This window comes from Plasmodium brasilianum, chromosome 7 (genome assembly GCF_023973825.1).
Source record: "Plasmodium brasilianum strain Bolivian I chromosome 7, whole genome shotgun sequence".
NCBI lineage: Eukaryota > Apicomplexa > Aconoidasida > Haemosporida > Plasmodiidae > Plasmodium > Plasmodium brasilianum.
In genome coordinates, this window is record NC_090120.1 from 139141 (window position 1) to 200088 (window position 60948).

At 19.0% G+C, this 60948-nt stretch overlaps 9 protein-coding genes across 9 annotated transcripts; 3 read left to right on the forward strand and 6 right to left on the reverse strand.

The window, feature by feature from the left end:
- Positions 1 to 3204: 3204 nt before the first annotated feature.
- MKS88_001776 (uncharacterized protein) lies at positions 3205 to 4170 on the reverse strand (the record flags this gene model as incomplete). Its single annotated transcript, XM_067214734.1, has 2 exons — positions 3205 to 3957; positions 4084 to 4170. 2 exons carry the CDS (start codon positions 4168 to 4170, stop codon positions 3205 to 3207), a joined length of 840 nt encoding a protein of 279 aa, XP_067074083.1.
- A 6068-nt stretch (positions 4171 to 10238) lies between these two features.
- MKS88_001777 (uncharacterized protein) lies at positions 10239 to 11044 on the reverse strand (the record flags this gene model as incomplete). Its single annotated transcript, XM_067214736.1, has 2 exons — positions 10239 to 10829; positions 10958 to 11044. The coding sequence occupies 2 exons, from the start codon at positions 11042 to 11044 to the stop codon at positions 10239 to 10241; spliced, it is 678 nt and encodes a 225-aa protein (XP_067074084.1).
- Positions 11045 to 22166: 11122 nt separating this feature from the next.
- Positions 22167 to 22989, forward strand: MKS88_001778 (uncharacterized protein; the record flags this gene model as incomplete). The annotated part of the gene is made up of 2 exons (XM_067214737.1): positions 22167 to 22235; positions 22369 to 22989. The coding sequence occupies 2 exons, from the start codon at positions 22167 to 22169 to the stop codon at positions 22987 to 22989; spliced, it is 690 nt and encodes a 229-aa protein (XP_067074085.1).
- Positions 22990 to 31331: 8342 nt separating this feature from the next.
- On the forward strand, positions 31332 to 33202 carry MKS88_001779 (uncharacterized protein; the record flags this gene model as incomplete). Its single annotated transcript, XM_067214738.1, has 3 exons — positions 31332 to 31355; positions 31499 to 32833; positions 33002 to 33202. 3 exons carry the CDS (start codon positions 31332 to 31334, stop codon positions 33200 to 33202), a joined length of 1560 nt encoding a protein of 519 aa, XP_067074086.1.
- Positions 33203 to 35541: 2339 nt separating this feature from the next.
- Positions 35542 to 36636, reverse strand: MKS88_001780 (uncharacterized protein; the record flags this gene model as incomplete). Its single annotated transcript, XM_067214739.1, has 1 exon — positions 35542 to 36636. One exon carries the CDS (start codon positions 36634 to 36636, stop codon positions 35542 to 35544), a length of 1095 nt encoding a protein of 364 aa, XP_067074087.1.
- Positions 36637 to 36831: 195 nt separating this feature from the next.
- On the reverse strand, positions 36832 to 38098 carry MKS88_001781 (uncharacterized protein; the record flags this gene model as incomplete). Its single annotated transcript, XM_067214740.1, has 2 exons — positions 36832 to 37947; positions 38078 to 38098. The coding sequence occupies 2 exons, from the start codon at positions 38096 to 38098 to the stop codon at positions 36832 to 36834; spliced, it is 1137 nt and encodes a 378-aa protein (XP_067074088.1).
- Positions 38099 to 44134: 6036 nt separating this feature from the next.
- On the reverse strand, positions 44135 to 44963 carry MKS88_001782 (uncharacterized protein; the record flags this gene model as incomplete). The annotated part of the gene is made up of 2 exons (XM_067214741.1): positions 44135 to 44749; positions 44877 to 44963. 2 exons carry the CDS (start codon positions 44961 to 44963, stop codon positions 44135 to 44137), a joined length of 702 nt encoding a protein of 233 aa, XP_067074089.1.
- Positions 44964 to 51234: 6271 nt separating this feature from the next.
- Positions 51235 to 53688, forward strand: MKS88_001783 (uncharacterized protein; the record flags this gene model as incomplete). Its single annotated transcript, XM_067214742.1, has 3 exons — positions 51235 to 52291; positions 52369 to 52385; positions 52543 to 53688. 3 exons carry the CDS (start codon positions 51235 to 51237, stop codon positions 53686 to 53688), a joined length of 2220 nt encoding a protein of 739 aa, XP_067074090.1.
- Positions 53689 to 57572: 3884 nt separating this feature from the next.
- On the reverse strand, positions 57573 to 58543 carry MKS88_001784 (uncharacterized protein; the record flags this gene model as incomplete). The annotated part of the gene is made up of 2 exons (XM_067214743.1): positions 57573 to 58328; positions 58457 to 58543. 2 exons carry the CDS (start codon positions 58541 to 58543, stop codon positions 57573 to 57575), a joined length of 843 nt encoding a protein of 280 aa, XP_067074091.1.
- Between the last annotated feature and the right edge of the window lie 2405 nt (positions 58544 to 60948).

The window sequence follows — 60948 nt, forward strand, 5'->3', positions numbered from 1 at the left end:
TATGACTAAAATATTTAAAAAAAAATAAATTCAAAATCAAGTTAATATTGTTTATGGAAATTCATTTAGTAAATATAATAATGTAAATCCTAATATTATTGTTCATTATTATAAACAATACGAGTAAAATGTTTAATATATAATAAGAACAAAATATTTTTTCAATAATACATGAAAAACTTCGTAGTTTCTTAAAAAAAATTAATAAACAAAAAAATAAAAAGAATACGATTACATTTAAGCTACAATATATGAATTACAAAAATAATAACACGGTAATTAACACAATAAAATTATTATTCCATAACATTAGATATATATAGTTATTTTATGAGTTAGAAAGGTATATATTTTATTTACTTTCTATAGTTCATTATATGGTCGCCATATATTTGGATTCATTCAAAACATACATTTTTATAAGGATAGTCCTCAAACGATTTTAATAATTAGTAAAAATTTGCATATTGTATTACATTATGAGATACTTTTTAAATGTATATATATCTTATACTATAAAATGATTCTGAATACTTATGTTATACGTATATTAAACTTAGAATTATTTAAAATATATAAGCTATTTTCTTTCTTTTATATATATATATACCTAATTTATTATGTAATTAAATTTCAAGAAATTTTACTTAGATATTATATTTAAACATGAATATACATTACCATGATTAAGTAATGTTTATGTAATAAATATATAACATTACATATAATTGAATAAATTTTTCTCGCGTGCATTAACGTATGCATATGAACTGAACTTTCTATTTTTCATTCTTTTTATATATATTTTTTTTTTTTATTTCTTATAGAAGTGCTTATAAGACAGTGCAATATAGTTTTTTCATACACATATGTTAAAATTATGTTTCGTACTTAGCAACTTTATTTTATAATTACCTTATATTATTCAGATGTATATGAGAACTAATTATTTTTATTTACTGAATTACATTAAATATACAGAGTAGCGATTATGTTATTTTTTATAAATTCACACTGAATCATATATAACAAAATAAATTATTTAATCATATAGAACAAAATTTACAATATACTTAAATTACTATGATCATAAAATTTTAATGTTTTAACTTCATTTCTCATTCCCCAACTAAAATATAACTTGCTTATTTCATATTAAATTATTATAATATCACACTTTATTTTATTTTTTTAAAATAGATTACTTATAATTTAATATTAAAATTTATATTACTTTATATCATATAAAATTTCAAAATCAAATAAAATTAGATGCTCTATTTTTTATCCTGAACAATAATAATAAAATTCATTTAAATATTATTAAAATAATAATGTTATAAAATATTTTTGTTTTCAGTGATGCAGTACATTTATTAAATTCAATTAAGCTTATTTATAGATTATAATGCATATTTAATAAATATATTTTATTTTATAATTTAATTATAATATGTGTAACTGCAATTCTAATTTTTTTTCAATGGTAACTTAAATATTAATACAAATTAAAAATTCTTGCCATGTGAAATTAAAAATTATTTCTTTATTAAAGTTCCTACTAGCAATATTTTCATTCAACACATGTTGGTTATGCGTATACACTAGTCGTATATTCTCTACGTTCTTAAAGTACATTTAAAATAAAAAAAATATATGCATGCATAATTTTATTGACTAAAAATACTATTTAAATGTAAGAAAGTGTAATAACTAAAATGTATATTAATGTTATATAATAATTATCATTTAAATCTTTAAAAAAGCTTATTTAATAAATGAAACTTTTTCATTAATATAACGAGCAAAAATTTTCATGAGAAGCATTATGTCATTCACATATTTAATCATGCCTCATAAAAAAATTAGAATAATTATCTAAAGATATCTTCATAAAACTTATCTAACAACAAATAATATTATTAGTTACTTATTACTTACAATAAAAAAAAAAAAAATTTAATTTTTTAACTTTTATTTTACTTAATGAGTGTTATAAACATAAAAGAAATAGACATTTCCTTTATAAAATATTGTAATTCTATACAATTTTAGTACAGTAACATAGAAATTAATATATTTATGTATAATAATAATAATAAATTGAATAAATATATAAAGAAATACTAACACTCTATTATATTAATGGAAAAAATATATTTATTTTCGTAATCATTAAACATAATATAATTACTATAGATATAAGTAAATATTTTTAAATTATTATATATTATAAAAAAAAAATAAAGTTTATACATAAAATATATTAATATATAATTATATTTAATCCATTAATTTTATATTTTAATAATATAATAATATGCATATTTAAATTATTTTCTTATAAAATATCAATATAGCAAACATTTAATACATTTCTTCGAAAATGAATTAATACAACAATTAAATGTTATTTTAACCATTCATTAAATTGAAAGGATATATAATTTGAGAATTATTAAATAATTATAAATGATTCATTCCTAATTATGATATATTTTTATTATATTTTTATAACTTTATATTTATATCATGCAAAAAAAACTAATAGTACATTAAAAAAATTTTGAAAAATATATCTAATAACATATTTCGTATAAAAAATATGTTTTATAATAAATATTTAGTTTATTATTTAATATATATATATATATATACATACATATCGGTACAACAAATATATTATATTCCTTACATTATATATGGAAAAAGACACATTTGTTATTAATTTTAAACTAATAACACATTTTCTTTATAACATAAAAAAAAACACAATTATTTTAGACTAGAACAACATACATGTAATAAAAGTTACCATTTTTCATTTCAAATATAAATTATAACACTTTAGTAAAATTATATATGTAGCATTGTTGTATATTTACTTAACGCTCAAACATATATTTTTCATATAGTTCTACTTAAATACAAAAATGCATTTATGAAACCATAATATATACTTGATCCAAAATCATTCATCATAATACAATTTAAAAAATATTAAAACAATTACAATGTTAAAAACTAAAAATTTAATTTTTTTTTACTGTAATGTATCAGAAAAATCATGTGTATATAGGTAAATTTACAAAAAAACTTCAAATTATATATATGTTTGATAAGTGTAAAAATTCAAGATATTACATTTTTTTCTTCATATTAATGACTTCTTCGTAAGTCGAAAGATATCTGTTATAACAAATTTTACCTTTTCTTAAATTTAATTTTTTCAAATTTTTTAACTTTTTTATGGTAATAAATAATTCCTGATATAAGAGTTATACCAAATATAAAGAAGAGTACGCAATATATTAGAAAATCAAAAAACGGTGTTATATAAAAATCAGTAGTACCATTTCCACTACTTTTTGGTACTGAATACTTGAAAAACGAGCCTACAGCGGTTTTCAAGTAATCGTGAAACTTCATCATTATTGACAGACCTAATGAAAATCTCAATAACTTATATAACCCCCTCCTAAGGCCACAATTACAAGTAAAATCTAATATTAGTCCTAATGAGAACAATAAAAACAATACTAAAGGCAAAGCAAACCGTAATCTGTATTTTTTAATTATTACTTTTTTGTACAACTTATCACTAATTGTTCTGTTGTTTTTAAGAAAATCCTGATAATCAAGTTCCTTGAATATCTTTTTCTCCATATGAGAATATTTTTTTGTTTCAAACGTACAAGTTTTATTTTTCATATGTTTTTTATGACCTCTTGTATTTCCTGGTGAACTTCCATTTGACTGCTTCATTTGTGTTTTCACACTTTCTTCATTATTACATATATCGTTTCTAATATTTAATCCAATATTTGGTATTTCTTCTTTTGTACATATAAAATTTAAATCCATATTATGTGTATACTTTCCTAGTAATCTATAATTCCTTATTTTTAGTATTTTCTTAATCTCGCAGTACTTATCCAATGATATATTGAACATTTTCTAAAATAATAATATGTAAATATTTGTTATATAATAGTATAAATAAGCGAGAAGTAAAAAAAAGTATTAACAAAAAAAACAGAAAAATATTAGTATTTTGAATATCCTTAAATAATATTATCATACAACATCAATGTAAAAATGACATATCCAAGATAAAAGGATGAACCCAAAAAAATTAATAAATATGATTGTCTTCTGTTTTTTTCCCATTATATAGATACTTAGTATTACAATTTAATCAATATAAAGAAGTTAATAATATTATAATATACATCTAATAATAAAAAGCAAAATTCTTTTTAAAATTTTTTTTTTATCATTGCTCCTTAAGTACGTAAAAAATATACATAGCTATAATATACTTCAAAACATCTATGATACAAAAATAAATTTAAAATGTATTGTATAATATTTATCATAGTCATAATTAAGAAAAACTAACTTTTTTTAAAAAGAAATAATTTGAATTAACTAATAAATATTTATAATATCTAATCTAATTATTAATATAGGAAACTAATTATATAATAATTTATTTGTTGTTTTCTTAATAAATTCTGAAATAAATACTTAAATACTTTTTATATTTGAATATTTATTTTATATAGTATATAGAATGTAGAGAATACATATATTATATATTCCTGTATATATTAAAATAATTACTTATGTTAAGAAAGCTATACCATATTAAATTTAAATTTTATAATATTTATTTTATAAAAAGTTCTAATTTTGAATGAAATATTGATTATTATAATAATACAATAATAGAAATAATGAAGAAAATAAATATTTTTTTTAATTTAATTATAAAAAATGCATTAATTCATCCCTAAGTAGACACAATTTTTTTTTAGTGTATAATATTTTTTTAAAGGAAATATCTAGCGATCTACCTAATATATGAAGAAATATATATTCTAAAAACAAATAAGGAGTAATTTTTTATTGTTTTACTATAATTCCTTAATATTGCTCCTTTAATTAAGTTTAATTTATATCACTGTTTCTGAATTAGAAATCCCTACATTAATTTACATAATTTTATATATTCTCTATTAATTAATTATATATATTTAGAAAAAATATTAAATAAGAAAAAAAAAAAAAAGAAACTAGAATCAAAAATGGTATAGAAATATTACAAATAATTTTATTAATTTAAAAATATATAAAATGAAGTAAATTTACAAATAATTATAGTATATGCATGATGTAATATATACATAAGAAATGAAAATGAATAACAATATATTTTACTAATATATATGGTTTTGTAATTTTTCTGCTTATAATTTTAGAAGGAATATATATTTTTTTTATTTATTCTTTTAAAGATACATAATATAAGGAACATATTTTTTTGGCGATGCATAATCGATCGACGCCAATATATAAGTGAATAATATTTTATGAAAAATACTATTAAAATCATAAATATATTATTCCTACAATATGTTGTTCGTTCTATGATTTTTCGAAGAGAATGATAATTTTAAAATTATTGTATATATACCAAAAATTATATTAATCCTGTAAAATATAACATTATAATATTCTCCTTAACAAGTATTTTTTTCGAATTATAATTAAAAATTTAAAAAAGAAAACAAATAGCTAAATTTATAACATTATTTTTAAATTATATAAATTTGCATAATTATATTTGTATTATTTTAATGTATATCTAATCTACTTCTTACAAGAATGATAAAGAATCTTATTTAGCTTCATTTAGTTTTTCGCACAATTTTTTTGTCTTAGTTTTTTACAAGTAATATTACTACATAAAGAATATGATAACCTATTTTTAATATAACCTATTTTTTATATTTACAAAAATATAAATATAAATAAACTATGTAATTTATTTTCTCTAAAAATTAATCTATAAATACGCTTTCTCAGTTTTAGAAGAACTGCTTATTTCTAAATATTCAAAATATATAATTCAATATAGTACAGAAATTAAATATTCTTATATAATTCTTTTAAAAAAAAAAAAAAAAGAAAAAACATATATATATTATTTAATATTTCATTATATTATATATATTTTAAATGTAAAATGTATACATCATAGATTACGTATTATATTATATATTAAGAAACTCATTTCAAATTTTAATAAGTTTTTCTTATTAATAATACTAATTTTGTAAATACTATATTTTAGAACAAATGTTTATTATTATTAAAAAATATTCATTATCATAACAGCAAGATAGTAATAATAGTGATTTAAAAAGTAGAATTTTACAAAAATTATGTATTATATTAATTATAAAAATAGAATTCCTTATGTTATATTATGTGTTTAAAAAATCATATTAATAAGATACCTAACAATATATATAAAAATAAATATTTCTACAGTAATTAAAAAAAAAGAAAAAAATAATTATTCATTTTTGTAGCATAATTTTGAAAATAAGAAAATTTAAATAATTTTAATATATATCATTATTTGTCAATGAAATTCTTTTAAATTCATGTAATTAATTTCTCTTTGCTGTTTTTTTATTAAAAATAAATATTAAGTAGAAATATATATAGTAAATAATAATGAGTAAAAAATGGATAAAAATTATAATTTCCTTAAAAATATTTAATATGATTTCTTCAGTTCTAATGCATATCAAATGAAATAAATTTAAAAATAAGAATAATTTACACGATATAATATATACATAATAAATAAAGTATATTTTAATATAATATGTTTTCTAGTAATATTATTCTCATTATATTAGATAGAATATATTATCTTTTTATTTATTTTTTTGAAAATTAATAATATCAGGAACAAACGATAAGGTTATAAATTAAACAATGATCATAAATAATTAATATATTATTAAATATAACTTTAAAAAAATATACTATTTCTTAATAATTTTCTATTTTATGTATAGTAATCTTTGGTAAGACAATTACTAATATATCATATACAAAGAAACATATTGTAATCATCCAATAATAAAAATTTATATTACTGTTTACTTTAATAAATATTATTCTTCAAATTAACCAATTAAAAGAATTAAAAAACTATATAAAAATATAGCTAAATTTAAAAAACTATAATTAAATTACAAAAAAAAACATTTTAAATTAACACTAACATGCTTTTTTCTTTTAATATATATATATATATATTATTTCCGTGACATAATATACTCAGACATTTAGTTTCTTTTATATTTGTTCCTGAATATTGCTATGTCACATTTTTAAGTACAGTTAGTGTTTTTATATGAACTGTTCGCTAAAGCATTTTATATATTCATAAGAATATTCATATAACTTATAAATATATTTAAAAATTGAACCTTTTCTATAGTAAAATACTCCAATCCTTTTACCTATAAAGCAGATTTTCATATTTTAACAATATTCATTATTTTTTAATACTATTTTAAGTTTTTTTTTAAAAAGTAAATATATATTTGTATAAATTATTTAAATTTTCCAAAATTGTTAAGTCATATACCAATAAATTAACGTTTTAGGAAAATACTTTATAGTTTCATTATTAGATATATATAACATAACTGTATTTTTTTTTTTTTCTTTTTTTGTATGTATCTCAGTAGCCTTTTTCTACTTCTGCATCGTATATATTTTATATTTAATAAATTATATTATTATTAATACAAAATAACAAAGTTAATAAAGGATGTATATTAATTTTCTATTTCTACAGTATAATTTTTATATTTATACTAGTTATATAATACCATAGGTACAAAAATTAAAATATACATATTCATATTTTATTGAAAATAATATATACTTTATTTAGATTCATATATAATTTATGGCGAAAACTTACATTTTGCTTTTCTACAAAGAAAAAATATTTGAATTTTTATCCTTTACTATATTTTGAAATATAAATTATCTGTTTTATTGTGTCTAAAAAGTGTACATAATTCAATTAACACGTAATGCCTTCTCATCTATGTTAACAAATGTTAATAATTATATAACACTAACATAAATATATATGTTATACAAAATGAAATAATTTATGTATACAATTTGATAATATTTATTATATATGTGCTTCTCGTAAATATCATATTATTAATCGAAAATTTGTACACTCCTTTAAATATGTTAATGAATTACATGAATCTAGAGAATCCGAACAATATGCCATTCTACAAATATCCTTGTTCGTTTGTTTAATTCAACAAAATGAAGCAACTTCTGATACTTTTGTGTAAGAATTTATCTTTTTATTTTCAATAATTACATTAACATTTATTGCAGTATTTTTCATATTTTTCCTTTTTTCTAGCACTATAAATTATTTTACTCAAAAGAAGAATATTCTACGCATTACTTTTAAAATGTTCCTACAAGAAGTTCCTGTTTTAATAATGTTGTATATACTAATATAAAAATTATTTAATACTAGTTTATATCACTTGTACTTATCTTCGACATTCAATAAAAACAAATATAAATATATAATGAAAAAAATTCTCCTATACGGATAAACGATTCTGCAAGTTATAAGCCAGTATTATGCTAACCACACTTATTATAGAACATATACTTTACAGAATTACTATTTATAAATGCTCAATAATATATGTCTTTGTACATATAAAATAGAATCCTGTATATTGTAAATGGTATTTATATTAAAAACAATAAAAAAAAAAAAAAAATTAGAATAATTTTTTTAATAACACTACAAATGTAATAGTATATGAATATGATTCTAATAGGATTATAAAAAATTCATAGATAAGGATTAATGTATAAAGTCTTACTAGATACAAAAAAAATATGTTAAATTGAAAGACAAATATTTATAGTTTCATTGCCAACAAATGCAAATATTAACGTATATAACCCAGACAAATAAAACAAACGCTAAACATAATTTTCATATATATTACAATTCATAAGGAAGAGAACTGGATTTACTAAATCTAAATATATAAAGATTTCATGCGTATACTGAGCACATAATGCTACATTTATTCCTTTTTTAAAAGTATATTTTATAGATGTATTATTATACGTCTCTTCAATCGTATTATAACGTTTAAAATTAATAAAATTAAAAGGACATAATTGTAAATAAAGCACAAATGAAATCAGCTTATATTCATTTTTATTATTTTAAAAAAAAAAAGCATTATTAGTATCAAAATATTGGTAATAATAAACATATTTTTGCACATTTAAAAATATATGTAATCATTAATAACACTACTTTTTTCACACTTGTATACAAAACTACATAGTAGCATAAACAGAAAAATGATGTTTATTACGAAACAAAATAAGGTACATTTCTAAAGGAAGAGTTAATAAACGTTTAATCCTTTTTCACTGGTATGCTCATATGTGGCAGTTAAGAAAAAATAAAATGGAAGTGGAATATATATTTATAATTCTTCTTTATAATATATATTCAAGTAATTTTTATACATTGAATTAAAATAACATTTTATGGAATCAAATTATTTAGAATATTAATTTTTTATTTAGTTACGTTTATTAATGATCCCGCAAATTATTTGCCAAAAACAACTAACATATTTTTTGAAAAAATATGATACTGTTACACATTTATAACTAATAATTTAAAACCTTAAAAAATTTAAACAATATTTAAAAATCATTTTGTTCCAAATACATATATTAATATATTTAACATAATAAACTTTATATTATATATAAATTACAATTTTATTACAAAATTAAATAAATACTATTTATTTATTATATATTATTAAGAAAAGACATCTACATTTAATTTATAAAAATATCATACGTTCTTTTTTTAATTGAATGACGAAATAATCCTATTTTACTAAAAAGAATAAAGGAAATGGAAACAAAATAAGTGCACATTCTAATGTAATAACATGAATTTCCTACCAATTTAACACAATTATAATAAAAGCAGTTTTTTTATGAATTTTATGAAACATACATATATTTTACAAACAAAAATATAATTAAAATAATATATATTGTATGGCCGATGTATTAAATTAAACACAAGAAAAATATTAAAATACAAATTTATAAAATAAATCAATCACATTCAATAAAGGTTATGAATATATATTATTATATTTTATATATAAACAAATATGCATGTTCAGGTGGTATTATAAAAATAATGTAACTCCATGTACTCTTCTTGTGAGCATAATATTCTTAAGAATGCTACATAACTATTTTTTAGAATTTAAAGTTTTTTTTTATAAATAAACCCTACCATTATTACAAATTTGTTACTTTTATTTATTTAGAGTTCTATATTTTTTAATTTTTCTACAGGTATAAATAAAGCCTAATACAATAGATAAGTATATCGCGAATAAAAAACCTAAAAAAATTATAGTCACAGGATAATAATATATAGTTTCTACTTCAATTATACCCTTTAACTTAAGCCCTAATTTATAATATACTAATAATACCAATAATAATAAAATGGAAGGAATTAATAATGCTTTTATCTTCTTTCTATTTATGGCTGTACACTTTTCCCAAGCGTTCATTTCTTCGTTATTCTTTATTTTGTCAATGGAATGTAATACGCTGAATATTTTTTTTTCACAGAATACATCCGCTCTACTAGATAACGAAGAATTACTACTTTTATGCACTTTATGCCTTTTTTCTCTTTTTAATTCACTTTCTTTTAATTCTTTGTTTTGTAATAATATGTCTTTTTTATTTTTAGATATATGTTCTTCATCTAGCACTTTATTAAATCGTCCATTAAAATTTCTATTCACTGAATGATGTGCTAACTGTCGATTAGTTGTTAAGTATAAATCTCTATCTAACTTATACTTCTCATCCAATAACCCATTATAGCTCTTCTAAAGAAAAAAAAAGTAAACATATTATTTATAAGAACATATATTTCCATGCTAAGAAAATGTTATTTTTAAAGATAAAATATTCAGTAACAAAAAATAAAGTATTATACGAAATATTATTATAATACCAAATCATTGTTATAATGAATTATCCAAATTAAAAGAGTAAAGATAAAGATTTTAATAAAAATGATGGAATTGAAATTTTTTTTCATTGTATGCATCATTAATTTTATTATATATTAACTAATACGAAAAATAACTATAGTTTTATATATTGAAAATGATAAAAGAAGCCATTCATATTTTATTTTTTTTTCATTTATTTAATTTATTTTAAATTTTATAAAATGAATAATTATATATATATTTCATTTATAATTCACAAACAAAAAAGAATTTTAAAATTTAGAACAATTTCAATATAGATTATTATAGAAATAAAACTGAATAAAAATAAATGATAATTGTATATAATATTTAAATTAATTATTTAATAGCAAAGAGATTAAATTTTTTTTTATAAATTAGTTTAAAAAAAAAATATATAATACGAAGGAAATTATTAAGATGATATGAAAACAAATATTATTTATTCAGTGATAACATTTTTTCATTCATACAAAAGAAAGAACTGTACGTAGAAAATCTATACTAATATATATTCACACAATAATTATGAATTTTTGTGTTCCTTCTAAGAAATAATTCTTATTTTATACATGTTTTTTTGTATTACTTCACCTTCTACAGTTAAATAAATTGATTATTGTTACCGTAAAAATAATAGAAATAAAATATGAAGATAGGAAAAAATATTTTTATTTTATCATATATTCGTTATTATTTAACTACAATTTTTTCTTATATAAATTTTTATATATTAAGAAAATAAAATTTTTAGTTATTAAAAAGTCTATGAAATTATGTATATATTTTTAAAAGTACCATAATAATTATTCTATTTTTGTATAATAATTTTTACAATTGTAAAATTTGTATCTAATTCCAAATGAAATTTATTTTTATCTAGTGTAAATTTTAAAAATGTACAAATTAGCTTTTTTTTTTTTTTTTTTTTTTTTTAAAAATGTAAAGAAATATATATTTTGAAAAATATTAATATATCAGAAAAAAAACAAAACGAAGATAAAAATAAAATTAGCATATAAAACAATTTTGTGCAATCCAATAATTTCAGAAATATTTGTAGCATTTTAATATTACAAATAAAAGTAACATTAACAATATAATTTTGTGATATACAAAAGAATAAATAAAAAAAAATTGAAAATTGGTATATGAAAGATTTAGTAATTTCTTTGATGAAAAAATATAGAAATAACTTATATTGTATTGTTTTTTTATAAATAAATAAATTACAAATATGTTTTTAAACCACATGAATGTTTAAAATTTTTATATAATAAAAATTTATCTTAATATAAGAAAGGTATTTTATATTTTATTTTTTTTATTCTTTTTAGATTACAATACAGCTACTAATAAATAAAGAATTATTATAAACAAAATAATATAAAAACACATCATAAAAGAAAAAAAAAAATATAAAGTAGAATTATAAAATATATATATAATTTTTATGGAAGAAATATTTCATTAAAATATAATAATAATGAATAGTAACAAAAAAAAAAAAATATATACGTTCAATTAAAAATCTCACTGCAACATATTTATTTTGTGAATACAATATTTTTCAAATATGAGGGTCTCATTTTCTTAATTTCTAAGTACTCTTCTACAAGAAAAATATATCTATGTGTTATATAATTGATTAAATAATACTATTTAATATTTATGTAAATATTATTACTAAAACATGTATTAATATTATCACGCTCATATGAATCTATAAAGAACCAAATTTAATAATGAAAATTACTCTAAAAACAGCTGCATTTGAACCTTATATATTACGTCTATTTAGTTGAACATTATAAAAAAAATATAGTAACCTTTTTTATATATTTTATTAAAACTTCTCTAAAAAAGTGAAATAGCATTACGTACTTATAAATTACCAAAAAATATAATTCAATTTTTCACTTTCTTTTTTTTTTTTAAATTATCTTAATTTATTGAAGAAATTACTAGTTATTTCAAACTATATGTATATTTTGATATCCTAAAAAATGATGTTAACACTATAGACTATATATTTATAAATAAGATCAAAAAATATAACATAGGTATATATATTTATCTACTTATCATTCCATTATTTCACAAAAGAACATATTGATTCTCATTACACTTATTGAATAATTTCATTTATATAGATATCTAATGCATTTTTATAAGCGTATAACCATAAAAAATCAAAGATAAAAAAAGGAATAAATTACGAAACAATATCTATTAATATACAAGTTCATTTTATTAATTTAAAATTTTATTGTTGTAAAAATAAAAAATATATAATGTATATTAATAAATTTTCAATATATATATATTTAATTCATTCTACTAAAATTAAACTAACACTATAATTAAGCACAATAATAGTATAGTAAATGTTTTTAAGTCCTAATTTAATTTTATATATTTAGAAATACTAATTCGTTAAACTATTATGAATAATATATATATATAAAGGACATTATTTTATCATATATTTATAACTTCACATAATATTTCAAAAAAAAAAAGAGGTAAGTTTATATGAAAAATAATTTTACAACAAATATATTTCATGATGCATTTCTCGTAAAATATTATTTACAGAAAAATAATTAAGTTTCTTATATTTAAAAAAATAAAATACTTATATCTATAAAAATACAGCAAAATACATGACTGTAGTTCCATTAAATGCAAAACAAGACACATTAATTTTTAATATAAAACATACAACACATTTTCCTAATTAACTAAAAATAATAATAATATATGAAAGGATAATGTTATGAATGTAGTATTTCTTGTAATTGAACTATATATGAGCACATGACTTCAATAAAATTATATGTACTTTCCTTTTAGATATATTAATTTTAACGCAAATTTATTTTTTATAAATATCTATTTAAATATACAAATACATTTATTAAAAAAAAATAATTAATTATGCTGAAAAAAAATCTTAAAATATAAAATGCAAAATATTAACACATTTTAATTTACAAAAAAAACTAAGTCACAATTTTTTACTTTGTTTACCAAAAAGATCACGAGAATCTGTATACAAAAATAAAAAAATAATAAACTGTAGGAAACTTTAATAAGCATATAACTAAATATGTTACTCTTATTATTCCATACTAAAAATGATTTTATAAAAAGAGACATATAATTTACTACATATTTTACTTTTTCTGAACTTAAATTTCTCATATTTCTTATCGTTTTTATGATAATAAAAAACGCACGATATAATTATGATACCTAATATAACGAGCGGTATTATATATATTAAAATACGGAACACTTGACCTAATATTCACGCATCAGTAACTGTTGTAACACTGCACAACGTACATATTGTCCAAGAATCCAAAATTTCCGAGTACTTCCAAAAATCAGTTATCTTTTTCAACACACTTACAAATGTATATAATGCTCCCTCACTCTCATTTACTAATTTTTCTAAATGAGATTTTTTCAAACCCAAGTAAGACAATAAACAATCTTTACCTGACTATACTAATACTAATTCTACTATGAATACTATCAAGAAAAACAAAAACAGCAAGAAAGGTAAAAGAACCTGTAGTCCGCACTTTTTAAATATTATTTTTTCATAAATCCTATCACTCACTGCTTTGTTATTTTTAAGAAAATTCATATAGTCTAGTTCTTTAAATATTTTTTTCTTTAAATGAGTATATTATTTTGTTTCAAATATGCAAGATTTATTTTTCGTAGCCTTTTTGTTCTCACTAGCATAATTTAATGTATTTCTATACGTTTGTTTATTCTTTTTCATAATGCCTTTTTTATTATAATATATAACTTTTTTTTCGCACGCATCATTATGTGGTATATCTTCTATAAAAACTCTAATAAAAGGATTATTATATCTCTTGCATTCTGCTAATAATCTACAATTTCTTATACCTAATTTTCTAATAAGGATGCATTTCATCCCCCAATATATATTATACATACATTTAAAAAACGAAGATAACATGTGTAATTTAAACATAAATGATATCATCATAAAAAAATATTATTAACAAACATAAAAAATCAAATACAGGAATATGTAAAATATGGTTAAATAATATTATTATACCAAATCATTGTTAAAATGGTATATCCCAGTTGAAAGGATAAACACAAAAATTTTAATAAATAAAAGTATCGTAATATTTTGTTTTATGTTGTATAATTTTAATAATGTAATATATTAATTAAATAATCAGTTAGCAATAATAAAATACACTGTTAATGACAAAAAATAATATAATTATTTATTTAACTTTTTTCTATTTTCATAAAAACGAAATAAAATATATATAACTCTAGTTTTTTTACAACGAATTGACTGAAAATTAACTTTAGAAATATAATGAGAAATTTTTATCTTAATGTTATATACAAAAAACTAAAATTTACTAAAATAATATAAATTGAAATATTAAAAAATATTCAAAATACATTATTTATTTATTTAATATAACAAATTAATTAAATAACTTGTTTTTTGATTACTTTTAGAATAAAATATGTATATATATATATATATATCATTTTTTAATTTTTTGATGTATTTCCTTGTTATAGTATAGAGAATTAAAATAATACACTGCTATGCATATTGATAAAATAATTTCTAATATTAAAAATGTTTTCTTATTAATACTTATAATATTATATACATTATACTTGGAAAAAATTTTTATAGCTAATATAATATTGATTATTATAACATTATTATAATATTAATAATAAATGTAGAAAATAATACTACTTGTAATTTTATGTATTATATTATTTATAGCATTCACATTAGTTAGTACTTGGGCATTTTCATTCCTATATTATCTTTTATATATTTTAAAAAACTTTTTGCTAATATACTTCATATCATAAGTAAAAATAAATGTTTCAAGTGTATAGAAAGAGTGATTTTTTATTTTCTATAATTATTCTTGAAAATTATAATTTTTATTAAGGTTTAAATTATATCATTATTTCTAAAAAGAATGCTTGTAAATGAATGTATCTAATTACTACTCCTTTTAATTAAATGTATATATATATATATATATATATATAAGCATTAAAAAATAAATAAATTAAAACTTGTATAATATGTGCAAATATCAGAATAACCTAAATTAGAATATAGGTTTATATAATTTTATGAAGAGTAAAAATAAAAAAAGATTATTGTTTCATTTATTTACTTTAGTATATATATTATAGCAATATTTATAAAATATAATTAAACCAAAATTACTTATATAAAAAATAAATTAATAAATATTCGGTATCCTACTACTTATTGGAAAAGAATAGTACTACACAAAATTAATAATTCCATACATTTAATTACTACTAAAATTAAATTAACATGAATATATTTTGACTATTTCTTAGAAATAGCCCGAGAACTGACCTTTGAAAAATAAATTAAAAATTAATATTATACTTATGCATTGCATATGAAAAAAATTCTTATTTTTTTACTTTTATTTTATTAAAAAAATATAAATTATAAATACGGAAGATTTACTAATAGTTAATATAAATTCTATGTATATTTATATATTCCTAAAATAAAATGTAAACTTAAAACATTTATAGACAACATTAAGATATATCTCCAATGCATAAATAAATACCTATACATGATGAAACTGTTGTATAAAATATAGTTTTGTTTTAATTTTTTTTAATGTCGATTTAAATTTTTGTAGATATATGTCACATTTTTTGATATTCACTTCTATACGTATGTAAAAAAAAGGACTTTTGCACATTATATTTTAATATGTGATTAAATTTGATTTATTTATTTAGTATTTTAATGACATAATAATTAAAAAACATTATACTATATTTACATATAGATTTTCAGTTTAATATAAATTTAATTAAATATTTTAATTATTAATTAACACAATGATAAAGAACAATAATAAATTGATAAATATTTTTAATTTTTCACTTAACTGTAATGATATATAATCCCAATTTAGAAAATAATTATAGATTATATATATTTAACATACCTGTTCTTTCAATATTTATAAATTCATTCTATTATGATGCAAAAAAAACAAAATTTATGATAGATATATTTAATGGGTAAATCCAAATTTGTGGTTTTATAATTTTATACATAATAATTATAAATAGAACCTAATAATTACTATGTAATTTATATAAATATATTTTATTTATTATTACTAAAAGTAAATTTTTTAAAAATAAGAGTTCATTTATTTTCGTTATTTTCTATTTTTTTTTTTTCCAAAAATAAAAAAATTTATATCATCGACTAAAATATGCATATTTAAAAAAAAAATATATATATATAATTATACATTGTATATAAATACCCTTAATAATTATGACAATTTAAAAGAATTTTAAATAAAATTACCTACGATATAAGATATTATCGTTACTAAATGTTAAGGATAATATATTATAATTTAGAAAAATATTCGATATATAGTTTTTTTTCTTGAAAATTCTATAAATGAAAGAAACATTGGTTTATATTTTATTTATATGTAAATTATTAGTACACAAAATAATATATTGTATTAAAAAAATGATAGAAATATAAATGAAATAAATTAGCTTTTTATGAAATAAACATAAAAAAACCAAAAATATTATATATTAAATATATTTTTTTATTAGGCAATAGTAAATTGTTATTAATATGACAAATTATATTACTGTTCTAAAAAATAAATTATAAATTAAAATAAAAATCATATTATATTTTTAATTATGCCATGTGATTCATACTATCCTGTGGAACTTACCTTAAAATAAGATAATTATTTTTTTATTTTATGCTTTTATATACATGTTGGATATATATTTATATATATTATAAATATAATGTATTTCGAAACATAATTGGTTCATAGCTATAACATATTCCATTATTTCACTTACTCTTAATTTTCGAATATTACAAATTTCCATTTATACAAAAAAATATAAAAGCGTATTTTAATTAATAGGCAGTATATTATGAGAAATACATAATGATACGAATTATTTATAAATATAACTTTTTATTTAATAAAAGATTTCCGGGTACTCATGTAACTAATTGAGATGTTTATTTTTAGCAAAACTTATTTTTTCCTATATATTTTTTTTTATTTTTATATCCAATAAAAATATTAGCGTTATTTTAAATTAATTGCTCATATTTATACAAATATACGTATCATATATAAATAATTTAAGCCCATTCTCGATATATTTAAGTTCTTACTAAATAAATATATATATAGTAAATGATTATTATTATTAAATGCATACATATATATATATAAAACATCATTTACACAGTTTAAAAAAATACTATATAAAACAAATAGGAAGATAATATATAAGAATATATTAAAATTTTATAATTCGCATTAATCATCTTACTGTATATCAAAACATTTAAGTATATCTTGGTGATTTTATAATGGTTATATAATTTCTGAATATACATCTACGGTGTATTATTAGTAAGAGTACTATATATTGTTTTAAATTATGTAATAAATAACTTTTTGCTGAAATATATTATGCTTAAAAATAAAGCTAACTCTTCTTTTTGATAACATCCTATTTTAAAGCTCTAGCAAAATTATGTGAATGTTACATGGCATATACTAGCAAAAATTAAAACTTTATAAAGTGTCTTTTTGAAACAAAGAAACAAGATTAATAATATCAAAAGTAATTCAGCAAGTAATATTTGTAAGACGCATAAATGTATTTTATTATAAATATTTTAATTAAATTTTGGTCCTTTTTATTTCCATCTTTATAGCACGGTATATCCAATGCACAATTTTAAAAATATATTTTCTATATTTTCTGAAGGATTTTAAAGTATAACTTATTTTTTCAGTAATAAATCTATTCCGATTTACAGCCCTTAATTTGTGTTTTAATTTTTTATATTTTTATTTAAGTTTTTCCTTATATCTTTTAATTTAATTAGTCCTTCTATATTCTTTAAATTATCGTTTTATATAATCTTTTCTAATGTAGGTTTATTTTTCCTACTTATTTTTTTTTTCCTTTTCTCGTGTTCTCTATTTCCATATTAAACATATTCAGATATCTGCTTTTTCAAAATTTCATTTTTTGCTTCATTTTCCCTCATGTATTTTTCTATTAATATAATATTTTTGTAATCTATTGAAAAGTTTCTATTGTTCCCCTGGTTTACACTTTTTCTAATCTGGAAATAAAAATAAGACTTAAAAATATATTTTATAAATTCATAATGTGTTTTACCTCATAATAAGAAAATTCTGCTTACAAAAATTAAGCAAACAACAGCAAAAATGAAAAAACAAAGTATGAATATTTTAATTATACTATGTCATATTATTATTACAGTGACAACTTCATATACAATAAACAAATTAATAAATTTTTATGATGAGAAGGAACTTAATTTTTTTTTTCGTGACATTTTTCCATATTACACATAAATTTAGTACAAAAGAAACTGTTCATTATAACGATCATAATTCTATTTAATTAAAAGTCTTTATTTAAACTCTTCTAACATTTTAATCATATATTTTAGTTTATACATATTAATTATTTAACTATATATATATATATATATATATATGTACACATTGTGTTTTAAATAATAACATAAAAAAGAAAAATACAATAATTATATAGTAATATTTCTTTATATTTTTACTTAATATCCGATTAATATATTTTTAATATAATATATATAAATTAGTGTAGGAACCAATCCAAAATTTACTAGAAAGTTTATTTTTCTATAATACATAATTTCTGCAATAAAAAAATTACCTTTATACATAAAAAATAAAAAACATAAATAAAAAAAAAATTCATTTAAAATTAAAAAATATATATTTTAAAAATTTTATTTTCATGTTTATTTTGTTTTGTTTTATTTTTTTTCAGAAATGAACCATGATTTTTAAAATACAATAATATCACTATTTTTACTGATATTTGATGTAATTATAGTATAATGTTATAACTCCTCTACAAACAAAATGATTAATCCATCGAAATAATACATCTAAACAACATTTTCTACTTATTTCTGGTGTAATTATTACATGGAATACTCATATTTTTAAAGAATATTTAAATGATAAATAAAATTAAATTATTTAATACACATATTAATCATTTCTATTTTATATATTTTAAATATCACACGATCATAATTAAAGTTTTCTTTTTAGATTCTATTTTAGAAATAAAGTATAATTGTATCCATTTTATTATTTATTCTCTGATCTATTTTATTTTATTTTACCTTTTCTTCTTTATAAATAAAGAAATACCCTCACATACATAAAACTGTGAATTTTATTTTTTTTTTAATATTAAACTAATTATTCTATAATTAACAAATACATAAACTTAATAAAATAATATAAAATGGTAAGCGTAGAATAATTAAAAAATTAACAATGACACTTATTCTTTTTTTTCTTTTTACTTACATTTATACAAAGATAAGTACTTTCACTATAAATTTCTTTAATAAAAAAGGATAGATATTAATTTGTTATATATAATATCAAATATTTTATTCACATTTTTTTTATTAATTATATATATATATATAAAATAAATATAAAGTAAAATGGGAAAGATTCTTTTAGTTTTTTTTTTATCGTGAACATGTCCATTATCATCACATTACATATAATAGCACAATTCGAAATTTTATTTGTTCTTTTATTTTGAAGCCTTCTTAATTTTAACTTTATAAAATTTTATTTTAAAATTTTTTCTATAAATTATAAATATTATTTTATATACGTTATAGTAAACATATATCAAAAGCTAAAAACAAATAATAATAAATAAATAAAATATTTCATATAAATCCAAAATAAAACTCTTTCATTATACTCTTTTTTTTTTTTTCTGCTAATTTTCATCTTATCTAATAAAAAATCATTATTCGAAGATTTTGTTGTAATACATTTAAACAATATGCCACTTTACCAAAATTTTTAAATGTAGTATTCGAAATGAAAAAATAAATAAAATATTAAGAGAAAACAAATAACCTTACTGAATAAAAAAAAACAACTTGAAATAAAAAAAAATAATGTACGCAAATAATACTAGTAAAATGTTAAAAATTAAAATGTATACTTTCAATAATCAAATTTTAATTTAATTGTTATTTTTTTCAATTTATCATATATTATTTATTATTGAAACTTTTATAAAATAAGGTATAATAACCACTCAAATATTATTGTTTTGATATACATTTTTATAACTATATTATTAGAATTATTGATTTAAAATATAAATGTACATCATCCGCATAAATTACAGCAAGAATGAAGTTATTATAATAAATAAAATTTTCATATATCTTATATAATATAAAAATATAATTATGTATATGTAAAATAATAATATTTTTTATCAACTAAGCATTTAATAATTGTGCTATATCAAATTATATCAAAATATAATACTATATATATTATAAATGTAAGTATAATATATTATAATTTTGTTACTGCTGTATATATTTCCTCTCTTTTTTAATTAATAATTTTTATAAAAAATATTTTCAAAAATAATTACAAGATAGTAGATAATCTCTAAAAACATTTTACAGTATATTTTTTAACAATACACCTAAATATAACTCTTCTAAAAATATTTTCTAAATATATTCTAATACATATTTTATTTCTAGAATTTTCTCTCGTATTATATCCTCATTAAATCAATATTTTATCAATATATATTATGTATATAAATATATAATTGTTTTTCGAAATGAAATTTTGTATGGTAAATTATAATATTAACACAATTATTTCCGTAACGTGCTCATTAAATACTTATTTATTTGTTTTATTTGAATAATATTGATACTATTTTAATTATAGCTTTTACGAAAATATTTTTTTTAATTATAACTTTTTTATTGTACTTCATTAAGTACTACATTTATATTTATTTTAAAAATAAATCTAAAGAATTGTTATATCGACAAAATAGAAAATAGTTGAGCATAGTTCCAAGTTATTCGTATACTTATTTTTTTTGAAAAATATTAAATATATCTAGTAAAATATTATATAATCTTTTACAACTTCAAAAATATCCATTATAAAACAAAATACTAAAATGATCATCTTTTTTATTAGAGCCTTTATTTTTTCCTGTCTAATATGGATATTCAAATATTCTGACGAGGTATCATAGTTATTATACTTAAATTTTTTGCTTTTTCTTTTTTATTTTATGTTTTTACATGAGAGGAATATTTTATTCATATAATATATAAATATACATTTTTTAAATATTTAATATGAACTTATATTTTTAGTCAAATATCTGCGATAAAACTCGGAACAAGGAATTGAACAGAAATAACATATTAAATATTAAATATAGCAGATTGTTAAGCACTGAAATAAGTGCATCGCTGGAAGATAAACATAAATGTTTAAAAGAAAAAATATATGATTTAAAAGGAAAAAGTACTGCATCATTTAAAAAAAAACCATATGCATTAAAGCAAAATAACCTTTTTCAAGAAGAAGATAATGAATCAATATACGATGATAATACGTATCAAGAAGAATTGAATTATTTTATGCCACGTATAAAACCTCAAAAACTTGGAGCTTCTAACGTTAAGCATAATTTAAAAAAAAAATCTTCTACATTAAAACATTATAATAATATTCAGAACAATAAAAACCTACACAAATCTTTAAAAAAGTTATACTCAGAGAATGATTCATCTTTAGACAACATCAGCTCAAGTAATAAACGTAATCGTATTATTAATGAAGATAAAACTGGTGTTAGTTATAAATATAATAATAAACATCCAATAATATATGGAATTTTCTTTATCCCTATTATGACTTTTGGAGTGCTGCTTTTTCCGGTAACTTTGCTTATTATTTGGTATTTTAATAACCGAAAACGCCAAAAATAATTATGTCTCTTACTATTTCATATTATAATCCATTATATATTTGTATTACTAGTAAAATTGTTTTCATATTTCATTCTGCTTCCTTGGAGAATACAACTGTTTTAAATTATTATATATAAAACTATCTCATAAATTAATCTAAGTCTAATAAAAAGTGAGAAACAATTATTCATTGTAAAAATTTAATTCTATAAATTTATTTTAGCAATTTTAAAGAAAATATAATTTTATATATTCATTTGTAAAAAAATTCATGCCACCAATACAATTATCTAATGTATATGAATTTTTTATATTTTTTTGCATTTATTATTAAAAAATAGTCCTCATTTAATTTTATATTTCCTGTAATATAGGTATATATTCTGTACTTTAATTTTCAGTTTAAATTATTAAACGTTTAAAATATAATTAAAAATTTACTTTCTAGCGATATATATATATATATATATAAATATATATCAATTTTGTATAATACATTCACTTTGCTTTAATAAATACAAATAAATACATATTCATTTTTAATATAAACCTTAGTATATATTTATCTTAATATATACACAAATATTCACTTTAGGCTATAATAATATAAAAAATGGGACATAAGTATTTTTCATTTAAAATATAATTTATTAGAGGATACACATGAAATTATCTTAATTTTTATATTAAATAGTAATACTAACTCAAATATATATATTTTATAAAAAGATCTATTTTAATAAATAAATATATATATTAAGCAATGATATTTAATTATTCAGAAACAACAATTTATAATACGAAATGAAAATCATTAAAACTTTCAGATCCTCAAAAATATTAATAACATAATTTATTACTTTTCATAAATACATGATATGATATATACACATGCATCTATAAAATTATTTCACTTATAGCTATGATTACGAAGAATGTTTATCTAAATATATTATAGTTCTTCCTTCATATTAATAAGTTACAGAAAAAGTCATACCACTTAATATTCATTTTGTCATCTATCAACTTATATTTTTTATATTTTTTATTATTTATTAAGATCTTAGTTATTGTTATTATAATTATGAGATCTAATATAATTATAAGTAGTCCAAAAAATATTGAACAAATATAAGGTTCGAATATAGCAGTTTTTTCTCCTATAATAATAGCTAGTATTCCTAAAAGATTATTCCGTAGAATTCATAAATTATCTAATCCTTGTAATACGGGGTATACTATTCCAAAAAAAAAAAAGGAAAAAAAACTACAATTCCAAATGTATAAGTTTTAAATTTTATTTTTTTAAAAATCTATATCACGAATTATTCTATTTTGCTCTTGAAAGTCCTCATAATATTTTTTATTAACTCATTTTTTTTCAAAAAGAAAATATTTTTTATCAAACATTCACTTACTGAAATTCCTAATCTGAATACTGAATCTTTCTTTATTAAATGATTTATTAGGTTCTTTTCTTTTTTCTATTCCCCCTTTTTTATTATTACACAAATCTGCCTTTTCACATTATCTATAATTTGGTATATCTTCTTTTAATACAACAATATCTGAACATTTACTTCCTTTAAGTTCAGCTAGAAACCTATAGGTTCTTTTAATTAAATTTATATCAAGTGTATAGCACTCATCCGAAGACATGATGAACATATTCTAAAAATAGGAAAAAAGTAAATATTCCTTATTTAAGAGAATAAATAATTCTACTATAAAAAGTAATATTAATAAAAAAAAAAATACCAACAATATGAATACCTCAAATTTCCTTGTATAATATTATCATACCATATCATTCATATAACAGCAAAACCAAATTAAAATAATAAGCCCGAAAATTTTATTTAAAAATGTATTATTTCTTTGTAAATACATAACAAAATGCATAAAACATAATACATTTTACAACACATATAGATAGTAAAATTTATTTAAAAAGGTATTATAAAAATTTTACCTTAACCATACTTATAAAAAATATAATTCATTTAAATAAAAAATAATTTAAATTTATTCATAATTATTCTAAATATGTTATTTAATTGTTTCATTTATTGTACCCATTAAATATAATTTTTGAGAATAAATTTCAGAATAAATCAAAAAGAAAAATATTTCGTTTCCTATTATTTGGAAATATAGAGTTTCTATAAATATAGAATGTATAAAATATATAAATATATATACATGTATATATATATATAGTCCTCTAAATATTAAAACAGTTACTAATTTTTATTATTTTTTCCTATTAATAATTATAATATTATTTACATTTTGTTATGAAGAAATAATTATTTTTAATAAAATACTATTTACTGTAACGATATAATAAAAGTAACAATAAACGAAAAAATAACAGAATTCTGTGTTATATTATAAAAAATTCTTTAGTTACTCCTTAGGTATATTTGAACTTTTGTAATCTATAATATAATTAAAAAATCTGTATATATGCTACTACCCAATATATAAATATATTCATATATTAAAGTCACTTATATAATGATTTTTTTTATTTTTCTATCATAACTTTTAAAAAAATAATATTTTAAATTTTATTTATATCGTTATTTTAAAAAAAAAAATTTTTATTCAGATATTTAGTTATTTTATTATTTTTTATTTAATCATATGCATTTATAAAAAATACTAACGCTGGAGAGAAAAAAACAAAAAGATCATAAAGAGAAAGGGAAATTATATTGTTATAAAAATATTTCGTACTTTTGCATTATGCAAAAATATATTAAATGAAATAAAATTATCAATAATATACGGGATGTAACATGTATATAACTAATGAGAACAAATAATAATATTATCTACAATATATGTGATATATTACTTTTACTAATAAAAGCTTTAGGAATAATATTAGTTCTTATTTGTCTTTTTAAAAATGAATGGCGTTAGGAATATATTTCACTGGTACCCTTTAATAAATCTACATAAATATATAAGTAAATAATATTCCATTAAAAGAACTCTTAACAACAAGAATATATTATGCCAGAATGTTTCTAAACTTTATGAGATGTAGTGCAGTGAACGATAATTATATAAATATTATGTACACCAAAAATTACTGTAAACATCTGAAATATAAATTTATACTACTCTTCTGAAGAAGAACTATATTCTAAGCTTATAATTAAAAAATTAAAAATGAGCAAAAATGGAAAAAAATGTAGAACTATTTTAAAACTGCAAAAATTAACATTACAACATTTTTATTATTTTATTGTAAATATATATATATATATATCATATTTATGAATACTCTTATTTCTTTTCTTCTTTAATTTCGCAAATTTTGATAGCATTCGTTTTTGTACTTTTGATAATGTTTCTATATAAGACATATAATAAACTATTTTTAATATTTACAAAAGTATAAATATAAATTATAAAATCGCTATAAAAAAGAAGTGAAACACATTATAAAATTATGTTATATTTTGAGTTATAAATGGGCTTTTTCATTTTTAGTAGCACTGATTATTTCTAAATTTTCTTTTCTGCAATTTAAACTATATATCTATACTTACCTAAATTATTTATATTTTACTTTTAATCAATGTTTAATGAGAAAATATATAAACTTTTTTGGAAAATATTAAAATATTGCCTTATCGAGTGTATATATAATAACTTATATATGTTATCATATATATATTTATATACTCTAATAAATTTTGCATATTTTTCATATTATGACGTTTACATATTTAATATATACAATTAAAAATATTTATATAAGGAATAATATTACATTTCAAAATATTATAATCATATTTACACAAGTTAAATAGTAAAATATTTACAAATTATGGAATATTCACTTTAATAATCAATTTTTATATAATTTAGTATATCGTTTATATGGAGATAGCTATAATTTTTCTATGTATAACTATATGTTTTGCTTAAAATTAAAAAAAACTTAAATTTCCCTTTCTTATTTCTAATATTAATTAGAGAAGGCGTAAGTAGAACATATATTTATATGGATTAGCATCATTAGTGAAATTCGAATAATTTTTAAAGAATTGTTTTATTATTATCGACTAGTCTAAAATATTCTGTTAAATATGTACAAGAAATACATAAGGTGATAATGTTCATATAGTGTTATATAAAATGTACATCTGTTCTACATTTACTTAAGTTATTCACTGCTTAGATCATAAAATAATTAAGAAAAGACATATATATATATGTATGTATATTAAAGCATTAAAATGAAAGCTATATAATAGGTATATACAAACTGAATAATTTAAATATATTTTCTATTTATTTAAATATTATTAATTAATTTTTGCTTAAATGCTGGAAAGCATATTTTTTATATACTGTTAAGAACTGTGCTATTCTTTTGATACTTCACTAATAGTAGCATTAAATATGTTGAATATTTCATGCAGTTTGCCATGATTATCAAATTAGCAACAACAAAAGCCCTATTTTGTTAAAAATATGTGCCAGTTGTTTTATTGTATAAGGAGGATCCTTATTTTTTTTAAATTAATTTTTGGATTGAGTTATTTCTTTACCTTTTTCTAGTGAGTTTAATGTATATATATTAGCATCGTCTAAATAAACGTATTAGAGAATTCTAATTATGGGAATGATTAATGGAATATTAGTTAATTATTCTTCAAGTGTTTTGACTTTTATATTTATCCTTATATACAGAATTTTTCATTCCATCTCTCCATACACAAAAAATTATTTAATTAATAAGCATAATGTAATATATCCCCTGGACTGTTTATCAATATACTTGTCCAATATTCTATAGAATTTTAAATTTAGAATAATAGCATATATATATATATATATACATGAATTTTAAATTAATACTTTTTTGTGGGTAAATATTTTACAAGAAATGTATGTATGTCTATTGCGCGCTTTGTTTTCCCTGTATGGTATTAATATGTAAAATACATTATATATATTATTAGTGATATCCTAAAATATAAGAAGTTAATAAACTAATAAATTTAACACTTTTGTGATAATTTATATATTTTATGATTATATAAAATGCAATAGTACGAGTCTTTTTATCATCATATCTGTTACGTATTTACAAAAGATTATTACTCCGATTAAACTTTGAAAAAATATTTCTTAAACCTCTAATGAACTACTAAAAATTTCGCAATTGGTGAAAAGGTGAAGTAATATAATATATTTTTTTAATATATCTTTAGTAGAAGATATATAGGAATATAAAGTATTTATTAAAAGGTGTTATATAATTGAGTTACATTAGTGTTTTATTTGTTTATCCATTCATTTGACCAAATGTATATGCATATAGTTTTATATATCTATTTATTGACTTCGTAAATATTTAACAAATAAATGAAATATTTATGAATTATTTACGCTTAATTGTATACACTAAAGTAGTTTATAATACCACATAATATAATATGAAACAGAAAATTTATATGAATGAATTATATGGAAAATATACCCCTTTAACACAATCATTCAATTAAAGAAAATGTTACATGAAACATATTTTCTCATTTAAATAATGAATAAATTATTTAATTTTTTTTTATATTTTTTTAAATTAATGTTCGACAAAAATGTATATAAAACAATATTAATAATGGTATATCTAATTGTTCTCTAAATATACCTGTTATTTTAAGTTCTGAGTAATATTATAATTTCGTCACACCAAGAGTATATTAATATTTACACTTAATCTGAACTTACAAAATAACTAACAAAAGTGAATAATTTTTATTTTTAAATACTTTATTTTTAAACAATATAATAATAAGTAATACTATATTATATATGATTAGCAGAAAAGAATTTTTTGGAAAAAATATTAAATTTGGATATTTTTCGAACGTATTACTTTTTTTCATAAAATATTATATACTTTAGAACATGAAAAATGTTAAGTAATTAATAATTGTTTGCACATTTTTCTAAAAATAAATTCTGTATATAACTACGTACATTCGAGAATAAAGAAAATGTTATCATTGTCCTTTCAAGTTAACTTTAAACTAAAAAGTACAGAAAGAACAGGAATAAGACTGAGAAGAATTTTTAACTTAAATATTAATAAATTAATGGATTAATTGGTTCACTTGGTATACATAATATATTGAAGTATAATATATTTAAAGTAATAAATAAAAATAAGCTGGGATTATAAAAATATTTTGTATATCTAATGGTAATTATATAATGACTATGATTAGAAATTATGAATCGTATAATTTATGGAATTTAACATATGGAGATTCTCGAAATATAAAATAAATAATCTAACATAATAAGAAAAAACTTTCTAAAATGAAATTAAGGAAGATATATTTCAACAAAAATAATTAAAGCATTTTATTTACATTATGCAATGTCCACTATTATATTATTAGGTAATTCTTTGTAATATTATGAGTGACAATATTGTAATCTGTACAGCTGTTAATACCTCTAACCAAAGAAAATATATAACATAATAAGTAAATTATAAGAACAATATAAATAAAAATTAACATATGATACCTTTTGAAAATACATACAATACTATTATTTTTTTTTATTCAATGTAAAGAAAAGTATTATTGTAAGTTTTATTTTTTTTTCTAAAGAACCTTCATTAAGTAAACATACTTTTATCCGCATTTTTATTTTTCATGTAAACAAATTATATTAATATTAGCATAATAAAATATTTTATTTATGTAGCAAAACAAATGCATTGTATGAGAACCAACAAGTTATACAAACAAAAAAACAAAAAATAAAATGAAATTAAATAAAATATAAATGTAATATGTAACATAAAAAATATTTATTTTCTCTTATGCATAAAATTTACAGAAAATAAATCTTCTTTCCATGTATATTAACATATACAATATAGCTTGAAATATTATTTTCTTAATATTCATGTGTTATAATTTTATTAAAATATGCTAATAATTGACTTATGCCCTAATTGCAATATTTTATAGGTTTTTATTTTTAAAACACAAAATGTTATATATATATATATATATATATGTATTTAAAAAAATAAGAAAACATTCTCTAATATTTTCTTAATTTACTGATATAATAAATTATATTTTAGTTCATTTATCATTAAACAAAAGAAAATGTATAAAAAGGATTAAATAATCCATACAAATTGTGCCTCATAATAATGTTCGTTTTAAATATTTTTTTAGTTTCTATGAAAAATTAAATAAATATTGCAAATATATTTCCCAAATTTAGTATTCAACTATATTTGAATTGTGCTAATTATCTTTTAGTTATCCTAAAAATAATATTTTTATTACGCTCGATAGATAAATATATTATATTCCAATTTTTTAATGTAATTAACAATTTAAAGTTTTTATTAAAAATGATTCATTTGATTGGTTTATTTCTGCATAAAAGCATGGATGAACAATTTAATATACACTATGTGGATTGTAATAATATAACAAAAAAAAAATATTGACTTAAAATTTATTGTGGTCATTGATAGAGGTGAATAATTTGTATTCTTCTTATATATAGTCTACCTAAAAAATAATTAAATTATTAATAAAATAAATACATTTTAATTAAGATTTTTTATAACATTAAAAACAATTTATTTGTTTGTATTTTATTTTTTGTTTTCTCTAAATATTCTTCTTTCTAATTACATATTTATAATTTTTGTAATATTAACTCAGTAATTTATGATAATGCGCCTATAATATTATATCATATTGCATATAATAGGGTAAAAGATAAAGTTTTAATGGAGTGTTATTATACTTATTTATGGAACAATTATTTCCAAAAAAGTATATTTTATAATTTTACAAAGATACCATATTAAAAGATACATACAAATATTTAAAACTATATAAGTGATTGAAAGAAAATATGAGAGAGCATTGCAATTTTTAATTTTTTATAGTAAAAATTATATTTTTTATTAAAGAAATTGGGAAAATAATATTTACATATGTATAAATATATATATATATAGAATAAATTTTATTTATATTACATTCCTTTTTTTTTTACTCTTTACTATTTTCCACAACTATGTTAAAGTTATTTATATTTTAATTAACAATATTAATGTAATTAAATCAATACAATTATAACTTATTTTAAAAAATAATTTAGTGCCAAATTTCTTTAAAAAACATGTAAATAGATGTAATTACTAATAAAAAATAATAAAACGCTTGAAATGAGCCATTTGTAAATACATTGTAATAGTTTATACGTAAATATATATATATATATATATACAGTATTAATCATTTAATATAGTACATATATCGTAAAACTGATAGGAAATTATGGAAATTGAAGATTCAGATTATGTACATTTTTATTATTCATAGAAATAATAATATATATGCCCATTTATTATAAGGCCATTTTTCATATATAACATGAGAACAATCATTCTTTGTAAGAAGTATTCATATATTTATATAATTCATTTTATCTATTTAATTTTCAGGATAACATTTTAAAAGAGTCGTCTCCATATAAGATATATGAAGAATTGAATAAACAGGTAGAAAATGCAACAGATGGTCAATATTGTAATGAATTTGAAGGGATAAGATCCAGTCAAAAAGATAAATATGTTACACTTTGTAAAAAAGTATCAAAACTTTTAGATTTTGTATTTAAAAAGGAATCATCAGAAAACTATGAAGACTATTGCTTACATTACAAATACTGGGTATATCATGAATTAAGGAAATTGTTTAAAGATGATAAACGAAATAATGATATTACACAAGTTATTAATAAATTTATTAAATTAGAAACTACTATTTTCTCTAAGCACGAAAAGCCTGGTTGTACTTTAGGATTTGTTAGAAAAGATCTTACGGAATTGAATTATAAAATAGAAGAAAAATATTTGTATGATTATTTTAAAAATTATAACACTATTAAAAGTAGTGAAACATGTAAAGTTAACAATGGCAAATATAAAAAATACCTTCAATCAATTGATAATATATATAAAAATTTAAAGGAAGATTGTTGTACACCATGGGATTGGGGTTGTTCAAATTATTTTTTGACTTGTAATAATAAATTTGACCCGAGTGTACTCTTATCTACATTAGGTTCTAATGATAAGGAAGAATGTAATGGATTAAATAGTATTACAGCTAATATTGATGAAGAAATATTAGATTCTAAGTTATCAGATCCAGGAATTTTGGACTCATTTACTCATGGCATATGCTTTAATTTGCAAAATAGCGAATTAAAGTCAGAAGGTGATCAGAAACATCCACACTGTAGTTTATTATCTGTATCTGGCAAATCACATCGTAGTCTGACTGCATCTGGAAGTGTTGGGCATCAAGTGACTAATGATAAATCCACTCCAAGTTATGGACATCAAACGAAAGATAGTAGGTCCTCTTCAAGTAATGCAGATTCGATGCCAGGGGAAAATGAAGCAGAAGTTAAAGCTGAAACAACAGATAATGGAGCGGATTTTCCTGATTCCAAAGTTAAAGGTAAAGTGGTATCTAAGAGAGTCGCCGTTGCTGAATATAGATGGAGTTTTAATCCAGATGGAAACTTAGATTGTCGAACTAAAAGCAGAGATAAAAATGAAGAACTACTTTGCAAGTATATGGATGTATTAGTTGAAGGAAAATTTGCTACACAAATGGAAGGTACTAAAAGATACAAAGTTCAGGCTGGAAGATCATGGAAAGAAGATGATTTAAAACTAGCACGCGAAAGAGTGAGGAAAAGGAGATCAGCTAATGAATCAAATATATTAAGCAACATTTTTGTTCGTATTTCTACTGGGGTTACTCTAGTAATGGGAATTATTTTTATATTTTACCTATTTTTTAAAGTAAATACAAAATTATTTTTTGCTGTATGTATATATTATTAGTTACCATATATAACATATTTTTCTTAATATAATGTAATTGTGAAATGAATATATTATACATGTTTTTTACTTTCATATACATATTAGTTTACTCCCTTCGGATCACGTTTACATAGACGTAGAAAAAGGAAACAAAGGTATAGGTTTGATTTTACCGATTTAAGTACACGCAAGCGACCAAGGCGCTTCTTAAAACGTACTTATAGACATTCTGACAGGAGGAGATTTAACGTAGTAAATATAGAAGATGAGCTTCATTCATCAAATGATTTACGGAATATCAACTGATATATATCAAAGATATTAAGAAGCCCACAAAATTGGATTATATAAACATTTCTATTAAGTAGAAATTATAAAGATCAAAGAACAAAAAGAGGAGCATAAATAAAATATAGACACTTTTATTTTTAACTTTATATATATATTTTTTTATTTGTCCTTTTATAATAATTTATTTTTTCTAACTTTTTGTCAAATACTTTTTTTGTATTTATTTAATTATTTTTTTAACGAATTTAATTTAAACTTGCAATAATATTTGTTTTATATATGGAAAAAAGAACTAATACTTTCCTACCTAATAATAGTTTAAGATTCTAATGTTCCACAATTCAAAAGCGTATATTGTCAAGGCATTTTTATTTTATTTAATTATACTTATGAAATTGTACCCTTACTTCTTATTATGTGTTCTTAAATCATAACACATTTGAGATATATTATAGTTATATTTAAAGTAAAAATAAATTTCATTTTATTTAATTTATTTGGAACTAGTAATTTAGTCCTTAAATTAGCACAATGTATCGTTAGTAAAAAAAATTGATGTAACTCGTGAAATAAAAACCTACATTTTTTTTTTTTTTTTTTTACATAAAAATATACTTATCAAATTATGATTAAATATTATATAATAATCATTACTCAAACTATTTGGTTTTTCAATAAAAAGTATATATTCATATTTGACCAAATCTTTTGGATAAAATAACATTGTATCTGAAGAACACAGTTTTTATATATATAAAGTAAATATTATATACATAGAGAAGAAGAAATATTAAACATGTTGCTGGATTTTTTTATTGGTAATATATATTAAGTATTAGAGTAGAACATAGTAAGTGTATAAGAATAAACTAAAAAAAGTTCATCATTAAAGATATTAATACAATTATTTGTATCCAAAAAAATGAAAAAGAAAAAGTAAATATTATAATTTAAAATTTAATCCAATGTACCCAAAAAAATATATAATATTTTATTCCATGATATAAACATAAGTGCAATTTTAAGAGCAATACTATTAGAAATTATTATATTAAAAACAGTTTTATCATCTAATCTTTTATTATAAAGAAAAAAAAATTTTAACTCATATTGGCACAGAAAAAAAACATATATAAAATAATAAGCAAAAACGAAAGAATAAAAGAAGAAAAAAAAAAAATTATTAACCCTCATATTTTGACAATACAAAAAGTGTATAATACCATTTTACAAATATATATTTTGCTTATATATTTTTCCTAACATAGAAAATTGTTTCCTATGAATAAATTATATAACCATAAAGATATGTTAATTTAGCATCATCCCACGTACAACTATAAAAACAAGTAGAAAGATACATTCATTGCATATGTTTACAAGCATATCAGTAATTGTAATATTCCATTAATATATATATTTAATTTTGTGGGAGGATTTCAGTATAATTAAGGTATAGTTAAGCAATTACTTTGTGTACATAGAACATATAGAACGGAAAAAGTTTTAATAGTTTCAAATGCTATCTTGTATAAGGAAAGTAAAATAAGAATTACTTTTTATAACTTTTCTTATTTTTATCTTAAACCATTTATTTCGATTAGTATCGGTGTAGCTACAATAGAAATAAATGATACATGCAAATATATACAACATAAATATGCGTTAATAATTAAGGATTTAGTAATTATTACTGAATATAGGAAAAACGAAAAATCGTGTTTAAATGTATTTTCTTATAATAATTTACTTCTGTAAATTACTCTATTTTTATATTATTTATAATCGGATATATATTTTTAGCGCGTTAAAAAATTAAAATAAAATTTGATTTCCTTTTTTTGCAACTCTTTAAAACAATTGGGCTCAACTATTTTGGTAACGTTATTTTTACGGAAACATTTCGTAGCATGCTTTTCAATCATATAAATATATATTTATTTAATCATATTAAGTGCAATATATGTATATATTAATTAGAGACTACCATAATTATAACAAAATATATTTTTATGATGCCTTTAAGTTAATGCGAATAGGCATGGTGAACTTTTAGAGATCATAAATTATAGAATATTTTTTAAATAGAACAATTATAATTAATAACATTTTGTCATAAAAAATACTGTTTATGTCACAAAATTATATTTATTCTTTATATACAGTGCTTGATAATTTATTTCATTTTTTTTTTTTTTGTTTCCCTAATGTATCAAAAATTTTAAGATATGCGCTTCATTGACTTAATATGTTTTCATTGTAATATCGTTATGATACCTTTTGACCATGTACTTACCATTTTATAGGTTGTTTGTTTGTATTAATTAATCGTATTAGTCTACTTTATTCATAGTTTATATAGAATTTACATGTATATCATCTTCTCCTATCCAATCCTTTATATCATCTGTAAAATTATTTTCTTCCTTATAATCAAAAATTTCAGTATTTTCACTATTTTCCAAAACATTGTTTCCCTTTTCAACAACATTTTCTATAATGTGATATTTCCTATCTAAATTTTTTTCTGAATTACATTCATTTATTGAACGGTCTAAATATGATTCCTTATTTTCTACATTTTTCTCTATTTTGCACTCCTCTAATATTGTCATAAATACAAGCACACACAATTTTGATAATAATTTTTTTTTAATGTACTTATATAATTCTTCGCAACTTTTGTTATTTTCCATTTCTTCTATATTTATTAGTGATACACTATTTTCAGTTCCTTCATTTTCATATTCATCTAATATATTATCAAATTCATTTGTTAATCCTTTTAACCAGTCCTGTTCCAAATAATGTTCTACAATTTTACCTCTGTTTGATATCCACCCTCTCCATGCATCTTTTTCTCTTTCTAAATGTGAACCTTTTTCATTTTCGTTTAAATATTTCTTGTTTAATTCTTCCGTTTCATTTACCATAGCTTTCTCTTTTTTCCATTCATTTTTCAAATTATTAAACCAATCTTCTTTTTTCAATTTTTCAGAAAGATTTGTGTGCTTTTCTAACCATTTATTCCATATAATTTTTTTTTCTTCAATATCATTGCTACATTTAATATTTTCTATTTGATCACCATTTATTAAATTAGGATAGGATCTATGTTTTTCATATTTGTATACTTCTAGACATATTGCTAAAAATTCACCTTTTTTTAATTCCCATTCTTCATTTCTGAATTCCTCAAGTACTTCCATATGTACTTCTATAATAGTTTTGGATCTGTCCTTTTTTCTCTTTAGCATATTTGTATTATTTATAGTGTTATGTTCATGTATTTTTAATTTTTTTATGATTTCTTCATCATCATATATTGGCTCATCTAAATGATGATATGATAAAAACTTGTTTATTTTGTCAGATTTTGAAGGCACCAATATTCTAAGAAATTTAACTTGTCTTCTTCTTATATTTTTCTTTTTTCTAAACTTTCCCATTAGAATGTACTACGATACAAGAAAAAAATATATTTAAAAATTAATTTATTACAATAATCTAATGTTTACAATATTTTTAATACTTAATTTTATATTACTTTAATAAATAGAGTAAATACAATAATAATTAGAAATGTTGTTAAAAATGATGATACATATGGGTTATGTGAATTTGCTACTGGACCTGCATTAACTTTATATATATATATTAATTTGTTTAGTTAATACAAAAATAGGAAAGAAAGTAGAATTAATGCTACCTTGTATTTTAGAGTCTACAGTAGTAGGAAGAGGCTTAGGATGTAATACTTCAGCAGCTGCAGAAATAGTTCCAATAGCACTGTCCGTGCTTGATTCTTGTCCAGTTAAATGTTGTAATGAAGAAGTGCCTAATGTTTTCTGTGGAGATGAAGAAGGTGTAAGAGAATCTGGTTTCTTAGTAATTGAACTTTGTGTATCTACACCTAAATTAGTTAAATTTTCCATCGAACTCTCTTCAGGTGTTTCCTGAAGTTGAGTTTGATCTGAAGGTGGATCTTCAGGTAAACTGCTTGGTTGACGTTCAGATGGACTATGTTGGTTATCAGGTGGACGTTCCACTTGTGATAGACTTTGATTTTGAGATGTAAGAACATCTTTAGATATAAGTTGATCTACTTCTGTTCTGTTTATTTCTTTTTGTTCAGTTGGAGCTTGACTAGGTGCATCTGGTTTCGTCAGTAAGCATTGAGGAAGTTTATTGAATGTTCTAGAATCTAGTATGTTACAATTCCTTGCTGGAAATTGTGATGACGATTTTTTAAATGTGCAACTTTCATGAATGAGATGTCTCTTTTTCTCGAAATGTTGCTTCTTACTTACAAACCACTCTTCATATTCCTTACAATATATTATACACTGAGTATCATTATTACAATCATATGTATTACTTCCCTTTTTGAAGGTATTTAGCTTATTTTTATATGATATATTTTTTTCACAGAAGTCTAACGCATTATATTTTAATTCTAAAAGATCTTTTTCTTTCTCATCAAAAATCATAGGACATCCACCATGCTGAGTAATCCTGTTAAATGCACCTTCAAAATAATTCCTAAGTACTGGAACCCAACGATTTCTATCAGTATATTTAGGATATTCATCCTTTTTCTTAATTAAAAAATTAGTCAGTTCTAAGCATTCTTTCCTGAATTCTTCTTTAATTGTCTTTTTTCCTAAAGAAGAAAGGCGAGATAAAATTTGATTTTTAGTTTGTCTAAATTCTAGTTTCCCAAGGTATTGCGTTGCTCCAAAACCCAAACCACTGTAGTTCTACATTCGAAAAAATTATTAGGAATTTATTAAGCATTAATTTTTTGTGTTAGTTGTATTATTGCTTTTTTATTATAAGCAAATAATTTATCCATAAAATTATTAGTATTAAAAAAATAATAACTATTACCCGGGAAGCACAACCTTCCATATTGACTTTACATTATTACTTTAGTTCGTTTTAAATAACAAACTGAAAAAAAGACATAAATATATATCCTTCAATTTATCATTAGCATAATTTTAAAATAATAAATATTAATAGAAATTACAAAATAATGAACTAAGGAATAAATATGTGAACTAAAAAATGATATAATAAATTAATATTCATTTTATATGCTTCCAATATTTTTTACCTTATATAAATATATTACAACTAAGGATATATTCTAATATTATTTTTACTTTAAATTACTGTAAAGAAATTATTTTTGTGTAAAATTTATACAAACCTTATATAGAAAAAGTTAAATATCTGACATTATAAAATTACATATAAGTGATATAAAAGTTACTATATAAAAATTATTATTAATATAAGTATTATATCTTTTTTTTGTTCTTATCAAAGACACATATATAGAAATAACACTACCTGTATTAATATAATTAATTCTTTTTATTCTTTTCTTTTTTTTTAAAATAAATAATCTATAAAAGAAATTGTTATTAGTATATTAGTACATACCTTATTTTGTGTTATATTTTTTATTTATTTTTGATATAAACCATTGTTGTATTATTAGTATTATTTTAGTTTTTCTTCATATTTAATATGATACTACTCAGAGAGGAATTAATATTATATAAATTTTGCTAAATTGTTTAAATAGTTGTGGAAAGTAAATACGACTGAAAATTATATATAACTTTTAATATTATATATATATGTATGTTAATTACCTAAAAATTAATTATATACGATATTTATTATTTCGTTGAATGATTTAAAATAGTATAATTTATTAAATATATAATTATAATTCATATATATTTCCACTTATTAATATGATTTCTCAGGAATTAATTTAAAAATTAAAATACATATTAAGATACACTAATCAATATCAATAACGTCAGGTACTTTTTTGAAATATTGAATATTATAAGGATATTCTTAAGCAAAAATAAATTATATTATGTTTTTTTAAAAAAGTAAGATGATGTATAGAAAATTTTTTAGAAAATATTATAATATTATAATTCCATGTATGTGGAATAATTTACAACACTAAATAATACAAAAAATATTTAGACATCGTAATTATTTTATGGTAGATATTAGTAGATATATTTTAATAAATAGATTAAAAATATATTATATTTTTTTTTTTTTTTTGTATCTTTTTTTAATTGATAACTAATGGAAATATATTTTTATCAATATTAATAAATATTTAATTAGCATGCAAAATTAAAAAGCTGCCGTATTATTTTATAAATTTTTAGGACATGAAATTGTGAATGTAATTACAAAACAAACTAAATGCATTACCCAAAATATAGGTTATTATACTATAATGTAAATATGTTATTACCAATTTTAATGCTTATGGTGAAACGTCTTCACAAGGGATAGAAACTGCTGAGAAAATAAAAAAATATGTATATATATATATATATTAATTAAAAATTAATTTTTGTAAATTATTGCTTCACATAATAAATTCATCCATTATATAAATGTTTAAATAATATTTTATCCTAAAAAATTATTAGTTTGATTTATTTTTAAATTTTGAGTTTAGTTCTATATATTTTTTTGGTTTATTACTCTCTTTTTATATTATAATTGTTTATATTCTATTGTTTTCTTTTAAAAATAAATTGTTTAACAACTATATACAGGGGGATTATGCATAAATTTTTTTCTATTATTTTTAATGGTATTATGTATTTAAATTGTTGTATTCTAATATGTTATTTACATATTTGATAAACATAATACATAAAAAACATAAAATAGTGGGCTAATATATAGAAATATTAATGAATATAAGATTTTGCTAAATATTTGAAGGAATAGTAGAAGAACTACATGAAAATTGTTTTCAAATATTTGTATAATCACATTTATCTTTTTTTTTTTTTTATGCTATTTTATAAATATATGAACTTTTTATTTTTTTTATTAATTTGCTATTAATTTTTTTGTTCTAATATATTATGAAAGTTAACATATTCTAATACACTTTATTTATAATATTTAATTAAAAGTAATACAAGATTAATAATATTTCGTATGAGCCATTGAATATTTCTTCGTAGTACTATGAATATATTATTTATTTATTTAAAAAATAATATTTATCATTAAAATACATATGCTGAACATACGTATTTTTCGCATAAGTTATACTAATATAATTGTTATATATATATAGAGAGTAGAACAAAATACAGATGAAAATTTTATATTAAAACAGTCCTATTTAACGTTTTTTATTAACTTTAGATAACATAATTCTTTTTTGTTTAATATGTATTAATTGTTATATAAATTATTATAAAAATCCACTTATGTAATTAAATTTACAATTCATATTATTTCACACAAGAATTTATAATTGTTGATATATTCTCAGAATTCATGTAATTTTAAAGAATATTATTTATTAAAATATAGTAAGAAAAAATTATTTTATTATAAATAGATGCTAGTTTTACATATACGCCTTTAGATATACACATAAATGCAAAATGGAAACACACTATATAATGAACGCAAATATATAAATCATTTCATTAAAATTACAATAAGTTATATTAATCCACATTATCTTAATGTAAAATATGTAACATTATTGCTGTTTTAATGATTATTATTAAATCCTATTAAAATACATACCATTGTTCTACGTATAATTTACTTAATATAAAATTATATAGTTATATCTCTTATCTTTTAAAATTATAGCTCTAAAATATATCATATTTTTAATAATATAATTATAATAGTATAAAAATTATTATATATGTATTAATATTACAATAATATATGACATACGCTTATTATTATAAATTTTTAGCAAACGTAATAATAATTCTTCTTTCATTTACAAACACTGTTTATATTTCTTATATTTAATTATTAAATTGTTCTTTTTTATACATGTTCATTTATATATATTATATTAATGTGTTACCTATAATAAATACTGTGTATCCTAACTATGTCACAATTGAAAAGTTATATCGATAATCGTTTTTCAATAAAAAAAATTGATGTATTTTTATATTTTCTTTGTTTTAATTACTTATAATTTTGAGTAAGATATTTATCTTTTAATTTCATATATATATTCTTTTTTACTTTGTTAATATATATCACGTGAGTCTTTATGTATGAACTGTTTTTAGTTATTCTACTATTGTGCCTGTACATATATTGTACATGCAATATACTTATTAATAACAATTTATAGCAACACTTTTATCTTTTGTATTTTTTAAAATAAAATTCATTTAACTTATTCACAATTATAATTGTTATTTACATATATATCTTTTTTTTAACATTCATATATTATAATTAAGTACAGTATGATATGATATGTAATATCTGATATCACGGGAGTTCTCATAATAATTTTCAGAACCTTCTAGCGCTAAATAATCATTATGTTTGTCTAGATCATTTAATATATTTTTATTTTTTCCTATTCAAGATTAAACCAAAATTCAAATATAGTAAACCATTATTATAAAAATTACATATTTGTAAAAACAACACTTTTACAACAATAATTTCTTGTTCTAATGGATTATAAGGTTGTACAAGAAGATTCATATTTCTAAATGGAACATATTGTAGTTTTCCTCAATAAAAAATATGAAAAATATTGGAATAAATTTTATTGTAATTATTAAGAATAAATAGATAAATTCATACCCATTAACATGATAAGTATTTTCCTCGTAATTGTGATTGTCTCAGTTAAAATTTTAAGAAAAATGGGATTTACTTAGTATGAGAAGCCTTATACACATAATTAATAAATTTTACGAATGATACAACATTGCATTTAATCATAATTTATTTGTTAGTATTTAAATTCTTTTAAAAATATTGCAATTCGTACAACAGTTATTGCCATTGTGTGCAACACATCATTATATAAGATTATTATATTATAAACGTTAACTTTAACAATACACGCAAAGACTATATGCATTATTTTAAATATGGTTAATTTTAAGGAATAGTAATACAAATAAAATATATTAGAAATATATATAAAAAAAAAAAAATTTCAAGCAATATTTCTTTGTAGGAAAAAAAAGTATATATATTTTTAATATAATTGTACATGAAATCATGTAAACTATACATTTCCTTCTCTAAAAATTGATCCTCTGAATGTGCATACCAATTTTTTTAGTTAATGAAATATATAATTATTTTAAATAAGAAGTAATGTTTGAAAATTGATATTCAATATTATTTTATATTTATCTTTATTTATTTGTGTGTATTATATAATAATAATATTATTTATTAAATATAAAAAAGACATGAAACGCATACAAAATTTATTGATGCTCAAAATTATTTATAGCCATATAAAATTGCAAGCAAAAGTGTCACATATCAAAAAAATTAAAAATATGTTAAAGGATGATGAAACAGATTTTATGAATACGAAAGATTCCATATATTTCCCGATAGAAAAATACAAAATTTTTTTTAGCTGTAAGCATGTATTATGTTAGATACGCATTTACTTTCCATAAAGAGGAATTTAATCAAAGATCACATATGTGTTATAATAAAAGTAAAACAATTCTAATACTCGTATTTATTGATAGAGAATAATAACTAAAACAATAAATAATAACGTATATAACAATTCTATTACAACTCACATTTCAGTAATTATTATAGAATATATCTTAGGAATAACTTAAATTTTTAATCTGTATTATGAATTATATAGAGAAAAAAAAAATATATCTTCTATTTTTATATTATAAAAAAAATGAATATATAAATATGAAAGAATTAGAAATCATCAATATAAGCTATAATTATTTTTATATGTTAATAAAATAATATTAAAATATTACTTAATATATTTGTAGACACTATGAAAAGTATTACTAACTTATAAACCAATACTTAGGCATTATTAATGTATTGTAAAAATTATATATATTTTTTAATAACTCCTGAAATTATATAGCTTTTAATAGATATATAACTCATTCTTTGAAAATTAAATTCAATTAAAAAGAAACATTTTTCTCTATAATATACTTAAATGTATTACTAAATTTAATTCCTTGATGTAATTGTTGAATGATACACAATTTATATAACTATAAATTTTCAATATAATATATATTTAAACAATTTATAAAAAGTTTAATTAACGCTACAGTTAGTAACAATAATAAAATTATAAATGATATTAATGCTTCACTTAATTATAAAGATATAATATATCGTAACTAATTGTTATAAATGATTTTCAATTAAAAAATGTATTTTTCCATTATATATTCATAGATTTACAAATATATGATTAATAAATAGCAGAATACGGCTAAAAAGATTGTTATGCTAAATACTATTTTTCACATATATTCTATAGAACTTTTTTATAGATTAAATATTAAGTGTTCTTTACGTAAATAAATACATATATATAAATATAATAAAATACATTTAATTCATTACATTAGATATTAAGTAATTTACATTTATATTGTTTTAAAAATAATAATTTTCTTATTGGAATTATGTCAACAAATGAACACATTAGTTCAGTACAAAAAAAAAAAAAAAAATTAAACGATAAGTTTTTAAATCAAATACAAATCATAATATTACAAAAAAAATTGTATGAACAGAACAATTATATATTACTTTTTACCTACATATATACATTTTCATAAGAATCTATTTAAATATACGAATACATATCACTCCATAATATTTAATTAAATTGAAATAATACTATAAATTACATAGTGAAAAACTCTCAATCAATGAAATTTATAAAAATACTAATAAAATATTTACTTAATCTTGTATATCAAAACTTTATAGCTATTCACACGTACATTTAAGCAATTTAAGCAGTTCTACATATGTTTATAAAATATAAGACTAAGTATGCTACATTTATTTAATCATATTAATTCATACTATACATAAATAAAAATATTTCTTTTATCTAATCTAATATATCTTCTTCATAATTCTTTTATGTTTTCTATATTTCATATAAGTAAAAACAAGCCCTAACATCAACATGACAATTAGCATGCATAATATAACAAGAAATAATGTAAAATCATAATATTCTTCTAATTTTGTTTTCTTAAAAGAACCAAATATTGTAGTTCCCATTGATACTAATAACACCCACGTGAGTACTAAAGTAGGTAAAAATATTTTATGTCCAATTATTTTACATACTAATTTTTGGTATGTCATATTGCTAATTGACGGACTTTTTTTAATAAAATCTATGTAATCAAGTTTCTTGAAAAATTTTTTTTCAAAGTGAGATAATTTTTTTCCTCTATATATTAATTTTTTTTGTTTCTTATATTGTTTATCAAATTCTTTTTTATATAATGAACTTCTCTCTGATTGTATGTTTGTTTTTTTAATCCCCTTTCTTTTGTTGGTTGTAACCTTTTTATCGTACTCTTCATCGTTAGTTATCTCTTCTTTTGATTCTATAAAATTTGAATCATTTTTTCCTTCACATTCTTCCAGTAATCGAACATTTATTATATCTAATTTCATATAATACTTATGCTCTCTCTTTGATATATTAAAAGTACACTAATAAAAAAAAAAAATATTAATATTAATTAAAAGAATAATTAATTTCAATATGAATATTAGATTTGATAAAAATAAAAACCGGATAAAAAACAAATAAAAATTTTCCTAAATAACATTATCGTACCTCTTCACTGCAAAAATAATATAACCAAGCTAAAAGTATTAACAATCCACATTTAATAAAATAGATTAACTTAATATTTTGTTCCATGGTATATAATTTTAATATTGTACTATATTCAGTAGGAAAAAAACAAACTATAATGTAATATTTTTTAATTATATTATTTACTATAATTATTTTATTAATTTTTTATTTATTTTTAATAATGTAATTACATATACATAATTAAAACTTTTTTTGCACAAAATACAAACAATGGAAACTTTAACGATATATTACATAATATATATCTTGATGTTATTTATAAGAAATTTATTTTAATAAAAATAATATAATTTGTATTTATTCATAAATATTCAAAATGTATAATTTAATATAATACAGTAATTAAATAATTTTTATATAATTCTTTTCAAAAATAACAAGAAAAAACAATTATATACATGATCTTTTAATATTTCAAATTATTAAATATATTTAAATTTATAAAGTATAGAATATAAATTATACTATATACTAACAAAATAATTTCTAATTTTAATAATTATTTCTTATTAATAATTATAATTTTGTAAATATTACATTATTGAACGAATGTTTGTTATAGTAGAAATATATTTATAATCGTAACAATATAATAGTATTAATATTATTTAATAGAACAAATATTTTGTACAAATTATGCATTATATTAATTATGAAAATTGAATTCACTACGATATATAATGTATTTAAAAAAAACATATTAATAACATACCCATTAATATATTAAAAAATATATATTTCAGAGTTAATTAAAAAAAAAATATATTCATATTCGTAGCTAATAAAAAGTAAGGAGAAAAAAATAGATATAAAAAGCAAAATTTCCTTAAAAATATATAATATAATTTCCTTAGTTCAAAAGTATACCAAATGAAATATATTTAAAAATAAGAACAATTTATAGGATATAATATATACATGATAAATAACAATAAGTATAATTTAATGAAATATGTTTTATAGTAATAATTTTCTGATAAATTTAGATAGAATATAATACCTTTTTATTATTCTTTTCCATATCAGTAACAAGAGGAACAAATCCTAAGGTTACATATTAAACAGTGGCCATAAATAAATAACACATTGTTAAAAATAACGTTACGAAAAATTTATTATTCCTTTATTTTTTTGTACTTAAAGTATAGTAATATGTATTATGACAATTACACAAATATCATATGCAAAGAAACATATGCTTATTATCCGATAAAAAACTATATATTATTTTGCACGTTCTGAAATATAATTTTTTAAAGTAAATAATTAAAAAAATTAAAAAATAACTAAATTTTAAATAATATATTTAAATATCAAAAAAGATAAAAAATTTTAAATTAAACTAATGTATTTTATTTTTTTGATATATATATATACATTACTGTTGAAAAAGTTTATACGGAGACTCTTTTTTAGTTTCGTTTAATTTTTTTCGGAATATAAAAATATGACATTTTTATATACAGTTAATGTTCTTATATATAACATTCTCTAAAGCATTTTATATATTTATATTAATATACATATATATCATATAAAGTATATTGAAAAATTGTACTCTTTTTAAAATAAAATTCTCTAGGACATTTACTTATAAGTACTATTTTCAATTTTAACATTATTTATTATTTCATAATATTTCTTTAAGCACTTTTTTAAAAAAGTAAATATAAATATGTATATATTATTTATATTTTTCTCATAATAAAAAGTCATATACAGAAGTTTAATTTCCTAGTACAATATTTTATTCTTTTATTTTTACGAACATATAGCCTAAGTGAATTGTTTTTCTATGTATATATCTCAACAGTTTTTACCTAATTTGGTATTATGTCTTTTTTACATTTAATAAATTATATTGTTAATATATAATAATAAGCATGCTAATAAAGAAAAGACAATAAATTTTATTTTCCACAATATAATTTTCATATTTATACTAGCTATATAGTACTATTTCTACAAAAAAATAAATTATTCATATACATATTTAATTTTTATCGAAAATAATATATTGTTTATGTGAATTCATGTATAATTTCTGAAAAAAAACTATATTTTGCTGTTCTACAAAAATTGTTTTATTTATTATTATTTTTTTTAATTAAAAGTATAAATTATATGTTTTACTATTTCTAAAAAGTTACCATATTTCAATTGATATGTAATGCCTCCTCATCAATGATAACAAATATAAATAGTTATATAGCAGCAATATAAATATATATGTTATACATAATACAATAATTTATGTATACAATTCGATAACTTTAATATTATATGCGATACTCCTAAATATTATGTTATTAATCGAAGCTGCGTACACTCCTTAAAATATGTTAATGTATTACGTTAATGCGGACGATCCGAACAATATTCAGTTCTAGTAATATCCTCATTCGTTTGTTTATTGTTACAAAAAGAAGCACCTTCTTCTACTGTTGTGTAAGAATTCATCTTTTTATTTTCAATAACTGCATTAACAATTATTGCAGTATTTTTTTTTATTTTTCTTTTTGTCTAGCACTATAAATTATTTTATTCAAAAGTAGAATGTTCTACTCGATACCTATAATGTGCTACTACACGAACTTACAGTTTTAATAGTGTTGTATATATAAATATTCAATTTATTTAATACTAAATTTCATGATCTGTATTTTTCTTCAACATTCAACAAGAAAAAATATAAATATGTACAACAAAAATCGCCAATACAGTTAAATGGTTCTGTAAAATATAAAACATATTGGGATGATATCAGCTATTATATAACGTGTACAGTACAAAATTATGATTTAAAAATTATCAACAATATATATGTTTGTACATATAAAATAGAATCCTGAATAATTTGAATGGAATGTATATTAAAAATAATAAAAAAAAAAAAAAGTTATAATTATTCTTTTCAAAAATATAACTACAAATATAATAGTATATGAGTATTATTCTTATATAATAATAAAAAATTCATATAGAAAGATCCATGTAAAAAGAATAACAAGGTAGAAAAAAAAAAAAAAAGTAATAAAAATACAAATATGCTATGCAAAATTAAGACTAATAGAAACATAGAAATATAAATAAGAATTAATTTTAATTTGATAACTAATATCCATATTAATGTTCAACATCATCATGGTATAAATAATATTTACTATATGATATTACCCCAAATAATATAAAAATTGATATGTAATAAAAAGGACAATTTAATAATTGAATAATTTTAACGATCGCTGTATCCGTACTAGATACACAGAATAATAATTAAAAAATATATATAATTTCTTAATACTAATGATATGTTATACGTTAAATTAGGATTAATACACAAATAGTAATTTTTACAATATGATAATTAACTGTTAAGAAATGTAAAATATTAGGGAGCTCAAATTTGAAAACTTCTTATCAGAACAATAGAATTTTATAAAAAATAAATTTTACATAGTACGATCTTTTTTAACAGAATAATACGAAAAGATACTAATTAAAATATAAAAATAAAACCACATGCTTTACATTAAATAATGCGCATATATATAATATATTTTTTTATTCGTGAAAGCAAATTATGAAAATAAGCTTCTTTTTTAATATGATACAACTATATATTTATCTGTATGACTAAAAAATTTTCAGTGAAATTAATACCTAATTACTATAAAAATAAATTATTTTATTTGGTTTTTCATATACCTTGCAATTTAAGTGCTTTTTCAACAGAATAATATGTTTATAATAATGAACTCTAGTTTGAATATCAAGAACTGCAACATTAAATACATAAGGACATATTTTTAATAAAACACACCACAGTTTTTACATTGTCTTTTTGTACATATTAAATAAGAAAAAATTATAATTTATTATTTAAACAATTATAATATACTAAATGCATTTATATTTACATATTTTTCCGATAACATGCTATAATACTTTATATTCATATAGCATTACTATTAGCTTATATTATGTTAATATTTTACTTAAAATTATATCTATTTTTAGGTTAAATATTAGATTTAAAATAAGAATACAAATAGCATAATAATAATATTATTAACGAAAGTTCATTAATTCATATTAATTGTTATTATTATTGTATTATTTTTAAATAAAAAAACAAAATAAAGTACAAAATTCTGTATTATGCAAAAATTATAATGACACGCTAAAAAAGATAATTAAAAACAAATAAATGTTGAAAAAAATATATATTCAAATATATTTATGAAATATTAAGAAAAAACAATTTTTATAAATATTTTATAACTAATTTAAGCAGTTCTTTTCAAATTATTTCAAATATTTCAACAGATAATATGTTGTTTTTTGTTTCCATATATTAATCTACAATATTATGTTCATTATATATATTATGCTTATATAGGTTTATATAATATATACAAATGCAGAATGCAAAAAAAATATATTTTAAAACATAATAAATTATTTTTATGTATAATCCATTGTATATTGTTATTAAATAACATATTTTAAAAAAAAATGGAATAATATATAAGAGATTAAAAATAAAAGAGCAGGGCTACAAACAAATATATTTTATAAAAATAAATCAATGAATAAAAAAAAACAATTAAAATATAATTCTTTATTTTAAATGATTTATTAAAGTTTACCATATTAACGTAATTTTATATGTAAAGTAATTTGTTACAAAAATTTATAGTATATATTCTTTTTTATTTTCTGATCATCCTCTATATCATACATACTTGTAAATGAAACATTAAAATAATGTATAATATATATATATTATTATATAATAGCGAACGTTATTAGTAATACGTTTAAATTTTTTTTCTATAACACTTAAGTAATCATGTCTTAAAAAGTATTAGAGATAATGATTGAACTTTTTTATTTTGCATACCAAATAAATATTGATTATCATTAAAAAAAACCTTCTATATAATTATATGAAGGAATGAACAAATATATATATTATATATTTTTAATCTGGTTATTATAATATATCTATAAAGAATTACAGAAAAATAATAACAAAATATTATTATTTTTTGTTTTATCAAATTTAATTATTATGTTATCGTTTTTAATTAAAATGTTATAAATTATTTTTTAAATTTTTCAACCGTATTGTACAGCTAATTCTACTATAATTATTCCTTATATTTTTGCGTATTTTGAAGTATCCAAACATTTATTCATTAATAAATACAACTAAATATGTTTCTAATAAGTTATATGTTCGTCCAAATGATACGATTCATATATAATAGTAGTAGTAAGCACATTAAAATGAAAATATATGTATAATAAATTGTTCTATATTAAAATTATTCAATGAAATTATATATACTATAAATAAGGAATTTTTAGATAATAGACATAAATATAATATAGAGTGGCACAATCATATTTTAATGATAACAATATTTCGCAATTATAGCATCAATGCAGTATAATTTATATATTATTAATTTTCATTCGTATATACAATGCAGTAAATATAAAAATATTTTAACAAGAGAAATATATATTGCTCTATATAAAAAATAAATAAAAAAAATAAAAATAAAAACATATTCTCAGTATTAATAATAACTTAGTTTAAAGATCATTTTTTTTATGAAAAACGTAAGAATTAAAGAAATTATTTACTTTAATATAGGTAATAATATCTATCTATATATATTAGTACTAAGAAAAAAGAAAAAACAGTAATATACAGATCAAAAATATTTTTGTAGAATATCATTTATATTACATGTCGATGTAACTAATACATACTGTTTTATTGTTAATATTTTGGCTTATTTTTATAAACGTAATATTCTTTTTACATAATAATATATATATAACTGTTAATTAATATTAAATTATTGTAATGATATATCTCCAGTTGTGATATATTTACATAAGGTAAAAGAAAATAAGGAGTCTATAAAATAAATATTAATCTATTCGATTAAATTATTGTTCATATATATATTCTTATGTAAAAGATAATTTTGTAATTTATTTATATTTCGATTTATTCATTAAAAAATTTCCTGTAGGTAAATTAAAATATCTAAATTTGTATTATTCCATCAGATTCTTATATACAACCAACTAAACTATTAATGTAGAATAATCATGGATAACTGTTTTTCCTCGGTAAGAAATAATGTCTTTAGTACTCTTAAAGTTATGCATAATTCATTTATTTTTGATAAAAAAATGATAACATATCCAACTCAAAGGTTAATATTTATATAAATAATAATAATTCTGTTGAATATAGTATTATAGTTCATGGGGTTCACAGAATATAATGCTCTCTCGCTTGTTAGAGTTTAGAACTATTGAAAATGTAATAAAACAAAAAACTAGATCCTTAATTAATGAGGATGATAAAAATAATTTTAGAAATGTATGCTTTTATTTGGCTAATTATCTAATTGCAAACAAAAATCCACCACGATATTATGAACTATATAGAGTAGCGTGGAAAGGAACACTATATAACAGGTTAAAAGATTACTATAAAAAGCTCGATAAACATGGAGGATGCCCTTTGATTTTAGAGGAAAAAGATAAAAATATTTTAGAATTAAAGTATGAACAAGCAGATTTCTGTGAAAAGAAAAATGAATACCTAGATGAAATACAACGATTAAAAGGGGAACTACCAAGTAATTCTGATAAGTATTTATGTAGATGTAATGAATATAATGAATGGATTGAACAAAAGAAAAAGTATTTTGAGGAAAGATCAAGCCTTTTTGGAACATGCTACCAAAAAACAGACCAAAATAAAAAAAAAAGACCTTCAGAATTTATATGCGATCTAACGAATCCAAAAACCTTCGAAAAAATATCTGATTGCCAAGTCCCATATAAATTATCACCGCGTGAAGCTGCATCTGATATCTCAGAAAAAGATTCACAAACAAAAGGGCAAGAAAAACATGAAGAATCAACTATGTTACATGAATCACCAAAACATGACAAACAAACTCATCCTACAGGGAGAACTGGAACTAAAGGAGTAGATCAAGATTCAGATCATAATCAAAATAGACAAAAACCTCAACAAGAACTGGATCCTCCATTTCAACCCGAACTACAAACACACGAAGATGTATCATCACTTGAGTTTTCACCTAAGGAAAATGAACCTAATACTGAAGATTCTTTACGTTCAGAAACACTATCAATTAATGCACACCCTGATTTATCTGTAGCTGTAACAGATAAATCTGCATCATTTTCCCCAGCTCCATTAGCCACAAAATCAGAAAATTCTTTCGAAATATCTTTATCTTCTCCTACATTATCAACCTCCCTCTCAAGTACTTCAAGTTCAACTGTGCCCTCTGAAATTTCAGGTAACAGTAATGCTACCTATTTTTCTATTTTAGAAATAACTACATAAATTAATATATATATTTAAAAACCATTACAGGTACAACAGGAAAATCGGTAACCATACACATATCATCTATATTAATAAGCTTTTTATTTATTATTGTATTTTCTCTTTTTATCAAAGTAAAGAAAATCCTATGAATTAAGAATATGATAAACATTTGATTATTGTAATATTTTATTTTGTAAAAATTTTTTTTATATGCTGCAGTACGCCTTATTACGGATGTTGAAAAAAAAAAAAAAGATAAAAAAAAAATATGTAAAATTCCTGAGAATATTAGTACCTTCATCCTATACCAGAAGAAGTGAACATCTAGCACAGGGTTATTTAGAACACCCCAAATATGGTGATGAAGAAATCATAAAAAAAATAAAAATACATGAATGTAACATGATCAAGAAGGTAAATACGTTAAATCAAAAAAATGAAAGGACTAAAACTATCATAGAAGTACATTTGGAAGTACTTGAAGCGTACAGAAAAGAAGAATGGGAATGCAAAAAAGGAGAATTTTTAGAAATATGCCTAGATGTATTAACAAAAGAAAGATATGGAACTCATTCTAATTTAACAAATGATGATCTAATAATGAAAAACGTTAAAAGTTGCGGTCATATTGAAAAACAAAAAATCTTATGGAACAAGTGGATAGAAAGACATAAAAATATTTCTGATAAATTTAAAAAAGTTGACTGGTTTAATAATTTGAAAAATGACTGGAAAAAAGAAAAATCATACATAAAAGAAATGGAAGAATTAAAAAATAAGTCATCGAATGAATATCAAAATATTCTGTTCTTGGAAAGAGAGAAAGATGTATGGAGGAGGTGGATATCAGAAAAGGGAAAGATTCTAAAACAATATATTGATCAAAACTGGTTTAAAGAATTATCAGAGCTTAACCAGAATATGTTAGATGAATACAAAAATGAAGAAAAAGCAAATTATGTGTCACTAATAAATATAGAAGAATTGGAACACGGAAAAAATTATGAAGAATTATATAAATATATAAAAACAAAATTACTATCAAAACTTTGTATATTAGTACTTATGACAATATTAGAAGAATGCAAAAAAGAAGATTATATAGAAGATAGAGAATTACATTTAGATAGTTCCATAAATGAAAGGAAAATTAAAAAAAATTCAGAAAAAATACCAGAAATTTCAGATAAATTTATTGAAAAGTATAGTAACGTTTATGAAAATAGCAAAAATAGCAATATTCATAATAATATAGAGGAGAACTTCAGGGAAGAGATGAATGATTGGATAGGAGAAGAAGCAACATATGTAAATTCCATAGAAAGTGTGAGTAATATTGACAAATATTATAACAGTTCATCCTAGAAATTGATACGAATATATTCAATAGTTGCTTAATATAAATCTGATATCTATAAAACAATCTTCCTAAATTTTTTCATACCAAAAGTAAATAACGTATAAGAAGAATGTGAAGTAACGAATAATGTAAAAAAGAAAATAAGTCATAAAATATAAAGTAGGGAATGCATTTATATTAAAAATATTTCAATGACATATAGCTTCTTCTCTTTTTTATGCATATGTTTAATAACGTTGTATTATAGCAGACTCAATAAAATAAGGAATTAATATATATATTAAATGTAAGAACATTTATTTATGATATTTAAAGCAAAGTTCTCTTATTTTTCTCCTTAATAAATAATTTCTTACAATAATATATTAAGATATATATTGAAATTTATATCTTATATTTTTAAATTGCATAAATTCCATAAATTTTTTGGTATTTTTCAGAATAATACATATTGTTATGCTCTGAACAAGGTTCTCACAAATGTAACATTGTAAAGTAGATTATAACCCTATATAAGCATTTTATTACATATTTATTATTTTATTTTTTAATATTTTCTCAATTTTCCTATATTATTAATTTGTTTAAACTTATATTTATTAATTAAATTTTATAATTCACGACAATATAATATTATGTATTTCTTAAAAGGAATTAATTTTTATTATGTTTAATAAAATTAACATTTATATTACTCTAAAATAAAAAAGAATGATCACAATTCTTTTATAATTTTATTTGGTTTCACGTTAAAATACGCAGTTACACGTTATACTGAACGGCATATATTGATACACACAATCTAATATAAAGATTAATTAATTTTTTATTAACCTAAATGAAATTTTAAAAATATAGTTATTCTTTTATTAATAGGTAATACGGAAATAATGCATTTTTAAAAATTAAATATATCATGCAGTTATATAACACATATAGCGATAGTATATTACATTCTATATTTTAGGTACTTTATGTTTACAAAAATAAAAAAAAAAAGAAAAATATATATGTTCTCCGTTTTTTTGTTAATTATTTTTCACATCTAAGATATTCTGTTACCTAAAGTGAAAGATTATAATATTTTGGATAACTTCAAAGTATAAATATTGTTTCTAAACTAATTTAAAAATACATTTATAAAAAATGTTATAGTTTTAACACATATAATTGTATATTTATAAATTCGTATATACGTATATACATATATATAATTTTTTTTTTAAGAGTAGAAATCTAAAACATTTTTATCACATGAAGATCATTTGTTCATTTATTAATTTCTAACTTATTATATTCAAAATGTATCATGAATAAAAATGTGCAATGAGTTAAATAACTTTTTTCACATAATGAATCTAGTAATTCATATGTTATATACAAAATTAAAAAAAAAGGGAACTTTCATATGTTATTTCTTGTTCACATTAATGAATTATTTTATTGGAACTAGTTTAAGGATCATTTTGTGATATTAAGAAATGAACTGACTAATGCCAATTAATAATTCACATAAGTATAAATGTTTTTTAATAATTAACAACTTTATCGTTAGAAAAATTTATGAAAATTTATTTTTCTTACATAGTAATTTTATTGTTTTAAAAAAATAAAAACTCTTTAATCATATAATAATATGCTAGCTATTAATAAGTACCCAGAAACACAGAATTTAAAACAAAAATATTATGAAGTTATTTATTTTTTGATTTTTAAATATGAAAAATACTTCCTTTAAATTTATATATATGCATAGTCAAACTATATCCAGAATTTATTCATAAAAATAAAGGTATATTATTTTAAGTATGAATTTATTATATATTTAATAAATATATATAATAAAATTAGTAACATACATCAAAAATATCAATTCATACATATTTAATCATCTAAATATATAAACAAAAATTTTTTTACCAAGCTGTATTTATATATATAAACGAAAAACTTAAATAAACGTAGTAATGTACGATTAATATAAACTCAACAAATGTATAGGACTATATTTTATATCATTCGCTATTGATTCTTTATATATCAGAAAAATTATATAAATCGGAAATATATTTATAATATATTATATTATATGATTGAATTACAGTACATAAATAATTGCCAAAAAAATTAATAACTTTATAGTATTATTTTATAAAAACAATATATTTGATTTTAACTAATAATATATTCACCACTTCGAATTATCATTTCATTTTTTATAGTACATAATCTTGATATCATTGTTCTAATGTATTTTAGTTAACTCATTTTTTATATACTTTACATATGTTTTCTTATTATAATGAAAAATAAACAATAATTTAACGTTAAAGTCACATTAAACTGTCAAATAATTATGTATATATAATTCTTTATAACAATTTTAATATTTATAATATTATTGTTAATTTTTTTTTTTTAAAGTATATCTTTTATATAAATCAAGAGAATTTTATAAATAAATTTTTGTTTGTTCAAATTTATATTTTTACAACCTTTTTTAAGGAATTTTTTTTTTTGCTATATCTATCTTTGTTTTTATTTTTATTTCAATATATTACGTAAATTTTCAAAGAAAAATTATTATTATATCTATAATTTGTCCTATTTGCTATAATACATTAACTGAATGTAAACAAACATTAGTCACATATAAATTAGAATAATTTTTCATTAATAAATGTATTATTCTGAAAATTGAAGTGTTTTAGATATAAAATTAAATCTATAATATTATTCCTATAAAACACTATTCTTTATTTGAAAATTTTAATTTCGCCAGATAATATTGTTTGGTCACTGGTAAAATAAATACACCTGGAAATTACTTTTTGCATATTATAAATTTAAATGATATTTAATTTTCATTTATTAATTATACATATATAAGTGAATTCAACATTTTATTTAATTTATTTTTCTATTCCGTGTCTAAGTTCCTTTTTTTCTTTATATTCCATAACAGTACACAATGTTAATATAAAATATGGTTAATTAGTAGTGATATACATATTTTAAGCATCATATATATCTTTATTCTTTTTTATAAATATATGATTATATTCTCAATAAATAATTTTCTAAAAGATGCATAATTATTCATTTGTTTTTTTATAATACCTCAATTATCAATTTTATTCTTTTTATTAATTTTTTATATATATTTGTGTACAAGCAGTATATATGTACTTGTGTAAATAAAATGTTTTTTTTTTTTTTTTATTCTGTATGTCTTCAGTAATATATTTTATCCGGAACAACATTATAAGATAATTTTATTATACTTATTTTTACAATGTGACCTTTTTTACTCTAACGGTGTAAATCACATTTTAGAAAAAAAACATCCATATATTGCTAATATAATATTTTATGTTCTATAATAAAAACAATATAGGTAATAAAAAGTAAAAATACACATTTATTGTTAACAAAAAAATGAATAACACAATTTTCTATTAATTCCCAAAATAATAATTTTAAATTAACAATATATAAAAACAAAAATTATAGTAGTTTATTTCAGTTATGAATTATCACCCATTAATAAAATTCCACTAATTTTCCTATTATGCATTAATTTAATCCATATAAATGTATTTTTAATGAAATTCTATTTAAATGCAATGATGTACATACTAAACCATATGATTAAGTTTAAAATAAGTAACACTTTATAATACAAATTAAAAAATATTAAAACATTGATAACCACAAGCTAGGAACATATATTTTTTTCTTTTATGCATCAGAAAGATTATACATCGATATGCGCAATTATAAAAAAAAAGCAATATATATATATGCAATAAGTACATATGTAAAGATTATACAGTTATTACCTTATATTAAAGACTTATATATATAACAAATATACTTATTATTCATTTTACCTTTTCTTGAATTTAATTTTTTCATATTTTTTAACTTTTTTATGGTAATAAATAATACCTGATATAATTGTAACTCCAAGAATAAAAAAAGATGTGAAATATATTAGCGTACCAAAAAAACCTGGTATATAAATATAATAATTTCCCTTACTTCCACTTATTTGTTCTATAGGCTGGAAAAAAAAAGAAACAGATTCATTCTTCAATAAATTCCGTAAATTTTCTGCCCAATTGTTTGAACATGTAAGACTCATTATATAATAAAACCCACGTAATAACCCATAACCAACAGATAAATCTAATATGAGCCCTAATGACAAAAATAAAAACAATAATAAAGGTATAACAAATCGTAATCCGTATTTTTTACGTATTATTGTTTTGTACAACTTATCACTAATTATCTTGTTTTTCTCAAGAAAATTCTGATAATCAAGTTCTTTGAATATTTTTTTTTCAAGATGTGAATATTTTTTTGTTTCAAATATACAAGACTTATTTTTCATAGCTTTTCTATAACCCGATGCATGTTCTGATAACAATCCATGTGAATGTTTATTCTTTGCGTTGGTTCCTTTTTCAGTATTGTAGATATTATTTTTTTCTTTTATTCCATAATTTGTTACATCTTCTTTTAAACCTGTAATACTTTTTTCTATATTGTTCTTACAATTTGCTAAAAATCGATAAGTTCCTGTACGTAATTTTCTATAAACCATGTATCTCTCATTAAAAAATCTTTTAAACCCTCTCTAAAAAAACAATTTTTATATAATTATTATTATAAAAATATTTAATATCATGCCAAAAAACAGAATTAATAAAAATAGAATACATTTAATATTAATAATTAAAATATTTTTGAATAATATAATCATACCAGATCACTGTTAAGATGGCACATCCAAGATAAAAATACAAATAAAAAAATTTTAATAAATAAAATTAACTTAATTTTTTGCTCCATTATATATATTTTTAATATTTTAATATATTCATTAAACAAAATATTAAAATTAAAATTAAAAAAATATTTTCCTAAGATATATAATAATATATTTTTCATTTATTTTTTCGTTTTTTTTTTTTTTTTTATATGTAAATAAAATGCATATAAGTATAATGGTTTTTACAAAAGGGACAGAGAAAAAGACAATAAAAAAATATTAAAAAAGTAATATATTAAAATTATTTATATAAAACTAATTTACACTTAAATAATTTAAAATGATTTGACTAATGAATATTTAAATATATAAATTATTTTGATTTTTTTAGAATGGAAATGTAGTTAAATTGTAACTCTATCAACTCTTTTTGAAATAAAATAAAAAGTAAATATAATGTTTATTAATATTTTTAAATATTAATCTCGTATAGAATAGGTAGAATATAGGATACAGATAATACAGAGAATATATTGTATTATATAATGAGATAATTGTAAAAAAATTTAACAAAGTATTCTGTTAATATAATTTTTAAAACATTATATTTTGGAAAAATTGGTTATTATTCTTAATAAATATTAATTATTATAATATTAAAGTAACGGTGTTGGTAAATTAATGAAGAAATACATTATTAAGCATATTATGATATATTAATTATAGCATTTTTCCTTACAATAGTCTATAATATATTTAAAAAATATAAATAGAAATTATATAAAACGTTATATATTTTAAAGGTAAATAAATTATCACTCATTATTTTTATTTATAATTTTAATGTTTTAAAATAATTCTACTTAATTTTCTCAATTTTGTTCTTACTTATTTATATATAATTAAAAGAAATGATCTCATAATATAATAAAAGAAAAAATAATAATAAAAAGTAGTTGTTCCTCTGTCAAATATAATGTTATAAGATAATTTTGTTTTATAAATTCACATGTCTAAACTTTCAATAATTATGCATACTCATATTATTTGTTACTATTAATTTATTATAACATAGGTATTCAAGTAATTTTTATATAATGGAAATAAATAAAAAATTACATAATTGTAATAATAATATAATAAATATAACTATACTTTAATTTTATTGTAAATAGTTATAATACATAATTTTAACGATCTTAATCATACAATTCTTACATAAAACAATTTTCTACCAATGAAAATGAACCATTTTTCATGAATAAACTTAACCTGACACTCTAATATATAACGGCATTTCTCATTATTTATATTATGATAACTTAATTTTTATAGATATTGTACATTTCATTCAAACAAGTGTTAAGAGAAAAACACGGTTTTAAAGAATTAATAAGATAAATCACTAAATATAAAAACAAAATATGTTATAAATTACTAAAAATAGAGCAAATATTTTAAAAATGATACTATAAATCTATGAAGTAACATGAACTTAGAAGAAAATAAAAAGTAAATATGCGCAAAAAGTAAAAAAAAAAATTCTTAAAACTATATGTTATTATGAATAATTTGTTTTTATATATAATTATAACATTTACTAAATTTAATATAAGTTTCCAAATAAATTTTTTCACATATGTTATTTTTCTTTTTATTTTTTTCTTATATATATTTCTATTACTTTTTCTATATACCTTCTTTTTACTGTACTTCCTCAAATAATATGTTATGCTTTGCGTCCATTTAAATTTATTCAGTATTATAATTTTTATGTACTATAAGTAGCATAAAAAATTTATTTTTATTTTTTTTTTTATATACACATCTAATTACATAAAAATGTATTTTTGTAGAAAATCCAACAATAAAACAAAAAAATATAAAAAACTATTAAATGTTACTTATTTATACAGTAATTACTATATTTGGATATAATCTTAATTTAAATGGGATAATTTAGTTAGAACATTTTTTTTTTGTACATTTGGTTAAAAGAAGAAAAAAGAAAATTTTAAATATTATAATACTTAAGTATAATAACATGAGGAAAATAAATATATGTACTGTAATCCTTTTAACTTTTTTTTATAATTATAACTTTTATTTATATATATATTTCACCATATATCTTATAATTATTTTTCGTCATATAATACATATTGTTACAGTAATCTAAGAAAAAAACTTTTACTTTATATACTTAAATATTTATAAGTATAATTGATATTCTCAAAAACATCTGATGAGATTTTATATAGAAGGGCACTTGATATAAAATATTAAATCACGAATAACATTATGTAAAAGATGGTAATATCTAGCGGAATTATTGTATTGCTTTGTTTCTATTGTCAATAGTGCAAACAGATATTTTTCTTTTAATACTTTTTCATTACATATTCAAAAATAAAAATATTTTATTTTCTTTTTAACAATCATTAGAATTAATATAATTAGATATGTACCAAAAGAGTAAAATAAA